This window comes from Falco peregrinus, chromosome 5 (assembly GCF_023634155.1).
Source record: "Falco peregrinus isolate bFalPer1 chromosome 5, bFalPer1.pri, whole genome shotgun sequence".
NCBI classification, from domain to species: Eukaryota; Metazoa; Chordata; class Aves; order Falconiformes; family Falconidae; genus Falco; species Falco peregrinus.
In genome coordinates this window covers 4,792,234-4,864,322 of record NC_073725.1, presented here as the reverse complement: position 1 = coordinate 4,864,322, position 72,089 = coordinate 4,792,234, and positions in this window count along the sequence as shown.

Sequence of the window (72,089 nt, the reverse complement as noted above, 5' to 3'; positions counted from 1 at the left end):
TTGGGGACATTAAAATCACCAGCATTTGGAAAGCTGGTTTAGAAAAGCATGATATAAACTGGAAATCTGTATCGCCAAATTAAAGCGTGCTGCTTTGGTAGAAGTTCTAAAGGATTGCAAAAATGGGGTGCCCAAGGAGCATGTGTATTACCAGCTCTCACAGACCCCATGTCCCATAAATTGCAGGAGGAAATCTCCTTCCTCCCCAACCTGCAGACTCTGAAAGCAACATGTCCTTCTGCCCAGCCTTTCATGCACAGGCTGAGCAGGGACCTCAGGGCCACCCGGCATCTGGAGCCACCCCAGTCCTACCAGCAGGGCCCAGCCGGAGCTCACTTAGCTCCACACAACACACAGGAGTGAGAAATAATGGGGAAAAATTGAGGTTCAACACCCACAGCTAGGACGATGCATAGAGGCGAGGAAGGCAGTGATAAAGATTTGTATTTAGTCATTTCTCAAGGGGCACGTTAAAGAGGGAAGTGTGTTTATTATTCTGAGTTAGAAAAAACAGTGGGACTCGGGGGCTGAGGTTGAAAGTGCATATCAATAATTCAGTGTAGAATATATTATAGGGATATGGTGTAATTATCAAAAGCAAAACAAAGAAATGAAGAAAAAGTCACCAGCTCTCAAATTACATTTGGTCAGAAAATGTTTTTCTTTTTCTTGCTTTCTTTCTTTTTTTTTTTTTTTTTAATTTCTATTGGAGAAACAGAAGGGAAGTCTTTGGTTAGCACCTCTGCTCTTTCTGTTTCCAAACCCATCTGAGAACCTCAGACTTTCCTGCACAAAGAAGGCAAGAGACAAGGAAAAAATGATACTGAGCTGAAAACTATTTTCTCTAGGAACACAAACTCAATTAGTAGCCAGTTGTTCAGAATTACACCTACATTTTAACAAGTGCTGAGATACAATAAATACATTAAAACTTCAGGATGTTGCCAATCTGCCCAAGAAACCAGAATTTGCCTTACGGGGACAATGTAACAAGCACAGGGCTGCAAGCTGAGGATTTTGTTTTTTCTGATCACATTCAATCGAAAAATTCTCTTTGGTTTTTTTTTTATACATTAGTATTGGGAAGAGACAGTTGTAGTTCTGAGCAAAGCTTGTACCTCAATAAAACTTATGTCGTTGGGTCCTACCCGATTTAAATATGTATTATTCCACTCCCCATTGAAGAGCAAAGCTAATTATTAGGATCAGCCAGTGAAATTCAAATTGGAAAATTCAAAATCAGTGGGTGCAATTCTCACTGACATTAGGAAAGGTGAAGATGGGCCTTTGGTTTCAAGCTTCTTTTCATCAACATTAGTAAGGCTGTGCCATCTGGACATTGGAAAAAAGAAAAGATAAATCCGTGAAGAGAGGAGAAAGATGGAAGACAAGACTGGGCTGCCATTACCTGATGCAACTTGCTGGGACCAGCTGGTATCAGTAGAGGAATGGGCTTTGCTTTGTGAAAGGTGTCCTCCTGGTTTGCTTTTCCTTGTTGGGAAAGAAAGATTGACACCACTGAGCCATCAGCACCTCAAACTTTCTGTGGTTTCACAGTACATTTTCTCTGTGAGTTTATCTGCTGCGACAGTCTCTGAAAACAAGAACCAAGAGCCAGCATGGAGCTCAAACAAAAAAAGTCTTCTTTTACTTTAATCTTGCTTACTTTTTTCATCCTGGCAGGAGCTAAAGCAAGGATTGTCTTTCATCCTCCTTCTCTTTTTTTCCCCTAACTCTGAGACTATTCTTAGCTATTGATCTTGTACCCTCATTTGCTGACAGAATTAATTATTTAGGCTTTATTTTACTGTAATTCTTGCCAGCTGTCCTTACTGAAACTCTCAGTTGCCAAATCAGGTAAAAACAGATATAAAAATGTTCATTCACTATCTATGTATTTAAAAAAATCATTCTAGCAATAAATCACTGTCTTAGTTATGGTTTCTTTTGTCTTCTAAATGGCTCTTCTGGCCAAACCACAAATCTTATCAGCAGAAGAGTAGTGGGGTAAGAGCTGTAGTCTCTCTAATGTTAATGTGGGTAGGTAGGATGCCTGTACTATCAGAAATTCTGGAGTTGTTCAGCAGAAGAACTTCTCAAAATCCCAGGAACAAAAGCTACATAAAAACGGTCTTCTTCCCTAAAGGTGAGGGTGGCCTGAGGGTGACCTTTCTTTAGCTAACAACCATTATATTAGGCATAAGGGACACAAATTCTAAAAGTCAAATCCTCGTCAGTATCACAAACACGTTTTTAATCAGGACATCTGAAAACAGATATACACACTCTCACGAGGTGTAAAAAGGAAAAGGCTCAGCTGAAAAACAAGTGATACATCACTCTTCCGTTGAACTTACCTCACATGGTCCTCTTCAGATAAAAATCTATCTTTTTTTATCTGAAAGGTCCTATCCTTCAGATAAAAAAGCTGGATCCCTCTTTTTTCTCCATTTTAGAAATTTATGCAGATAAAGTGGTAAAGATTTGAGGTTTCAGGCTCACACAGGACATCTCATCAGAAGGGAGTCTGGTCCTAAGCAAGTCCCCTCCTCCCCTAACTGGAAGTTTGGTGGGACCAGATTTCCAGCCCCATTTTCCTGACCACTGGAGCAGTGACCTGCCTGTCGGAGCCCACCATGCTGGGTCAGCCCCATCGGACAGCTGGCACTGCACAGCCTCCTACAGACTCGTTTATGGGACAGCAATTCTCAGCAATCCACAATGGCCTCAAAATGTTCTGTCATAGTTGAAAAGATACCATGTTGTAGATTAGGTGGCTAAAAAGCTACAGTTTAAAAGAATTGAGGTGTAATTCTACCCACATTTGACTGGTATGATTTGTGGCAGAAAGTGTAAAGTAAACGGAAGATCAAGAATGAAATTTAGCCTCAGTTTCTATTAATCTCATTCCAGCTCCTATCAAAGAGGTTCAATTTTGGCCCTAAGAAAAAAATTGTTTTCCATAGATAAGCTGCTTGAAGCATAGTATGATATACCTATAGATAATAGTGAAAAAAAAAGAAGTTGGACCTGAGTAAGAGGCACAGCCGATGAGAAGAAATCTCATTCTGAGCAGAAATCTTTCTACTTGGTTACCACGCAATCTAATCCTGACAGTGCACTCGACTTGAAAAATGACATCCCCATCTCCAAGAATTGAAAGGTGGCAGAAAAAGCAGGCACTCGGTGCTTTAGTCTAAAGTAATTATGAGCTCCTCACGAGCTCAAAGACAAGAATTGATTTTCATTTCTAGATTATCAAGAGGTGGGGGCAAGCAGGTCAGGAAATCTGACCCTATCTTGACCTCGTGGATTGGATTGTTCTCAGAACTCTTCAATATTGAAAAGGATTGTTTGGGATGGGAGGGGGCGGGGGGAGGAGAAGAGAAACTCTCTGGCATATTTTGTGCCCACTGGTATCTAAGAATCTTTCTTTACTTCTCTTTGTGCTCTTAATAATTCAACATACAGTCAAGTATTTGAAGGTGCTTATTTGAAAGGCGTTTGACCAAATCTGAGGACAGCGGGAGCTGCAGACTGCTAAATCAGGAGAGTGTAAAAGCAATATAGAAATAAGCACGGTCTGGTTTTGGAGGGAACCTGTAATTCTTTAAATCACTCCTGTGCTATAGATATACCTATAAACCCACCAGCTGACCCAAATCTTTTGTTATTGCGGTAATTCAACATTTGTATAACACAGCCTATTTCAAAAGACTCCAGATGATTACACCATTACCTGGCCTCCAAGAAATTTTGCCGTTTACTGCAGTGAGACAAACCCAACCATGTCTTAAACTGAAATACGATGACACCTTGCTAACTCAAGTGCATGGGGACCATATCACTACTGGGATTGCTTAAAAATGGAATGACTGTAACATTGCTTTATTTTCAATTTCATGTCAAACTATTGCTCTTTTTTAAAAAGAATAATTCTGTAGATGTTTTAGATGAACTCATGCCTCGCCCCTCCAAAAAAAAAAAAGAAAAAAAAAAAGTATTTTGGCTGCAGGAAATAATACACAAGTTAAACAATAACTTCAAGGAGTAGGCATGAAAATTATAGACTTTGTAGAGGAAATAGAATCAGCAGGAGGTCAGGATTAACCCAGACAATAACCCAGTGTGTGTTTTAACCTGGCAGGCAGCTAAACATCACACAGCCATTCACTCACTAGTGTCCATGGTCAAGTCCACCCTTGATCACAAGGCCATCTAATATGTTGCATCTCTTCCTTGGTGGCCTAAGGTGTCATGGGCCCGTTGGGCTATAATTAATACACCCTTGTGTCACCAGTCCAGATTCACATGAGCCACTTCAATCCTAGCAGCCTGATCTACCTGCTGGTTGTTTTGGTGTTCTTTGGTGGCCCAGCTCTTGTGTAGATGTACGTGATGTACTTTTATAACCAGGTCCTCTACCCAAGCAGCAATATCTTGCCACAGTTCAGCAGCCCGGATGGGTTTACCCTGCGCTGCCAATTGGTCTGATTCCATTGCTGTAGTCAGCCCCATAGAGCATTTGCCACCATCCGTGAGTCAGTACAGAGATAAAGTATTGGACATTCTTCTTGTTCAGCTAAAGCCAGCTGGATAGCTTTCACCTCTGCAAACTGACCCGATTCATCTTGTCCTTTGGCAGTTTCTGTGACTTGTCATGTGGGACTTCACACAGAAGCTTTCCATCTTTGATGTTTTCATACGATACGACAGGTCCCATCAGTGGGGCACAGCGCTTTTAATTTTCTGGTAGCTCCTTATAGAGGGGACTCTTCAGCACACGTCACTTCCTCCTCTGATAACATTCTGAAATTTTTGCCTTCTGGCTAGTCCATGATCATTTCCAGGAATCCTGGACAACTGAGGTTTCCTATGCAAGCCTGTTGTGTGATCAGTGCAACCCACCTACCCGATGGTGTGTAGAGAGGACCCTCCCTTTCAACATCCAGCACAGGCAGTCGGGGGCCCAGGAGGAGCTGTGCTTCAGTACCAATCACTTCTGAGGCAGTGTGAAACCATCCACATGCTGTCAATGTTTCTTTTTCAGTTGGGGTACGGTGGGCCTCAGATCGTCTGTATTCCCAACTCCAAAACTCTAAACGTCAGCCTTGAATCTCCCTGATGCTTTCTGCCAGAGGCTCCAGGTAGAGCCATTCTCCCCAGCTGTGGTGTAGAGCACATTTTTTACATCTTGTCCTGACTGGCCCAAGGGCTACTGCATGAACTATTTGCTGTTTAATTTGTTCAAAGGCTTGTCATTGGTCAGGACCCCATGTGAAATTGTTCTTCTTCTGGGTAACTTGATAAAGAGGGCTTACAATCAGACTGTAATTTGGAATGTGCGTTCTCCAAAAACCCACAACACCTAAGAAAGCTTGTGTTTCCTTTTTACAGGTTGGTGGAAACATGGCTGTTGCTTTGTTGATCCCATCTGTTGGGATCTGATGACATCCATCTAGCCATTTTATTCCTTAAAAACCGGATCTCCTTGCCGGTCTCTTCATCTTACATTGTTTTATGGCAAAACCAGCTTTCAGAAGGATTTGGGCTCTTTTCTTCCCTTTCTCAAAAACTTCTTCTATATTATTACCCTATATGATGATATTATCAAGGTATTGCAGGTGTTAGGTTCACCCCGTTCCCATGCAGCATGGGCCAGCCCATGGCAGACAGCAGGGTTCCATTCCTGTCCCTGGGGCAGGTGAGTCCAGATGTACTGGCTGCTCCTCCAAGTGAAAGTCAGCTGTGGCCTGCGCTCTGCTAGCGAAGGGACTGAGAAGAACACGTTAACAATAGCAGTGGTGGAGACCACCTGGTTGCCTTTGGCTCCAGTTGATATTTCAGTTCTAGCATGTCCAGCATGGCAGCACTCAGCAGTGGTGCGACTTCATTCATGCCGCGATAGTCTGCTGTTAGTCCCCATCCTCTGTTAGACTTTTGCACTGGCCGTGCGGGACTGTTAAAGGGTGAGCGAGTCCTGCTGATTGCTCCTTGGCTCTCCAGCCGATGAATCAGCTTATGGATGGGAATCAGGGAGTCTGGGTTGCTGCCAGTGCACCACTGTGGTAGTGATCGGCACCCGTTGTTCTTCGACCTTCAGCAACCCCACAACAGAAGCGTCCTCCAAGAGACTGGGCAAGGTAGACAGCAAGGTCCTCCATCTCCAAGGCAGCTATACCAAAACCCCACCGGTACCCTTTTGGATCCTTGAAATACCCTGTCCTGAGACAGTCTGTGCCAAGGATGCACGGAGCCTCGAGGCCAGTCGCAGCAGGGTGGGTTTGCCACTCATTCCCAGTTGGGCTCACTTCAGCCTCCCATACACCTAGCTGTTGGGATACCCCTGTCACTGCAGAAATACGGGAGCGTTCTGCCCCGTTACAGCTTGATGGCACCAGCGTACACTGTGCACTGGTGTCCACTAAAGCCTTATACTCCCGTGGGTCTGATGTGCCAGCCCATTGAATCCACACAGTCCAAGAAACCTGGTTGTCCCCTTCCTCCACCTGGCTGGGGGCACGGCCCATCTAGTCCTGGTCATAGTATTCATTGCTCACTTCTTCTAAATATGAATCAGAATCCCCTTCATTAAAATCAGAAATAAGATCAGCCCTTCTGCTCTGTCTGGGGAACTGTCCACTGGAAACTGAAGCAGCAATTTCCTGAAAGAACCCCCTTTTGTGATTGTTTTTTCTTGCAACTTACATACTCATGCCTCTAGGGTTGAGGTAGATTTTCCACCCCACTTCATCATGTCCTCTTCATAGTCACACAGATAAAACCAGAAGGTGGCCCACGGTGTGTACCTTATTTACTCTTGAGCAGAGGAACACTTACTCCTAATAGTTGAGATGCTGGTCTGTACAGGTGGGGAGTAGGACATACCATTGTCTTTGAATTGATGGAACTCCTGGGACAGTTTCTCAGAGATTTTCTTCACAGCTGAGATGCAGGCCCTTAAGGAGCCTGAGATTCTTTGTATTGCTGGTGTTGGCCAGCCGACTGATCCACGATTTGTCCCTCCCTGTCTTTCCAGGTCATTGCTGCTAATGAGTTGGCATATGATGATGGTGCGCTCCATATAAACTTCCTCCACATGGGTTGTGTGCACTTGACTTCATCTGGGTCTTTGGATAACTGCTTGTTGTTCAGGTCATCGTAAATCACCTCTAGCAGGGCTAATTCCCTCAGGTACTGGATACCTGTCTCCATGGTGGTCCGCTCACCTGGGTGACATATAACATTTTTCTTGTAGGGATACCTTTCCTTTGGGCTTGACAGGAGTCACCTCCAGAGGCTGAGGACTTGTGCCACTTTTTCAAGCACTTTGTCAGTGTCCCCTTCGCTAGAAAGGGATCCCAGCTGTTTGGCTTCTCTGTCCTGGCTACTGGCCCTGTCATGCCACCATCAGAGCAGCCAGGTGACAATGTGCTCGCCTGGAAGACATCTGAAATCTTTTTGCATATCTCACAGCTCACTGAGGGATAGGGATCAGGTGGTCACAGCCTCATGTATGGGTTCTGCCTCTTCCTCCTCCTGTTCTCGTGATGGCCCTGCTTCACACTGGCCTGCCTTGTCCACTTCCTCCCTTACTAAAAGAAGAGTTTCTACCTCTACTAGATGAGTTGACTTCTATTTCCAACATTGCTTCTTGTGTATAGGGGCGTCTGATACTGGTACAGGTCAGTTCCTGGGTTCAGCTGCAGCTCCTGTCACTTTGTCAACAGATCCAGAGGCCTTCTCCTCCCTTTGAGGGTGCTGAGTAGTGTTGACCAGGGCTCAGTAGGCATGGGCCAGGCCCCAGCACATTGCAGTGATTTGTGTCCCTCTGGAATTGCCAAGATGACTTATTCCAAATATTTTCCTAGTTTTTGAGGATTCTGCACCTGCTCAAGGGTGAAGTTCCAAAACACCAGAGGTACCATTGTCCTAGGTACTTGCCCATACTACCCACATACTCGCCACTCATAACTATCCAGCCTCAGGCCACATCTCTGGGTCATATTCTTAAATAGTTGTTTAAATTTAAACAAGACCTGAAGCACATTCAGGTGTAGGAGACACATCAACAGGAACATGCCAGTTTGAACATCCCCAAAATGCTCAAAATTCTCAAGAGCTATTTAACTAGCCTGGAGGGGAAGGGAAAGATAAAGGAGAAAGAGAGGGTGAAGGAGTAGGGAAAAGTGTCCACCCCTTCTCCCCCATAAATTGGCTCTCCAAGGAGAAAAGGTAAAGAGTGTAATTATAAATAGTTTCAAAGAGATGGTTCCTGAACAGAGCTGATGGTGATATTGAGTAAAGATACCAGATTAATCTCACAACCAGCAATTTTGTCATATCATAAGCCAGTATTACAAAGTACAATAAGATGATAACCTTAACCCAGCCCCCCCGATGTGATAAGAAGCACAACAGGGAACATGTGCAGCAAGTGAGGTGTTCCATAATGCAACTCTGAGAGCAAGCACAACTCTGAGCGCAAATAAATCAACATTGTGAGCAGCGACTATAAAATGAATATAATGAACACTTATAACAAATTTGTTTTAATACATTGTGATCAGATCTGTCATTATCACAGCTCTTTGGACCCCATGTTGGACACCAAAAAAGGACAGCTGTGTTTTAACCTGGCAGGCAGCTAAACACCACACAGCCATTCACTCACTACCCCGGCCCAGTGGGATGGGGGAGAAAATCAAACAAAAAAGTAAAAGACATGGATTGCAATAAACACAGAAAAGGATGGAATCATCATCATCATCGAATTAGAATATACAAAACAAGAAAACAAGTGATGCACAATGCAGTTGCTCACTGCCTGCTGACCAGTGCCCAGCCAGTTCCTGAGCAGGGGCCCCTGGCCACCTTTCCCCACAGTTTATATACGGAGCACGACGTCATATGGTATGGAATATGCCTTTGGCCAGTTTGGCGCAGCTGTCCCAGCTGTGTCTCCTCCCAGCAACAACTGAGACATCCGTGTGTTATCAACAGTGTTCTCATCCTACATCCAAAGCCCAGCACAATACCAGCTACAGGGAAGAAAATTAACTCTATCCCAGTCAAAACCAGGGCGCCCAGGCATACAGATGAATCAGTTCCAGAGTAGTGGGGTCCCACTCTGTGAACTGTATAATGTGTGTGCAGTCAGCTGCTGCTGAAATATTGCCATTTCTGGCAGAAATGCCACAGCTGCTTAACAGCCCACATTGACACAAGCCCTCAAAGGAGAGAATGGGAAAAAACTCCTGACCCAACCTTTAGCCAACTGTAACTGCAGGACTGCTACAGCAAAACGAAGCTGGTGGGAATTCTGTTACTGCAACCCTCTGGTTTCCCAAACCTTCAGGAAAAGCAAGGGGTTTATGAAAGGGTAATGGAAGGAGGCAAGCAAAGCCATGCATGCATTGCAGCTGAGTGTAGGCATCCAGGGCAGTGAAGCAGCAACAAACACACACAGAAATTATGTTTTCTGCAAGAATCTATGTGGATAACATATCATAGTGCCCAGTGTTTTCCCTTTTTTTTTAAACTGGAGACGTATATCTCCAAAATGAGACTCAACAGAAGGCCTCTTTGCCTTTGTCCTGATGTATTACCACCCTAAATCAAGCAAAGATTTAAACTGAGAGTATCTAAAAGGTCCCAAAGTAGGTCCCCACTGCTGCCAAACTTCTTCAGTCAGCCTTCCAATCTGAAAAGCTAAAGGGAAATTATCTGTGAGCAGGCCACATTCAAAATAACAAATGAACATGTAAGTGCGATGCTGGTTGTGTAATTGCAGTGTCTCACTTACAGGACTCTAAAGCAGGCGCCTGAGCACAATGGCTCTGCATATAAAATTAGTGCAGGCAGCTGGCAAATCATTAATTAAGAACAGCAATGGCTTCAAACTAGAGCTCTGGGGATTCTACAGGAAATAGGAAGTACACTGGTCCTGCTTTCAGTTATGCTTCTGACCTGGTTTCTTCCCCATAATTAAAAAGAAAAAAGCAATCCATATCTGAGCCACAATATCACACAAGCCACTGGCAGCAGTCCTTGAGATGACATGCACTCTGAACAAGTGGCAACACCAAAAGCTTTCTTCAGGTATGCTCCAGCATCAGACAGCTGCAAAACCGACTCTGGAATATGATGCATACAGTGCTAGGTAATTAAAGTAATCACAAAGATTATTCCAAAGAATTCAAACTTTTTAAAAAACATAAGATGTAGCTTCCCCCCCCTCCTTCTATTGTAGTCTGATTTTTATATATTAGATGATTCATATTCTTTCCTGGATTGTCCCCAGGAGTATCACACAAATAGAAGTGCACATAAATGCTAAGCTAAAATGTAAATGAGAAATAATCTCAAGATTTATCTGTGAACTCCAGCTTCTTTTAGCAAATTAATTCATTGACAGCAGAAGGGTTACTGTCTTGCTGTGAAACATATGAGGGAAAATGTTGGTTCACAGCAGATTTATTTCCACAATAGACCTAACATGTCCAATAATTATTATAGTTCACCATGTTGTTCCTGGGCTTTTGCTGAAGATTGCAGTCCCTGTTAGTACAAAATATATCTGCAGGGAAAAGACAAGGAGAGCAATTTGAAATGCATAATATTTTCTCCTGAGGATGAACTCTACTACAGCAGCATCTCCATATTCACAAGATGGAAGTGATAATCTGGAAATTATGTACTAGTAAAGCTCTGGGGAACAAGGAAAGAACAGTTATGTTATGGCAAGGGAGAGACCAGCTGGCCTCAAATGTGCACTTCATGCCATCTTTTCTACAGGAAAATTTGGTCCTTTCTGTTTTAGACTGGCTATGCTACGGGTCCTACCACCCCAGAGCCAGCCTGAGCCCTCCTGGCACCCCTGGCTCTGAGCTGGGAAGGTGGGGGAGTGAGGGCAGGGGTTTGGGTGGAGAAAAGCAGCAGACGACTGTCCAAGGCTTGGAGGAAGCAGAATGTGGGCACCACCAGATCACCCAGTTTCCCTAGGGCTGTGTTTTCTCCCACTCCCTGTGCAACTAGCACAGCAGTCCCAGAGCTTTATGCCACTTGTTGCATGGGAACAGGGGATGAGAGATGTATGGGGACATCCATTTAAGTGGCAAAACCCCAAGCCTTTTCTGCATCCATAGGAGAAGACTGAACATTATACATGCTCCTGACTATGCATCAGAAATGCACCAGTTCCCCTGTGCCTCTGCAGTTGCTGCATGTGTTTGGGCTGGTGAAGGAGAATGAGATTTTCCCCTTTGTTATCATTTTGTGTGTTGGTATTGAACAGGATTTCTGACGGTTAAAAAAACCCATGGAATGGGTATTTTGACTTACTGGCAAGAAAAGGTGCTGAGTGACCAAAACAGGTTGCACAAAGCTGTTTAGCACTGGAAAAGACTGAAGCATTTAGGTAACTGTGTATTTGAACTATAGACCTGGCCAAGAAAGGTAAGGTCACCTTGTGTTCGGAGAGAGGGATAACCTGAGCTAAAGCAGCTCATGTCTCTAAGATGCCGTTCATTCCTGTTGCTTCCCTTACCCCGTTTCCCATTTATTTATGCGGGTTTCCTGCCATGTGATGGAAGCAAAGGAGGGAAGCAGCACTTCAGGGCTCGGTTCCTGTGTTGCTGCAGTCCCCCAGTGCTGCTGCGGCAGAGTAAAACGTTACTGCAGTGCCCTGCTTTCCTGCACGGGCACATGTCTTGCTCTGTGGGGTGAGAGCTGTCAACCTGTCTTCATCGCTCAGAGCAGGCTCTGGAATTCAGACAGGACTCTGGAGGGGAAGCTCATGCTGTCGGACGAACTCACCTGAGACCTTGGGCACTGACAGAGTTTTGAGCATCTTAACCATTTTATCACATAACGCTGGTCTTTTTGTTCTGTGGTCCACAAGTATCCAGGATGGCACTCACATTTGTAAAGCCACATGCACACATATCTTCTTTTTTTTTTTTTTTTTAATTTACTTTTTATTATTATTATTCCCCAAAAAGGCAAGGCAAACTTTATGGAACAGGTTTTCATTACTTCAGGGTATGACATGAGGTTTGCAGTGAACAGTCAGGAGACACAAATGCGATGAACTTTACTGTGAGTGAATAATTCAAATTCAAATTCAAAATCAAAAAGATCTAGGGCGGCAGCAAGGGAACGCAGAATTATAATGATCTAAAGTGGGAAAAATTCCTTAGCCTGCTTTGGGACAATCTGCACCAAATTTTAATATACGTCTAGTTCAGCAGAAGTTGTGAAGAGGAATATTTCTGTACTGGGTTTCAGAAGCTCAGATGTGGCTTGGAAAAAATCAAAATAACAAATGAGTTTCAAGGGTCCAACTTGCTCAAACAGCAGATATTTTTATGCCATGAAAAATACTCAAGAAAAACTTCAGTGAGCAGTTACTACAGTGTGCTTTGCATGAGCTCTTTTCTCCTGTGGCTGGAAAGCACTCTCTCTATTTCCTTTACTTTAAGGACTTCAGCTTGTGCTTGGTACAGAGAAAATCAATCTCCTGATGCATCTGTGAATTATCCCTGATACTTTTTATTTACATCCACAAGCCGAGTGTTTTTGGCAGGCGCTGCACTTTCTGCTCATGTTCTTGTTACTGTTTCTACACAATGCTTGGCTTTCAACGGTGACTCGGAGCATCGCAAACAGGTTCCTGAACTTGCATGTGTGAAGCATACTAACTTAGCATCTACAGACCTGTAAACTGAGACAAAGTCACACACCTGGTTGGTCTTATTTGCTATCCTGTCTTCACCACTAGGCAGTACAGTCCCAGGTGTAAACCACTCTTGAATCTCTGTTGCAATAGGTAGTAATTATGATTTCCCTGTATAGGTAACTGATCTACTCTTTCTTTCTGTGAGTAGCTACCTGTATAACATACTGGGATGAAATAAGTAAGTGTGGAAGAACAAATCTGTTTCTCTTACATACATCAGAAGAGACAACAGCTGCCAAAAGTCATGTTATGCAGCAGTTGCTCAAATCACAATAACACCAAGAAAAACAGATCTAATCAGATTCTATGATTCATTCTTTGGCATTGCGTGAAATATAGTGCATGATTCCTTTATGGCATAATCCAGTGTCTGTCAGAGTTGCTGGAAAGACTCCAGTTTATTTTAATGGGGAACAGATCTTGAATGAAGCAGGAAATATGATGATTTATGATATTCAAAAATGAAAATATATATAGGCATTGGCAAAAATAAAAGTGGTTTATATATCTGTGTTCTGCTTCAGACAGATATCAATCCCAGGTGACTCAAAGTAAGGCACAAGTAACTTCATGACAACCAATTATGAAAAAAACTGCACCAGGAAGCACAATTTCCAGAGGTGTGAGTCTAGTCCTTATCTTACACCCTGATGTGTAAGTATTTATATCACTTATACATGCCTGTATTACCAGGAATTTGCTTTTTATTATCCATACAACTACATAATCCTTTTAAAAGTCTTACTCAGCTATTTGGATCTGTAGCATCTTGTACCACTGAGTTCCAGGCACGTTGATGATCTGTATCTCAGAAGTAATTTAGAAAGCAAAATTAAAGCAGGATTTAAGACACAATAAAAATAATCTGACACCAGTTGTTCAGCAATAGGCTTTCTTTTTTTCCCCATGGGCATGATCCTTTCTCTTTATCCATCAAAACTCCCTTTGGAGTTCAAGTCAATTAAATCCCAGGACCTTAATAGCCTATAAACCTATTGATATCACAGATTCTCAGCTAGTGGGAAAGTGGGAAATGTTCCTACCTGTGCCAATCTAGGTCAGGTAAAGAACCAAACTGATTCAGTTGTGTTACCTCCTCTGCTTCCACAGGAGGAATCTGTAACACTCTTACAAGAACAGCCAATGAATTATTTGTGTATTTTAAAGTACCTGTAAACAACAAGAAGCAGATAATGATTAGAAAAATATACAGTTAAGCTAGAACTTAGTCCTGTCGTGTGTGTACTACAACCATTCAGCTAGCTTTTATGTCTGTTCTTAGTGGTTCACCGTGTCATTTATGTCAGCAACAATATGGCAAACATGCACAGTTCCCTTATTAAATTACCTGAGCAACTGAAACACTGGAAAACAGTATATAAAAGTTTTAACAACGTAGAAAAAAAAAAAAGCATTTCATGTATTTGATGTAAAATAAACACATATTTTAAATTTTAAAATAATTCCCCTGAAGGCATGGTGTCAAACACAGAAAGATATAAATTGCAGACTTCCTCTTCCCTCTCTCAGGCATGGAAAAAAATTTATACACCAAATATACTAATGCAGTGAACTTCAGCACGACCAGGCTTTCAATACCACATCCTACAACAGTGGACTGGGTGTACTTCTACCACTCTTCTGCCCAAGTCTGACCCCTGAAAATGAGCCATACTGAGCATCTTGTGTAGCTTCCTTGAATTTTCTTTAGATTTAATTTTTATTAGATTTTTCCTTTTTTATTTGCTTGATCCTTAAATAGGGACTTTGTCCCTATTTTTGCAAAAGTTATGAACAATTTGTCCTATAAGCCCTGATAAATAGCAAGCACTCACTCCGTTAGTTAGAGGATCGGAGCCCAAACTTGCCTCTCTGCCTGAAACCCCGGCTCTCGGGCTGTCGGGATGCTTAAGGGAATACACGGCAAGGTTTTTTTTACTTGATGTTTAGAACAAATATTGCAAAAAGCCTTCATGGATAGAGCGCAGTACATTATGAACCACCCTCGCATACAAACTGCAACGTGCAGTACACAGAATACTGTACAGAGAAATCCGGCTGCCGTTGTGAGAGATTTAGATGTCATTTGTGCATTTGCTTGGCCGGCTCTGTGGTAAGTTCCGAAGGCACAGTTACACCCTTACATTACATTATTTCCCCGAATTTTTTATGTCAGACATCAGTTCGTGCATAGGTAAGAAATATAGCAAAGAACAATTCGTGAAGTACAGTGTCAATGGTAAGGAACAAAACGAAAAGAAAAAAAAAAACAGAAAAAAAAAGAAAAAAAGGAAAAAGGACAAAGGAAAAAGAAAAAGGACAAAGGAGGAAAAAGTAGGAACAAGGAAAACGGAGGGGGGAAAACGGAGGGGGGGAAACGGAGGGGGGGAAACGGAGGGGGGGAAACGGAGGGGGGGAAACGGAGGGGGGGAAACGGAGGGGGGGAAACGGAGGGGGGAAACGGAGGGGGGGAAAAAGGAGGGGGGGAAAAAGGAGGGGGGGAAAAAGGAGGGGGGGAAAAAGGAGGGGGGGAAAAAGGAGGGGGGGAAAAAGGAGGGGGGGAAAAAGGAAAACGGTTTATTCGTAAACACAAACATATACATATATTTTGGATGTTCTTTTTTATTAAGCAGTTATTAAAAACAAACACTTCAAAACGGTGCCTTTATCACTTCCTCGACAGCCAAGAGATTTGTGAAGGTGACTTTAACGAAAATGCCGAGATAATCGCTACGGCAAGACGGTGACTTAAATCACTATAGGCAATCGCTTCAGTTACGGCGAGGTGAAGTCTGGGCACTTAAAAAGCGCAGGATCGCCGAGAGCAAACCGCTCCAGCACCGTGCGCCGCATCCTGCCGCCGCCGGGGGCCCCGGGCGCGCCCGCTGCAGATGGGGCACGGCTGCTGCGCGCGGGGCGCCCCGTCGCTAACGGCGGGTCGGCTGAGGCGCGCGGGCGGGATCTACGCGGGTTTTTCCGCGTCGCACGCGAAGCGAGATGGCACCAGGCAAGGGCAACCCGCCGGCCTCGCCCCGTCGGGGTCCGTGTTTCGCAGCCTGCCCGTCCCGCCTCAGCCTGCCCGCTGCTCTCCCCGCCTCGAGCGGCTTTCCCCGCTCAGGCCGCCCCCCAGGGCTGCCAACCGGGCCCGGTGGCTGCGGAACGGCCGGGTGCTGAGGCGGCTCCGAGCAGGGGCGGCAGCACCGCTCCCCCCGTCCCCGCCGCCAGGACGCCCCCCCCCCCCCCCGCTTTGCTGTCCGTTCCCCCCGTCTCTTCTTTAAACACGCCGCGCGGCGCGGGCTGCTGCAGCGCATCCCCGCTCAGGGCGGCCAGCGGGGCCCGGGGGCCAGCGGGGCCTCGCAGCGGCCGTGGGAGGTCGGGGCCCGGACGGGTCCGCGGGCCCGGACGGCAGCACACAGGCGGCTGCAGAGGGGCGTCCCCCCCCGCGGCGGGAGGTGCAGGGCCGGCAGCCCGGCAGGGACCGCCGGGGAGGGCAGCGGGCGGAGCGCGGAGCCCGCCCCGCCCCGCCCCGCCCCGCCCCGCCCCGCCTCGCGCTCCGCCTGGCCGCCGGTCTGCAACGCCTCGTGCGACGTCACCCGCCCCGCCCAGCCGCTGGGCAGACACGCCTCCGCCGCCCGCCAATAGCGAACTGCCTCCGCCCCGTTTGGCGGGGCCGCCCTGCGGCGGCGCTGCGCGTCCAATCCGCGGCGGCGGTGCGCGCACCGCCCCCTGTTCATTTGTATTCGGCTCTGCGATTGGCTGGACGGCGTGGCCGGCGGGCGTTCCATGGAGAGGCGGGGAGGGCGGGGGGGCAGGCACGGGAGCAACCCGAGACCGCGGCCGCTTTCATTGGAGGAGCGCCCCGGATGCGTCACGCTCCGGGCGGGGCTATTGAAATCAGGGCCCGGCCCCGCCTCCCGGCCCACCGCGGGCCCCGCCCGAGGCGGTGCCAGGGCGGTGATTTGCATAGAGGCGCTGCCGCTCGCATATGCATGAGGAGAGAGGAGGGGAGAGGAGGGGAGAGGAGGGGCGGGGAGGGGAGGGGGCGGGGAGAGGAGAGGCGGGGAGGGGAGGGGCGGGGAGGGGAGGGGCGGGGAGGGGAGGGGCGGGGAGGGGAGGGGCGGGGAGGGGAGGGGCGGGGAGAGGAGAGGCGGGGAGGGGAGGGGCGGGGGAGGGGAGGGGCGGGGAGAGGAGAGGCGGGGAGGGAGGGGCGGGAGGGGAGGGGCGGGGCGGGGAGAGGCGGGGCGGGGCGGGGCGGTGCTGGCCGCCGCTGGCCGCCGCGGCAGGGCACACGCCGTAAATGTCCCGCCGTGGTTTATGGCGTCCCGCGCCTCTCCGGCTCCCCGGGCCCTTCCGCCCGCCGCGCTAATTGGTGTGATGTGTGGTCCCGGCTCCCCGCTCTCTCCGCTTTCGCCTCGGCGCTGTAACCCAAGCCCGCTGCCTCGCCGTTTTTAATAACGCCGAAATCTGGGCCAGATGGGAACCATTAGCAACCCCATCCCCTCTTGCTGATCTTTATAATCTTATTAGTTTAATGGGTCACGCAGTGCAGGACCTATTTCCTACGGATCAAAGGGAAAACAAACAGGGTAATATCCCACCGGGCTTCCTCCACAATGGCCCCACGGGTGCCGCTGCCGGGCCGCTGGTGCTGCTTGAAATGTTCCCCCTTATTAGCCCGCACTGGCCGCCAGTTTTAAAAGACTCCCGGGCTGCTCTCGGCCGGGGCCCGGGTCCGATTCGGCCAGCCCCGGTTCCGGCGCGGGGGTCCCAGTGGCCCCGGGCCGGCGTTGGCAGCGCCGCTAGCCAGGGCTGTGGGGGTGCTCCGCTTCTCCCCGTTTGATCGGGAACGATTTCCTGCCGAGGGACTCTCCGGGGAACGCTCCCCTTTGTCACACAAGCGGGCGAGACATTGCCCGGCGTGTTACCGTGGATCGCGTTGCAGTATCCGGCAGTTATGCATTTTTTTGGTTCTATTTCCCCCTCTCCCCCCTAAAGCATGAAAGCGGCATCACATGGGATGGATGATGGGGTCGAATCGGATACCCCGTGGCTTTGCCCGGCTGACCCAGGGGCGGCGTTTTCCGCTCAGTGGCAAACGCTTATTTGTAGTCCGGAGACCCCCTCCCGTAGCCCCTGCAATAACTTTTAGCACAATAAATTAGTTGTACGCGCACTGTGGTCCATTACGGAGGAGTGTTGTGTGACGGCTCCTGTCAAAGGTTACCGGCCTTCATGCAGCCGCATAAAGCGTTTCTCTAGAGGGTAAATATTTGGAGTTATTAAAGGGCTTGGAAGCTGGGGGCTACAGTAGGGAATAAAGCCCCGGCACCCCCCGCTGAGGGGCAGCCGGCCCCCCAGCCCGTGCCGGGGCTGTCTCTCTCCCTCCTCCCCCCCCGGCCCCTCCCGCGGCTGCCGCCTCCACTCGCGGCCGCTCCGCGCCCCTCCGCGCCGCGGTACCTGGCGGGGGGCACTGCGGCCGACGCCACAGACCGGCCTCGGGGGGTCCGCCGCGGTCCCCCGGAGCCGAGGCTGTAACCAGTTTATCTCCGTTTCTTGCCGTATAAAACGCGTAAATGTACACACGTATCGTATTTAAAGTATAAAAGCACACGTAAAATATTTATCTTTAAAATCGCTAGAAACTAGGTATGTACGCGAAACCTGGGGGAAAACGAAGCCTGCGGACGAGAAGCTCCTCAATGGCACCGCTCAGCACCCACCGGTGTCCCTTCACGGGTCTGGGGTTATCCCGACCCAAAGGGGAGCACGCGTGTGCGTGGGGAGCGGTGCGGGCGGGCACATACCAGCGTGTGCGCAAGCAGGGAGCGGAACAATTTATCGCCCTCGCAAATCTCCGGGATTTTGTTTTCCAAACTTCTAAAGAATTTTCAAGGAAAAAAAAAAGATGGATTTTTCTTTTATATCTCGTATAAAATCCATTATTTCCAGTTGTGTAGTCTGGCCCACGATATATTTAAGACATAAAAACCCTTACTTGTTGAAATATCAGAGATGATATATTATTCTCCAGGTCGGAAACTAGATCTGAGTACGTGCGCACACAAACACAGACGTATTACGTATATATCAGTACGTGTTAATGGGTGTGTGTATATGCCCCCTTTAGTACTACCTGCACTGGTTTACCTAACAAATTGAAAACTGGACGGTGAGTATAGCCATATGCATGCCAACCACACACATACACAGTAAGCTTTATTTCATTAAAGACTATTAATACACAAGCCCATAAAAATCTACCCCTATTTAAATTTTATGGCAGTCTATGCTTTAAGTGCGCCTGCTTGTGCATGCAGAAGGAATTGTGAACATATGATTATATACACACACTCAGGTTTTTTTTTGGGGTTTGTGTGTATTACAAAATATGCATAACATGGATTATTATGAAACGACTGACTAAAATACCGATTGAAAATGCAAATATCCACTTAAGGGCCACTTAAGAGATGACAGACGGTGCTTTCTCCTGTCCGTACAGCCAGTGGCGACTGCGCCAGGTTTTGTCTGTGTGGGTTTTTTTACCATATTTTCTCCTGGAAACAGATGTGTACTTTATTTCAGGCGAGCTTTCTGCCTTTTTTTTTTTTTCCTTAACCTGCTAATTCCCCGAGTTTATTCGTGCCATAGACAATAAAGCCATAAAGCTGACTGCAGAAATTTGTTTGCCGTAACGATGTGTTATTTGAGTCCCGGCTTTTGGGACTCTGACACTTGGCCAGATCAAAGAGCCCCCTTAAAAACCCCGTGTGATTCAGAGCCGCTGTGTGCGTGTGCAGGGAGCGGCGGGGCAGCCCTGGACGGAAACCAGCGCGGGGAGAGCCCGGAGGCGCCTCCGCCGCTCCCGGCCCCGCCGCTGGCCGCCCCCCCCCCCGCCCCGCCGCCCCGGGGGCTCCCCGAGCTGCCGCGCCCCTTCGTCCCGGTGCCAGTCCCAGCACGGGCTGGCTTCCCCCGCTCCTAGGCTCGGGGCAGCCGGGTTTAGGGGACGTTTCCCCGCTCCCCAGCGCCAGGCTCGCCGCCTGGTTTTGCGTGTGTGCCCCTTCGTACTGCACCTACCCCGGCGCGACTTTAAAGCCCCGTGTCTAATTGCCCGGTATTAGTTTTACTACCAGATATCGACTCCTGAAAAGTAGATTTAAATTACGTGTTAGAGAAGCGATACTATAACGCGGCAGAAAACAGAATCCCTCCTCAAACACATTTATGGGCTAAGGCTGCAAAGATCACAGGCTTCAGGTTTTGCCTTCGTTTTAAGGGCTGTCCCGGCACGGAAGTAATTTGATAAACCTTTAAGCTGTACTTCATAATCTTTACTGCTTTATGGAGCTTTCCAAATCTTTAACACGCTGTAACCTTTTCAAGACAGATGCCAGACAACATTTCGGTGTTAGGTTTACTTTAATGTAGTTCTTGCGAGGAAGCGAATTTTCACGGTACCCACATTACCGTCGGGCACCCCCGCCCCGGCCCCGCGCAGCCGTCTCCTGCAAAGATTTATTAAACCTGTTAAATTACAATTATCTCCCGCACCAAGTTTGATCCGTCAGATTACAGCCTCCGCGGTCTCTGAAGCTGCCACCGGTGAAGGGCGCTTTTCGTACATATTCCTCCGATTAGCGCTTGCCTGGATGGGAGGGAAATTATGATTTATTGCCGTGTTAAGCCGTTTAGGAAGGGAAATTAACCCCAGAATTGCCTCCAGCCCTTTTGAAGTTCACGGTTTGTTTTCCTTACTGTACAGAGCGGGGATCAAAGGGTCGAAACGCCCTCTTGTGTTTACTTTATTTGCAAGAAAAAAATAAAAAAGAGGGGGGGGGGCGGAAAATAGGGCTGCTTCGGGCAATTAAAGCATCGGCTCGCCGCCGCCGCGGAAATTCAACACCCGGCGGCAGCCGAGGTGCCGGTGCTGCCGCGGGGGGACCCTGAGCTCCAGTCCCCGGTCCCCCCAACCTGTGACGACACAGCCCCTCCCTTGTGACGTCATCCAACCCCCCCTCGGGGGCTGCTGCGGCCTCTATTTCTGCACTAAGTAAGGGCAGTGAAAGTCAGGAGGCGCCTGGAGTTGTTTTGTGTGTGTGTGTGTTTTTTTTGGTTATTTTTTGGGCAACGTGCATAAAACACCGCCCCGCTGAGGCAGCCGCGTAGCACCCCACGCCCGGCGGCGGGGCAGCCCGGCGGGCTCTTGGAGGCCGCTAAAACCGTTTCGCTGCGGGCCCCCCGCGGAGCGGCCGCCTCTTATTTCTGCTCTTCAAAATACCGGGGCGCGTCTGCGCGGAGCAAGGGGCGCGGGGCTGGCAGGACTGCCCGCGTCCCCCCGCGTCCCCCCGCCGCACGCCGCAGCTCTTTCGGCTCCTTCTCGCAGGCGCGTCCCGAAGCGCGTAAACCACCAGCCCCGCGCGCCCCCAGCGCGCCCGCTGATTGGTGCTCGACGGCGGTGACGTCACCGGCCGGAGGGGTGAGGGACAGCGCCCGGCGGTGGCGCGTGCTGTCCCGCCCGCGCCGGGGCTCCGGGGGGCGGAGCGGGCGCGGTGGGCGGCGGGGGCCGGCTCGGAGCAAACGAGCGGCGTCCCCGCGTCGTTTTTTTCCCGCTGCGGAAGCCGCGCTCGGCGCTGCCCCGCACGGAGGAACTCACTCCGGCGGAGCGCTGCTAACGCCGTCTCTCTCCCTCGCGTTTACTCTGTGGGGAGAGGCCCGGGCGCGGGGCGGGAGCTCCCGCGGCCCCGGCTCACAGCCCGCGGGGAGGCGGGAGGGGAACGTGCTGTGCCAGCGGACCAGCCGCGGCCGGGGCGGTGGGGGGACCCGCGGCTTCGCCTCTTTCTCCTGCTGCCGGAGGAGCCGGGCTCACGGCTTTAGCCACCACGTAGCACCACACGCGCACGCACGTGTACTTCAGCGCTGGGTTATTCGGTGCTGAACGCTTTTTGCCCACGCAACTCGTACGCGCCTGCCTGGCAGCCGCCATTACTTGGCACGGTTACGCGTGAGAACAGAGAGCTGACGCTCCGCAGGGCGACACACAGCGCTGGGGAGGCGGCAGCGGATGGTGTCGTTATTACGTGCAGCGACTCCGAGTGACGGGCAGACGCCGGCGCCTCTCCCCCGAGCCCCCCGCCGCCCTGCTCCCACGGCGACCCGCGCTACCACCCGCCCCGCGGCGGCGCGCCCGGCATGCAAATGTCGCCTGATTGACGTCCCCGCAGACAGCCAATGGCGGGGCGCCCGGCCAGCCATTGGCCGGCGAGTATTTGACGTCAGCGATGACGCACGAAGCACGTCAACCAATCCACGCTGACTATGCAAATACGGGTGGCGAGGCAGGGGGGGCAGTGGCAGCGGGCGCCCTCCCGTGGTCGCAGGGAGTGCTGCAGCGGTGCGGAGCGGCCGGAGCAGGCGGCGGCGGCGGCGGTGCAGGGACGGGGCTCCGCAGCGGGACTCTGCAACCGGGCCTTGGCGCTCGGGGCTGCCCCGCGCTGCTGGGCAAGTTGGAAACACCCACGGGCCGCGGCGGCCAGGCGGGCAGCGGGGAGACCGGACGGGCAGCCAGCTGCGCCGCTTGGCTTTTTATTTTTTGAGTTTTCGCAGTTTCCCCGTGTCTGCCCGGGGACAAAAACTGACACTAAAATCGGCGACGAAGCCCCGGGGCACCCGGGGAGCCTCACTGTCCTCCCCGCCCCGAGTTCTGCGTACAGCGAGTTCCCTTTCCTTGGCCAGGGGCAGCGGCATTTCATTAATTAGACAAAGAAAACCGGCTCCGGCGGGGGGTTCCCTTCTTCCCCGGGCAGGGACGGGAGCGCAGCGCTCCGCTCCGGGCTGTTCTTCCCGGGGCCGCTGCGGAGCGGCTCTCCCCTCCCGGGCTGAGCACGCTGGAGCCGCCGCTGGGCTTCGGGGATGCCCGGGGCCACCTCGGCCGGGGGTCGCAGGGCTGTGGGCACTCCCTGGAGCACCGTCACACGCCAGGCAGGCACACACGCGCCCAGCAGGCGGGCCGGATCGGGGCCACCCCGTTCGTGCCGGTGCGGGGCAGGGTGCGGGGTCCGGCCCCGAGGTCTCCGCAGCCCTGCGCAGCCGGCGCTTATAGAGGAGCCTCGGCTGCGGTCAGGGTCCGCATGCCCGCGTACCCCCCGGGAGTGCAAAGAGACATACACACACACGGGTAGGGGGTTGTGTTTTATGCGTGTAATTTTACGTGTAAAAAAAGCAAGTTATCCTCTAAAGAACGTCCCCGGGCCGGTGGGCTCACTCGAGCGACTTCCTCTCCTCCCCGTGTCCCCAAGCCCCGGGACTGTGCCAGCGAGCCCCGTCCCCCCGCCGCCGCTCCCTGCCCCGCTGTTACCCTGCTTTAGCACCGCTTGCGTTTTTTCCCTCCCGGGGAACTCGCAGTCCCTTCGTTCAGCTGTTTTAAGTTCGGTTTAGCTGAGGCGGCAAGCTGAGGCCGCTGCGTGTAGTTTGCAATTTAAACAGCTTTGAGCTGGGCTAAGGCACATTTCGCTGTGCCTCTCCCCGACGTGGCAAATAATGCACAAGGGTACAGGGACAGGCCGTGTCCGTGGGTGCCTCTCGGAGCTGCACTGCGACGGACTGCAAGTGCTCCTGTATGTGGAAGAGTCCTTGAATTCTGTGCTTGGCATTTAGAAATAATCCTGTGAAAGAATAAATGTGGTGTTCGTATGTAGCAAGGAAAATAATTTTTCTCTTTTTTTGGGGGGGAATATTCTGCTTCTGTGACTTGGAAAAAAAATTAAAATCTTTGTGTGATGGCCCACGACAGTTTACCCTGCAGTGACCCAACACATGAAAAACGTTTCCCTTTCTAAGAGAAGGGTGAAAAGCCACCTTTGCAACCAGTGACAGAACAATTTAATGAACGTCTCTATTTTGTGGCTGGAAGAGAGCGAGGCTGCGTGTGTGCGTGCACACGCGTGTGCGCAGGAAAGGTTAGTGGGGGGTAAAGAGGCTGCGGGTGTTGGGAAAGCAGTGATTCCTAAGAACCCATGTGGAGTGCTCCCCCGCCCTTTAAAATCCTAAACAGACATTCCAAGAAGGAGGAAACAATCCTGATTTGTTTTCATTCGAGGCTGTAAAGCAAGAGCCAAACAGAGTTAGAAATATAAACCAACTGAAAGATCTCCCAGCTGTTAGCTGCTGCTTCTAAACAAGCCTGATCTTTTTTTCTCTCTCTCCCCTCCCAAATCTCCCTGGCTTGTGGTTTCTCTCTGAATAAGGAAGGTTCCCTAGAGAATAACTCACTGGAATTCACTCCCTCAAGAAATGACTGCATAGTTTGGTGAGAAGTGAAAGGGGCCTTGAGCTGGGGAGGGCTCAGGGAAATAGAGATGGCTCCACAGTCCAGGGAAGATATCTGCTATGGTAACAAGGAGAAACAAACGCTACACTTCAGCGCACAAGCATGAATACCCGCAGGGCTCAGAAAGAATCCCCTCTCCCATACTGAAATAATCGGAAATAATTGACCCTGTGCAAAACTGGTCCCCCCTTCTCTCTTTTCCTGGTGTGCTGGTCATTCCCAGGGACTCTTCCTGGAGTCAAACAGGCCCTGCGGTGAAATGCATGTGGTCCCTGATGAGCTCCTTAGGGTCACTGCTAAACCCAGGCCCCTGGCCTTCCCACTTATTTTCTCCCCTCCCCTCACTAATCCTCTGTCCCCAGGCCTCTCCCAGCCCTTCTCCAGCATCCCACCTCATTTCTGGCTTGCTCTTGCACAACCATTTCTTTTGATTTTAGTCGGACCGATTTGTACCCTCTGGGTTTTGAATACTGAGCCTGCGGTTTATTTGTCTGTTTTATTTTCATACAGAGTCTGAAAGTTGTGACTTTTTATGGCATAGGTTATTTCTATAGCATTGGCTCTCTGCCTACAATGGTAAAACCCTGAAATCCCCCCTCAGCCCTCAGCTTTTCCCTGTCCATGAAGTTAAGAAGGGACTGCACAAGAATGCTGGCTGGAAAACAGACAGATCCATGCTGGGGGTGATGGAGCAGGACAAAGTACAATGGGGCATCTTTCCTACAGTATCACATCTGCAAATTCAACTGGGGAAAGTGATTTGGGGTGGTGGCAGTGGGGGGAGGCTGTAAAACTAACACCAACCAACCAACCAACCACCACCCCTCCAGCCAACAATGTTTTTTCAAAAACTCCACACATCTTGGGTTGCAGTTGTTGCTGTGACCCAGATTGTAGCCTTCCACACAGCAGATGTCTTTGCTCAGCTTGGGGTGTGGGCCTCTCTGGTATTAGGTAGTGGCTTTTTTGTCCCTGATTAGAGAGCATATGCAGTGTCATTAAATGCTGTCCCCAAATCTTACGAGGTATGTCCCCAAATTTATGAAAAGTGCAGGGGCCGTTTGGGGTGGTGGGATTTCTTGTTCAGAGACACGTGATGTCTTTTATATATAGACACACACACATATAGACACCCCCACCCCTATATATATACATATATGCGTGTATGTATAGAAGTGTGTATATTTACCTGTACACATGAATGTGTGCATATGTAAAATGTAAAACGTATGTGCATGCACACGTCTCTGCAAGCGCAGACACGCGGTATGTATACTCACGCGCACGCGCGTATGCAGCCCCCGCGGTGGCCGCGGCGGCGGTGGTGTCGGTGTCCGGGCGGCCGCCAGGGGGCAGCAGACACCGCGGAGAGGCGGGCGGCGCGGGCGGGCTCGGGCTGCGGGCGGGCGGCGGCGCAGGGCGGCCCCTCCGACGGCCGCTGCCGCGGGGCCCGGCGCCCCGGTTTTTGTCTTCAGGCGGGGTCGGCTGGCCGGTTTGCCGCCGAGACAATGGGTTTATTGAATACAGGGGGCAAGCTGGTGAAAATTTGGATTTACTAAAAGCTGAATTCCTCCAAAGAAAAACTTGCCATGTTTCCACACCCATGCCCTGATTCCTTTAGCCTTAGCAAGGGAAATAATCTTGTTAAAAACGTTTCTACAGCTTGAAGAATACCAGGACAAATTTTTGAAATGATTGTAGCTGGCTTGGGAAGGTTTTTACATAACTTTCCTTGCAGAAAACAGTAAGACAATGCTGGAAAAGCTGAGGGCTCCTCTTACCGTTGTCTGGATGCAGAAGCGATTGTGGAGGGGTTGCGAACTCTTGGGAAAATATCTGCTTTTAATTCAGAAGAGAGCTTTTAACACAAAGCAGGCAAGGGGTACGCAGTGGAGTATATTTGCTGTGGATTTTTAGCTGAATTTTCTAACCTGTCCACTTTGTGCAGCTTGAGTTCTCTTTGAGTTCTCTTCCACATTACTCATGTGATGGAGTTTCGGGGCCCCAAATGGCTGCAAAAGGCAAATTTGCCCAGTTGCTTTCTGTTGGCACTTTCATCAGCAACTTGTTCATAAGCTCCGACTGGGGACCACCACCACCAGATGACTTAACCAAATGCAAGGAAGTGACGAGCTCAAATAGTCAACCCAAGAATAAAAAAAACCTCAGAAAAAAATGATGTGAGTCATTTCAACAGTGAGTTGTATGCCAGGGCAGGTAAAAGAGACCCAATTAATTTGTCAGTGATTTCACACTGTTCTTGCAAAACTGTAGCTCACTGAACACTCATAAAATAAATGAGTGGAAATTTAAATTGTTTCCTCTAACACTGTAAAAATAGGTCAAATGTTTAGATTTCGTGCATGCTGTATAATGTAAATGCCATGCTGGAGAGGGTAGATGCGTTCCCAGTGTTGTATTGCAGGGTCTGAGCGATCATGGAGCTCAGCGGACTCTGTGAATATGTATTGAGTCCATAACCTGTGGCTGAAGGTCCTGATCCCTCATAGCTGCCAGTGACATGGTAACCGCAGTTCCTGTCATGTCAGTGATCGGGAGATAAAAGGCCATTGAGCGCTGGGATGCTTGGAGCTGAATAGGAGCACTGCAGCAGTTTCAGAGCCAGAGTCTCTATACATGACATTCGAGACAGATTCTTTCTTCTCTTTTTCAAAACAAAGAAACAAATGAAACAGGAAACACTCGGCAAAGGAGCTCAAATGCTTTCTCATCCTCCTCCTCCGCTGGGCCTTGCGGCATTGCTTTGTGGATGCAGAGGGATCACGGCAAGCCTCCCTGTGAGCTTGCAGCAGAGTGGCTGATAGCGCGGGTGATGTGATCTATGGGCAAAGAAAGGCTTCTGCTCCAGAGGTGCTCTGGCCTTATTCCAAGCACAGCTGATAAGCAGTTTTGATCGTTTTGTCTATTGGCCATGATGTGATCTTTCCAAAGTGTAACATCTTTTAGTCTGGACATTGTAAGCCTCATTCTCCACCACTCACATAAAATGACTGTTCTGACATTTTGTCTGTGCTGTCATCTACATGCACAAAATACCATCCTGAAAAGCAGACATTCATTGTTTTGGTAGTCAGAAAAATGAGCTAGGCTCCCTGCAAAGGTGCGCTCGGTGTGCCAAAGTAGTTAAGTGCATGACTGTATCCCAAAAGATTTTTTCCTGACATCCCCAATAATTACTCATACTTCAGGAAGCACCAAGATGCAGCAGTTCCAGCTAAGATTCCTATTACAGGAAATATAAATAGGAATTGCAGGATCTAATTTGACTCCTCATCATGGTGCCTGTGGCTTAGATATCTCAAACCAGACTTGCACTATGTGAATGAAGTCGAAGGAATGGTGCTGACTGAGTCCATTTGGGAAATCTGTTCTACTGTGTTCTTTATCTGTTTGCCAACATAAAGCATCTCATAGAAGCTTATGTAAAGTGTTTGGGTAGTTTCTGGATAAACTCTGGAAAAAAGTTTTAATGTATTTTTTTATAATATGGTCCTGTTGCTGTACTTTTCGTAGATACTAAATGGAAAACCAGAGCAAGAGGCAGATGCTTATTTTTGAAGGTGGGAAGCCCCTCTCATCATGACAAACTGTGGAGTTATAAACAAATTTATTTGGTGTCAAGATTTTAAGTTTCAGCTCTTGGATGGTACATGGGAATGAATGCTGTGGTTGATGCCTAGCTTCTTCTGTGTGCCCATGAACATGGAAAAATTAGGATGTGCTTATTGTTGTACCCATGTCACAATCTAAGGAGCAACAGGAAACTTCAAAGAAGAGGAACAATAATTGAGGGCACATAAAAAATTGCCTTACACTAAGTGTAAGAAGCATAGTCCAGGGACTGTTAATGAACCACAAGGAGGGAGGCTGACGTGCTTTGAATGAAAGGGGTCTTTCCAGTGGGTTGAGAAGTTAGCTTTTCCATCCTGGAATCTGTCTTCATGGATGTCGAAAAATGCATGGGGGTTGGGACAGTACCTGTCTGCATACAACCCCAATCTTCTCCTAGGTAAATAATTGTGCAAATTGTGGCATTTTTGTGCGTGTCTTTTTTTCTCCAGCTATATGTCATTTTTGCAGGCTTCAAGGACATGAGTCTCCTGGAATGCTGGCTGTGTGTGTCCCACAGGAGGGCTGCAATGGCCCCGTTCAGGCACTATGCCCAGTGCAAGCTGCAGAGGCTCAGGAGAGAGGAGGGATGAGAAGGTGCTGGGGTGAAGAGGTGTGGAGAAGAAAGAGTGATTCTTGAAAGAGGTGATTTGGAGATTGCTCTGCCTCTGGAAGTTTAGCTGAGTGTAAATGTAATTGACTGATGATTACCAGATAAGAAATATGTCTAGTGGAATTTTGCACAGATTTGGACAACATTTTCCACACAACTCAGAGGAACTGCCTTTCACTGGAAAGCAAGATTTCTTTCTTTATTTTTCCTTTCTTCCTTCTTTTTCTCCTTCCTTCCCTGGGTCTGTGAAATTATTTTCCTGCAAATTAGCTGTCTTTCTCCTTCTTGCTTCTGGACCTGGTGCTTCTGGAAGAGGAGGAGGAAGACCCTGCCATAGCATGCAGACTGCACTGGTGCCCCAGGGGTGGTGGGCGACTCCATCTTGTCATGGGGGTTTCCGTGATCCTCCACTCCCCCAGAAACCGTCCTCCCTGTCGTGGCAGTTCGGGAGCAGCAGACAGAATCTGAAAGCATTAACAAAAAGTCTCTTTAACCTGTGACTCACCCTCTTCCTGGCAGGTCTCTGCTTGAAGGATTTACTCTGCCCCTCGGTGTTTTTTTATTCAGGCTGATCAAGTGCAGTGATCCCTCAGAGGGTGTTTTATTTCCTAAGTGGGCAGTCTTCAGCGTGGTAGGACTTCAACATCCCTCTGACATAAACTTTCAGGCCTAATATAGTGATATATTCATAGGCTTATGGGCAGAGCAGTTCTCCAAATGGTGGTGGAGTTTAAAAAATAGCAATAAAAAAGCGTCTTCTCCTTTCACGTAAGAACTGGCCGATTTGTGGTTTGGACGCTCCCGCCAGATACTGAACAGAGTGGATGGAAAAGGTTTGTTCGGCTTGAGTTTGACTTTCCCTTCTCTTGTAGCTTTTGGCAGGGCCTGGGGCTGGGCCGGTCCCCCGCGGCCCCGCCGGCTCGCTCCCTCCAAGGTGTTGACAGACTGTTTTTCAGCTGCACCAGAGGCCGCAGATCTCATGTCAGGCTTCAAGATACATGTCTTGATAAACACGTCTGCCTCCAACGATTGGCAGTGTTCTTTCTGGAAAGCAAAACAAAAAATGGCTTTATATAAACAGGCGCAGTGGTGCGCAGGGTGTAGCATAGCACGGCTTTGGAGGCATGGGCGAGTTCTTGTCCCCTCCCGCCGCTGGGCTCTTGCTGACAGGGAAGTGGCCACTCGCTGACAGCGCTTCGGTGGGGGGCCACTGCTTGCCCAGCTGTGACAGGGGCCCTGTTCCTCTGGCTGCGCTCTGCCAGGGTAGAGGAGCTGGCCAGGCCACCAGGGCTGCCCTGAAGACAATATGGCCGCCCTGCTGCTTGCTGTGGCTGCCCTGACAGTCAACGTGGCTGCCCCACTACGCACCATGGCTGCCCCAGCTGTCATATAGCTATTAATATGATTTCTATGGATCTGATTCCATACAACTTGGCCCTTTAGCCACTATCCATTTGAAACGCTCTCCAGAGGTGGCTGTTTACCCTCTCTGTTGAGATCGGTGATACCACTCACAGCCTATGGAAATGGACAATGTCAAGATCTTGGTAGGGTGTAGAAGAATGCAGGCAGTGGGTTGACTAGCACTGATAACATGCAGCTGTGGCCTTGCCTCGTTGGTAGTAGGTGGATTGACATGGATGATGTGTAGCTGTAGCTCATTCCTGCTAAGCAGTTAAATAGCCCTGAGGATGGTGGGAGAGGGGGTTGGATGGAGGAGGGGCAGTGTGGTCTGACCTCTGAAGGAAAGAGAAACAGCATGGACAGTAGAATCTGACCAATGGTAAAAGTCTTGTTGCAGCCTCCTAGTTTGTTTGTGCTTCAACAATTGGTGCCCTGTGAGAGACTGACTGAGTTGGACTCCAACTACAACCATGGGGCAGTGTGGCAGCTGGGGTGGCAGAAACCACCCATAGTCCAAGGGAAGTGCCATCCACTTCCCATCCCTGCTTCCCTTTGGTGTTATCTGGTGTGGTGCTCTCTCTGGCTGTGAGAGGGATCATCTCTGGCTGAACACGAGTGCTTTGCAGTACTATTAATAACGCTGTGAATCCCTGATTCCCTTGTGCCCTGAACAAAAGCTGCTGGTCTTGGCTGTGGTGATTTTTCCTTCAGCTCCTGCACAGCCAGCTCCCTGGGGAGCCATGGAGGGAGAATGGGTTTCTCTTAAACAGAAGTAACGGGGTTTGGCCAGCACTAGCCCTGACCGGGGAGGATGGCAAGGTCCCATGTGTGCCTCTTGTAAATGGGACCATTTTTAGTAGGCTAATAAGGGCCCTAGCCAGTGTTTTTAAACTGATGTTGTAGCAGTACAGTGACAGCTACTAAACTCCCTTACCTGCTTGCTAGGAGAGCACAGAGTGGGGAGTGTTTGAAAACCGGTGCAGCTCCTCAGAGCACGTGATCATCACCTCTTCTTCTGCCATCTCCCACCTGATCGCTGTTGGAGACTGCTGTAGCCAAGAGCCATTTAAATCTCTGCCCAGTCACGTTTTGGGGCTGTTGAAGAAAACTGCAGACGGCTTTTGGTGCAGAGTCTGGCATAAACCCAGTCTGTAAATGTAGTCTTCCCTACTGCAAATGCTCCCATCAAAGGCTGCTGGTGTTCCTGTTTGACAGACACTACCAGGTCTGATAGCTGCTTGTCAGGAAAATAGGGACCGCTTAAGCTGTAGGCACTGGATAAGAATCTTGAAAAAAAAAAATAATCAGTGGAGTTAAGAAAATAAAAATCTAGAGCAGATGTTGAAAGTTCCTTCTTTTCATATTCTATCCCCCCCTGAGGGCAGAAGGGGAGGAAAAAAACCTTCTGCACAAACGCAGCTTAGAGAAGGAAATGGCTTCCTGGCGGGGGGGCTTCCTTTATATTTTGAAGCTCCTAAGGCTGGCTGCTGTTCCCTGGTTCGTTAGCAGGATAGGCTGGGGCACAGCAACTGCTCTGCAAATGCATTCCCCACCCGGGGCTCAGGGTGTTGAGCAGAGGTGCTGGGGAGTTTTCTTTTCCCAGCTGGGTACACGTGGCAAAATTCACTTTTCAAGTGACCATTTGTAAGGTTTCCTCAGGGGTGCATCATTTTCCTCTCTCTGAAGTGGCTGGGGAGCACCAAGCTTGAAGGGCAGGGTGTGTTTGGAATATACTGCTCCTTTTGTATATTCTTCTCTTTCTTAAATCGGAGCTCAATTTAAAATGCTGTGGCTTGAACAATTCAGTGCAAGGGAGAAAAATAACACAGTGAGGGGTAAGAACAGAGCATGGTTTGATTCTCAGTCATACTAATCATCTGACTTTACAACAGACTGCAATATGTTCAAGGGAGTGATTTATCCCTCGGCAGTGTAAGGTGACTTTAATAGGAGACTCCATCCTTCCATCCAGAAACCCTCATCCCTCAAATGTCTTTTATTCCTGTCAAATGTCTTTTCTTCCTATAAATTCCCTTGCACAAACTATACTTTTGAAGCAATGGGATTGTGCATCAAGCGTCTTGTAAACCATTGATGGCTCTGGCCATAGTTTGGAATAGGAGTATGTGAGGATCAGGGCAATCCGGGTGCACTGGAATGTGAAGACTGTTCCCCTCTCCCCATCCATGCAATTAGCAAGGTTGCTGTGCCTTGTAGGTTTACTTCTATAAGTGGAAAAATGTCAGCTCTATCATTTTTTTTTTGTTTTCCCCCAGAGAGCTGATGTGGCTGTCATGTGTTGTTACCTGTTTGTCAAAGGAACAGCACTGGTGTCAAACAATAGTCCGGATGCAAATAAGAGAAAGAATGCGTGTCCTGGACTGGTAAATGGAGCCTCTGTGTTTGCTGTGACCTCTTCTTCCTCAGCTGATTTTGTATCATAACGATCCCTGCCATTTGGACAGGAATAATTAATGAGATAAGTGTAGGTTAGTGGCTTGTGAGCAGCCAAGGGCAAGGCTGCCTGTCCGTTTGAGCTCAGCCTAAACCGTGGGGGCACTTCCTTCCTGAGTCAATAGTGATCCTGGAACGCTAACAAAAGACCCCCATTGATCATTGCCCTCTGGCAATTACTGCCAGTGTGAGCCTGCCTCTCACAACTTGTTGACATCTCTGGACAATTTAACTCAGACCCTTTAAAAGGTCTCTGCAAAAGAAGCAGGCTGAGGTCTATAATGGTGTAGGTCAGGAATGTAAGGACAAATGAGATTCTTCCCCAAAGAGACCAGGGTAGGGTACACATGGAGTTCCAAGCCAAGCTGCCTTTCTGGTGTTACAGGAGGGCTCCGTGTCTAGCTTAAGTGGTATTTTACTTATGATTTACCTCTCTGGGAGACCTGGCCAAAAAAGTGACATTTCTCTTTCATGGGGATTTGTATGTGTGTGTGCGCAAAATGCCACCTGTGGCTTGAATCAGACCCAAACCAAAGTTTTTTGGGGAAATTGTACCCTCTTCCAAGCTGGGAGTTTCCCATATTCTTCAGCATCTTTGTTCAAAGGTGTTCCCAGGATATTCACTGTGGATTGATTATCAGGTTATGGGGGGCTGATGTGAGCCTATGGTACCTATTCTTGCCTTGGCATTCATCTTCATGGATTGTCCCGGGCTTGTCTATACCTTGCCTGTAGATGGACTTTCTGGGCAAGTCTGGAGATGGAGATAAAGGCCTTATATTCCAGGAACATCCCGAGGAATCGAGGCAGAGGCTGCCAGAACCTTGGCTTGGAAGGACATGAGTGCAGACTGAAATGCTTTGCATAAAACATCCTGGATACCAAGAAATTGCCCACCAGCTCTCTTGTCTTGCTTCCTTGATGCCATAGAGACTTCTGCCCAAAATACAGTGTCCTTAAGCAAAAGATAAAACCTGTTGGTGGTTGGGTATGTAACAATATTGAAAGGCCTTTACCTTTGTAATGAAAAGCGGTCCAACTAGTTAGTATACATATAATATAAAGATATACTATAATATAAGGCACCGGAGCTGTTTGGTGCTAATTACCCCCTGCCCTCTGATGTACTCTTAGTTCTCTTGCCATCATTTCCACAGGGTCTTAATCTCTGTTCCATTCAGGACCCAAGGTGGAGCCTACTTGGCCAGTGTGCCGATACAAACGCCTTTGAAGATGCCTGTAATTGCAGCATTTATCATATTTTCAAGCCACAGGCCTCTCACAACGGGCATAATTTCTCTCTCCCACTATTACTGTTCAGCTAATTGAGGGAAAAGCTATGGTTTGCCCAGCTGATCCATTCTTCAGGAAAACTGGACCAGTGTTATTTCAAGTGAAATTCACCATGAATTGCTGAAAAAAGATAGAAAGTAAATCCTATGAGAAGCACCCCAGTGACCTCTGCACAGAAGCAGAATGGGGAGGGCCAATTTACTGCAACAGCTGCTTCATTCAGTGGCTCTGGGATGGAGAGGGGTGTCCCAGGGAAGTGTGGCCAAGGCAGAACTGGACAGCCAGTCTACACTAGATACTGTCATGAAGTAAGCATAGGGATGTGACATCATTCCAGCTTGGGGGATGGAAGATGGGTCACAGAGGAAATCCATTTCTCGCTCAAAGCTTGGGAGCTGGATTCTTCATGGCAATTTTACATGCCGCTTTTTCTTCTGTGTTAGCAGGTAATACAGTCCTTTAGTGATTGATGGTTGTCTTGCATCTGATGTGCAGGTTTGATGTTCTAGTAACAGTAGATGACACTTTACCCTTTACAATATTGTTGAATCAATAAATGCAGACCTTGTTTATTAAGCACAGCTGACACTGTCTTGCCAAGGTCTCATGTAAAACAGATCTGGGTAATACAGCGATTCAGTAATGACAGCTTATATTAAAAGAGAAGCATAAGGCTGAAGCTTTACAACAGGATATTGGTTTTCTACAGATTCTAGTAGGGTAAGATCAGTGACTCATCTTGCCAGTACGGATAAACAGAGTAACATACTGTCTGCTTCATGGAGATCTTTTGAAGGACACTAGGAAACCAAGGGATTTTTTTCAGCTGTCAGAAATCCTGTAGCAATTTTGGGAAGATATGCCCCAGCACTCATAGTCAGTGTTTGCCATTCCCTCCCTCTCACACTATGGCTTAGCGAACTGGTACCATCTATCTGCCTTTCAAGACCCTTCAAGAATTTAGAGCATTTAGAGAAAGGCTGTTGATGTGTGAGACTTCCTGCTCCGTAATATATTAAGTGGAGTGTTTCCTAACACCCAAACCATGGCAGTGTGTTGGCCCAGCCCCATCCTGGTTATTCCATTTTTCTGTTCTGCCTACCGAGACTTGGCCTGTCTGTTAAACTCTGCTGTTCACCTGCCTGACCCACAGCCAAGACTGGTACTTCATTGTGGTCCCAGAGACCTTCTAGAAGAGACTAGGGTGGACAAAGTAAACAGATGGACCTCAGCCAGACCCAACCTCAAAGCTCTGGCTGGTCTGTGAACATGTTACAGTGGTCCTCTGCAGTGAGTTGCACAAAGGCAGGGCTGTGGCACATCAACATTCAACCACAGCCTTCTGAACCAGCCCTCTGAAAACTACTCAGCATGTGGAAATCTTGAGGAAAAGGCTTCAGTGAAGATCCAGACACTTTTTTTTCCGAAAGACAGTCAAATCAAACATGAATCATGTACAGACCATCTTTGGTCAGGTTTTCAAATAGCTGATGCCCAGGTCGAGGAAAGGTGCTGCTGTGTCAGTCTAGCTCCTTATGCCTCTGTCATACTGCTCAGGAGGGTATACCTGAGAGCTGTAAACTGTAAGTGGGTCTTTCCTCCCTTCGAGTTTATAACCACAGAGAAAAATGATGCCTCTACTTTCTGTGTCCTGCCCTACAATTTCTTCCTTCAGGGTTTTCTCTAGCTTATCTGCCTGAGTCCTGCCTTTCTCCCCATCTCACTGCCTGCCTCAGTGGTGGCATCACAAGGGTTACTAACAAGGCTGTTTGTTGGAAAGACATTTTAACTGGAGGAGCAGATACAGAAACAAACAACAACTGGAGTCATTCTCCTGGCTCCTAGTTGCCTTCAGCTTTGAGCCAGTGCAAGGTATTATGAGACAACTCACCCACCTTGTGCACCACATCTTTCCAAAAAAGAAATCTCTCTTCAAACTCTTTCAGGAATTCTCACCTCCTCCCCAAACCTGTGGGTTATTGCAGGAGTTGATTTACTTTGCAGTGGAAATCTTTGCAGGTGTCCAGGTGTTTCGAAGGCAGCCAAAGCCAAAGATAGAGCTCTGATACTGCCTGGTGTTTGCCAACTCTTTGCACTGTCTGCCCATATTCCCTGCAGTTCTTTTCCAGTCCTGCCGCGGCTCTGAGGCCACGGTCCTGACAAGCAGAGAAAATTTGTCCTTTTGAACAGAATACTAGCCTGCGCTCCAGGGACCGTGCTCCTTTATTCCAGAGAAGAGCAATCAAGTCTGAGGCTCCTGAGCAGGAATGGATGTTGGGAGAAAAAAGAGAGGAAGGGTAGCACTTGTCTAGTTCAAGTAGTAATGAAAATCAACCATCTGCTTCCCAGGGCCTTCAGCGGTGTAATGCTGATATTGGCCTCAATGTATCGTCATTCAACAAGTCTTCAGAGTGTTATGAGCAGTTATTGGCCTTTCTCTTACTGCTTCCCATTTATCAGTGTGCTGAAACCCTGTTTTTTCAGTCTCTTCCCTTAACAGCCTCACAATGGGATACAGCCCTCGGTTCCTCCATGAAATGCCCTCCTACACCTGGCTCTGGGAAATGACGGGAAGGCAAAAACCCCTTCTGTATCTAGTGGCCTGAAAAGCAAAACCTCATCTAGTTGATCACTGTCAGGTTTTGATGTTCTGATAGCCTTTACTTTTAGCTGTTGCTTTTGGTCACTGGCTAATGCATGTTTGTTACTCAGCTTGATCTGTTGAACATTATTTATTTTCGGGTCTTCTGTGTGGACAGAATTGCTGTCACCAAGTCCACATGGGCATTATAAGAACTTTCAGTGAAGTCCAAGAATCTCTTGGCACTGTGCTGTCTCAGGGCAGCAGGGGACAGGCTAGGGATGTGGTCATTGGGAGCAGAGATAACACAATGCAGAGAGAACCAAGTGAGTCATGCTACATGACAGATTTGAATCTCATTGATGAAATCACAGACTATACTCATATTCTGGATAAAAATTTCCTTATTGTAATTAGAGCTATACATATGTGGAAAGCTATGTTATTTTCCTGATATTTTGAATTACTTCATTTACAGGGATTTTTTCCCAAATACTAAGAGAACAATGTCACTTCTAAAATGGCACACCACCTGATGGCTATTTTAAAAGTAAGCTAGCTGGTTCTTCTGGAAGACTGGTTTTCTTGGTCTTAACATGAACCTCACTGGGGGGCTAAAAGCAGACTAGCATTTCCTTAGCAAGCAAATAGGACACAGCCTGGAGACACAGGGTGGGTACTTTTCATAACCAAATAATGATCTAGCATAGAGCTTTTTCATGTCCAGAATACCACAAGAAGCATGCAAACCTTAGTAAAGAAAGAAAAAGAATAGCAGTCCATTCACAAAATACTCATTAACTGTTCTTGCAGACAAGCAAGACCAGCAAAAATGGCCTGTGAGGAGGAGATCTAGGGTGATGTTTGAAGCTTTGCTTAGAAAAATAACGCTTTTGGTCTTTGAGTCCTTCAACCCATCTTGGTATGATTAAGGCTGCCTGAACTATCAAAGCTAAGGAGGAATGGAGAAGAGAAACAGAAGAGGGAAAACAGGGACAAGGGAGTTGGTCCGTTTAAGGATGGGGTTTTGCGTGCATTTGTATTTTGATCAAGGAGGAGAACTCAGAAAAGATGTAGAAATACTTATCTGTCTAGACGCCATCATGGAAAATGCAAAAATATCAGAGACCCCATGGGCTGACTGGAAATTAAATTTCTTCCTAATTTGGGTACCTAATTTCTTTAGGTCACTTCAAGAAGCCTAGCCTGTGAGTTTGTCAGCTGCCACAGAGTGAAATGAGGCAGAAACGAAGACTTGTGGAGCTCAGCTCCAGCCCAGCTGTCCCCATGTCCTCCACTCCACCACTTTTTGTCCTGTGCCATCAGCAATGGGTGGGTTGTTGTCTAAAACTGTGCTTAAGATCACGTTATTGTGCAAGGCCTCTGAATGCGTGCCTTGTAAAGCACAGCACCCATTGAAATACTGAAGAAAGGTAGAAAACACCAGTGATGCTGTAGCATAAGTGTTGCATTATTAAGTGCATTTATATTATATCCACTTGTCTTCAAATCACTGGAACCTCAATCTCCAGAAATGAGTGACTGGCTTAAAAAGGCCTGTAATGTGCACATCATGCAATTGGTTTTCATCAAAGACAATTATCTGGGTAACATTCTTTGGGGGATATGTTTGTTCATGATGCTTGGTATCCAGATGGGACTGGATGTCATTAACCATCAGGGAGTATGAAAAGGAAAGAGCAGAATGTGTATTATTCCCAGCATGGTGGCTTTTAACCCTTTGATGAAGGGAGCCAGAATTTCCTGAGGCTTAGGAGGCAATTCTGGTGCCAGAGCTAAAGAAGGCATGGAGTTCATTTTATTTAGAGTAGGTTTTATGAGTTGATCTCTGGCATTTCACACAGATGAATTCCACAGCGTTCTCACATGTATAATGGATTTTTTTCCCCCCAACAAAGGTAAAGCAGAGATGTGCAATGTGCAGGAGGGCTGTATGCATATCTAACCAAGACAGAAGACAACTGCCTTCTCCCGTGAAAATATTTAGTGTAGTTCAACATTTTGGTTTTATTTCCACTTCTTTTCTCGGTGCAGTTCAAAGTGCTAATACATAAAACCTTTTCCAGTTTGCAGTTTAGCTGTATCAGAGCTTTCTGCATTTTTATGCTAAGCTTTGAGACTACCCAGGAAACTAGAATTGCCTGCGCCTACTCCCTGTTACCACCTCCGTCCACATTCATTTTAAATTGAGCACAATTTCACAGAAAGCTTCGCCTTGGCTCCTGAGACATGCTGAATAGCAGCAAAATGAACTTCACTTTCTGGCTCTGCAGTGAAACCCGAAAGCCCAGGCACTTTCTTCTGGTTTCAGCTTTCACAGGGACAGTTCCATGCAGCTCTAGTCCTTTGACAAGTGCCAGGCTCCTAATGAAAAGGAGGTGGAATTGCGAGTTGAGGTTTCATGAGCAGGTGGGGGGGAAAGAAAGAGCGAAATTCTGCATTACCCAGAGCTTGTGCTGACAGATGAATTAAAATGTAAATCTGGGCTAAGATTTCCAACACCAGGGCATAAAGTTAAGCTCCTGAGTTTCTCTTCAGTCTCTAAAATAAATCCTGATTTTAAGAAGTTCTCACTGCCCCAGCATTCCGCTGTATAAATTTAAACAGGGTTTTAGGAGCATCCAGTTAAAAAAGCCTTGGCCCAGTTTTCCAAATATGTGTCACTGTAAATCATAGCATGCTTCGCAGTTGAAAAGGGGAAGGGAACTGCAGCTTTAAAGTTGAATGAGATGCTGTTCTTGTGTTCAAAGTCTTTGTGAAGCACAAAGAAAATATTCAAATTGACACCAAACTAAAAGCAAGACTCAAAACAAAACTAATCAACCAGAGGATGCTAAGTGACCTGTTCAAGAGGGAAAAGAAAAAGGTCACATTTTCTGGAATAAATCCCTACACTGAGAATCTTGGGCCGCTTCTTTCCCCTGTGTGACAAAAGGCAGGAAAAAAAAAAGTCCTACTTGGATTTTAGTGCTCTGCAATGGGGTGTGCTACTTCTGGCCGTCTCCTTTTGGGAGTAAAAGGTATAGAAATGTCTGAGATTTATTTAATGAACCAATGAAACTGAGTTGAGCAGTCCTGCTGAAAAGCGTTGCTGCTCACTCGGTCTCTTTGCTTGGTCCAGAATTGCCCTTGAAAATGTGGTCCTGGCTGGTTACTCCCCAAGCCAGCTCTCTCTGGAAATTTCTGCCTGGCCATCTCCCAAGCCAATGTGAGGCACACAACAAACAATGTGGGTGCGCATTTTTAATGAAGCCAAAATATTTCATGGTCACATCTTTTCTGAAATGTGCTGAGATGATTTGCTGAATCAAGACCCAGGAACGGTTTGGGATGCCTTTCAGTAGGCTGGTGAGAAATTGGCTGGATTAAATAAAGGGTTTCTTTTCATATGTTGCATAGATGGCAATAAGACCTGCCAAGTGGCTGCACTGCAGCAGGGTTTGAATAACATTTTCTCATCCCTCATTCCACTGGAGTGATTGATCCGCCAAGGTTTGTTTTGGCAGGAGCTTGCCTATCGTGGAATGTAGAAGAGCATGGGAAAGCATCCAGTGGCTAGGGGTGGGCATGATGTTTATTATGAGATAGTTTGTAAAGTATTTGCAGTATTCTGAGCATCAGAAACTAAGATTCTTTCAAAAAGAGGAAGGAAATAATGTCAGGAAAATGCATAAATAATTACTTAGATGTCATCTAGTATGAGGTCTTGTGGCAGCAGAATCATGACATGACACTTTACAAGGGGGCAGACCATTGTTTTAGGACAATTAGGCCCATCCCAGCCCTGTCTATAGTTTCCCACGGATGATTATATCAAGAGTGACAGTAATCTCACTGGTGCAAGGAATATAGTGTTGCAAAAATGAGGCAGCAAAAAAATCCTGCCCTTTTTGTTAGGCAAGAATGTTTTTAAACTGGGCAGGAATCACCCACCCCAGCAACGAGTTCTGGAAAAAAGTTCATGTCGACTTCTGAAAAGTCACCAAATGTTTCTTCTTGTGAGGCTGGAAGGAGCTGTGACTATCTGTGCCATGTAATACCCTGGGCTGGGAACTCGACTCTTTTAGTTTTAATCTGAAACAGCCTCGTGTTTGGTCGCATGTGCTGGGCTGTGTCAGGCAGCGACGCAAGCTCCTGTGTGGGGATGGGAGGGACAAGCCTGACTGTCTGCCCAGGGCCACAGGGAGTCTGACGCTGGCTCAGCTGGGCAGATGCACGGGGAGGGACGTGGTAATCAGTAAATAAAGGGTTTGACACGAGCTCTTCAGTAGTGTGTGCAAGGTTAGCCTAGCCACGTCCCTGCCAGCAGAGGTGAAGCCTGAACAGGTGGTCCTGTTGGGAGAAACCTTTGCAAGCTGCGGAGGAACTGCCCGAGCCGGGAGGCTGTGCTCAGCTGCTCCGGGCTGGAAGCCGCTTGCTGTCCACACGTGCTGGTACCTTTACGACGGTTGACTTTACAAGATGCAAAAGCTGACTCTGCTCATGGGTCATCAGCTCATATTGGGCTAATAAAATCCACACTCTGCTCACAGGCACTGTTGGTCAATGTGCCTCTTTGCTTATGGCTGCATAAAGTGATACCATACTGTCTGGCACGGCTGTACATAGGGAATTACATTTAAATTTTCCCATAAAAGAACCATTACTTTACAGCAATATTAAAAGAAACCATTTATGAGTGTTAAATCTTTATTTAAATATAATCCTTACCATGTGTTGTGTGGAAAAAGGCAGCAGCCTATAACATTAAAAAAGGTATACTTAGTATGTGGGGTTTTAAAAGCACTTCCATTTTCTAGATTTTTCTTGGGTGAGGAAGGTCTATTTTGGTGGGGGTGGAGTCCAAGCTCTGGCTGGCCAAACCATGCAAGAAACTGTCTGTTTATTTGGTCATGCAGAGGCATAATGTTAGCCATATTTCTGTGTCTCGGGTCTGGCATATGAAGGAACTGAAATGAAAGAGCTATTATGCTGCCCCCCCCTCCCCGCCCCTCCAAATACCACTTAATGCAGGGTATAGTATGTGCTATGGTCAAACAATGTGGAAGCAGCTGTGCTTCCCTCCTGCTGTACCTCCCCATTCTGAGGCTTCCTGGTCTCAATATTCATACTATGTTCATCATACCTGCCATGCTATCTAATTTTTCTCTGGCACCCATGTAAAACAGTTTTCTGCAGTGACAACTAGTTCTTCTTTGGTAATACTCCATGATGGGTTGTTTCAAAAGCCACCTTAAGATCTTGCTAACCTCTTGCCAAGGTTGCTAGACCAGCCGAGAACTCACAGCCACTCCTCCTTGAAAGTACGAGCATGATTCATCTCAGGCTGAAATCCCACCATTAGCAGGGGTGAGGGGAAGCATGGGGAGGGCACAGCTTGAGCACCCGATATATAGTCAATGTATGCAATGGCCCTGACCAGCACAACCTGCCCCTGCCAGATCCCATACTGCTCTTTCAGAGCACTCACCATTGCTGGCCGCTTCACCATTTCCTTCCAGTTCTGCTTACAACCTCACTGACAATTATAGCTGGCCAATGTGATTTTCACCAGGGAAATTGGTTTTGACCTCAGTGGAAGTTTCTCTGAAAACTTTCTTTTTTTGGGAAAGTTTCAACACTTTTGTCCAGAAGGAGAAATAAAAATCAGACAAGCCAAAACATTTGTGTGAGAAACAAAACCTTTTTTTTTTTTTTTTTTTTTTTTTTAGGGAGAAGCTGTTGGATTTTTTAATTTTTTTTTTGTAAAAGGAAAAAAACTGACCTATGTTCTTTTTTCTTTCTACTTGTGAAAATTTTCCACAAGAAAGATGCTTGACCATCTCTTTTTATGGCTGCAAATAATACTGAAAGCATCTGATGAGGCCTCTACCTAGAGAGACAGAAGAGGGAAAAGCAAGAATGATCCTCGCAGCCTTTTCCTTTTTAAAGCATTGTTTCAGGAGAGTGCAGAGCTTTCTTCAGAACCTGTAGTGCAAAATACAGCAGTTGACATATTTACTTTTCAGATCTCCAGGACAACTGGGAAGATGTATTTCTACTGACCCAAATAAATCATATCCCACTAATCTAGCTCATACTGAACTGTTTTGAAAACAGGTGCATCCAGCTCATCCTATTATTTATGTAAATTTCAACTACAAACCTGTTGTACAATAATAATGTCATTTTTACTTAGCAAGGCAAATCTTGACAACATACTAGGCGTGGTTTTTTTCCTAAGCACCTGTGTCTGAAGACATTTTCACTCCTTACCAGAGAATAACAAAACGTGGTAAAGCAATATGAATAAAAACTTAGCACAGATAAAACACAGGGTGGAATGCAAAGAAGAAAGAAGAGTAGTTCGTGGTCTAATGTTTATTCTATAGTGATGCATTTGTGCTGTACCGCTTTTTCAGGCGTTTCTTGTAGCATTTTTGTTAGTGTTCATATCTTACAAACGTTACAGGAAATGGAGCGTAGAAGGGTGAATAAAATTTGCTTCTCTGTATAAATAATTAAAATCAGAGTAGGACATAAACGTGGATTAAACAAGCAGAAAGGAGAAAACAGTAAACCTTGGATAAGCATTATGAAAGCTAATACAAAGCATTTCATATTTGCAGTGTTGATAAAAGCGTTGTTATCTTTTTCTAGGCTAAATTCTTACGCTGGAATAACCAGCTGTTAGTAAGTCAGTGTAAATCAGTGGCAATCTTTGAACCAGACCATAAATCCAGGGTGGCTCTGCTGAAATCAGTGCCGGTACTTCATATTAGCACCATGGTAACTGAGATCAGAATCTGATCCACAGTCTTAGCTCATATTATTCCAGGAGGAATAAATCTTCTTAAGTACTTGGCATTTTTTTGCCTGATTTTGTGGGTTGCCTCCAATATTCCAACCACTCTTCCTTTCACCTCTGGTTACATGGCGGTTATTCCCATCAATGGGACACAATGGATGTGCTGAAAAGTGGCAGAGTGGAGCACTGGCTAAAATTGCTCTTGCAAATACATCCAGTGCCTTCAGGAAGATTAATCTGAGTGAAGTACCTGAAAAGCTGGAAAAGCCTCCGTATACTTCTGAATGCACATATTCATTTGGAGCTGATTGCTGTTCCTCTGGTGCCCTATAAATCCTTGAGGAATGCAATTGAGGTCTGAGATCTTCTGCAAAGGGATTTAGAGAGGTTGTGAACAGAAAAATGGAGGATTTGTTTGACTTTTATAAATCCGACTGTTTTAATATATTTTTATAGAGAAATTTTTATTCATACATGTATTAATAAAATATGCAGCTTGAGAGAATCCTCCATGAACCAACCAGTCCTATTAGCCATGGTTGTATTCAGTATTCATAAGGTTTTGCCAGAAAGTTCAAATCAATAATTTTCAGATTAGAGGTTTGCTCATAAGCTCTTTACTATTTATTATTTCTGATTGATCACATAATCTGACTTTGCTTCCTTACTGGGTAAGGTAATGAAGATGGGAGAATGTTAAGTACCAATCATGAAAAATGAATTTCTGTGCTCACGCAGGCCCAGTGGCCACAAATCTGCACAAAAAGGAGTCACTTTGAGATAACGCAGCTCATATTCAAGATGTACAAGCGGATTTTTCACTTCGTGCCTCCTGTGTCCCACACAGAACTATCTCCTTGTCTTTTTGGTAGAATGGATTAATTTAATCCTTATTAATCCAGATGCAGTAGTGAGTGTGATTCAAAGATGGGGGGAAATCCAAATGCTCATCTTTAAGGTCCTTCATATGTCTCCCATCTTCATATGTCTTTTAGGTTCCCAGCCTGCCTGAGCTATCCAAGCAGCCAGAAGCATTAGCTGAAGAATAGATTACAGATACCTTTAGGAAAAAATTAGTGAGTATACTGATATTGCTGTGTCAATTTTTTTCTCAGTTTTTGGTATCACACCAATTGTTGATGCAGATCTCAGGGCATTTCTCTGCGAACTGTAGATTCCATGAATTTGGTATAGATGCACAAATGATGGGTTAGCTAAAACTTTCACTGGAATACTATTTCTTATACTGTGTACTTCTCACTGTTTCTGAAGTGTCAGTTTTCCAGTCATGACAGTGAAACGAAACAGTAAGTGCTGGGTAACAAACCTCAGGCACAATAAGTCTGGTATTTTTTTGACAGTGCATTTTGGGATGGACAATGATGATTTGCAGATATGTTCCTGTTTTGGCTAAACTGTCACTGAGAGAGAGACTTCAGGTTCAGACCAGAATTTCTGGACAAAATGTGAGAGAAACTGGGTGCCAGAGCACCCAGGAACCCTGAGGGCTTTTTTGGCACCTTAGAGATGTTGGGGGTCCCATAGCTCAAGCATTTGGGAAAGAATGTTTCCTGGTGTCTCCCATCCAGGCAGTTCCACTTCATACAGATAACTGAGAATGTCCTCAAGCAGGACACCAAATCTGAGATGTTGTGATTCTGGGAGAGTATCCATCACAGCATTACTCACAAGCATGGAAAGAGGGAGAAGAGAGGAAGTTGTCTTCTGCCTGGAGTGAGAACATCTTTGAGATGACTTACTTTCTCAGAGAATGAGAGAAAAATTTTTTACCCATCACCAGTAAAGTGACCATAAAAGCAGGCCATCATGTGTAAGCTGACACGAATTCATGTCGATGGCATATTGATAGAAATCCAAACATTTATGGGAGAACCAGTTCTTCTCCCTCTTGCATTGTAAGGTGCTGTGTCGAGACAAGGAGCTTCTGCTTCTCTGTTCTGTGGTTTTTCTGCACTGTATTTCTGAGTGTTTCTCTATTTCAGGCTACCTCTGATTCTTCTTTAGGACAATATAGATGCTCTGCTATATTTCTGTTTAGGCTAAGTGTAAAGACAGGCCTAACTTCTATGGAGCATTTTCCTCTTGCCCCAAGAAAAAAAATAGTTATTTGCCATCTCTTGACTCAGATATAGCCTATGGTTTAGATTTTTAAAAATAGGACTAATTGAGAGAAAACATTTTAGTAGAGTTTTGTTATTTAGTGCTCTGTAGAGATTGGGCTCTCATTTAAAGTTTTTTTTTTTTTCCTTCTGAATTGAATATTTAAAAACTGAGTTTGACTAATGACATTTCAGAAAAGTCAGGCCATTTGTCTTCTTGAATGAGAGAATGTAGCTGGTTGTAGTCAATTTTTATTTAGAGATTTTTCTTGTTCCCATGCTTCTTACAGAAACCAGGTCCTTTGAATCTTGTTCCCTTGAGAAGAAAATGATAAACATAATTTTGATCAGTTGTTAATATGACTGTCTTCCCAAGATGCAGATGCTGATCTGCTTGGTACATATCTTTGTATGGGTACTTTTGTGACAGAATGGAACATGCTCACTGTACTGACTGCTTCCCAGGATGAGCCCAAGAAATATTGAAGATTTATTGCACAAAATCATTTGTGGCAATGCTGCCTTCCTACAGAGATACCCAAGACACTTTTCTTCTCATTCTTGTTGCAGATGATTTGCATAATTGTTATCATATCTGATATCCCCCACCGTACATCACTTTGTATGTGGTTTGTGCTATTGAAAGAGATAAAATGGTAGAAGCTAAAATTCTGTGGAATATTCAAGTTGTTGCATATGTATTATTTGACCTTGGATTACTGTGATTTTTTATAAAAGGACCAGCAAGGCTTGGTATGTAGTGGATAAAGCACTAGCTTTTCTCTGGGTATTTTTATTAGAAATTTGAATCATGGTTCAAATCACAACTAGAGACCTAAATGAAATGAGTCTGTGTTTTCATCTGAGTCCCCCAATGGACAATAATCCAGAACATAAAATATACCACTTAAACTTTGGCAGTCTTCTGTTCTCAGGAAGCTTTATTGCTTTGTATTACCTTAACTCAAAGATAGTCCTTCCAGGACCCAGTTCAAGCTGAGGTTATTCAAAGAACAAAGTTTGTATTTCTAACTAAAGCTGGTCTGTGGTTAACTGTAAGCTCTAATAGGGTCGCAAAGCAAACTCACATACCTTTCTGCTGTATCTTAATGAAATTTAGCTGTTTGGCAGGAATGTCTGCCAGATCATCCCCTCTCTATCTCCAACATGGAGCCAGAAGGAGGTGGGGAGACCTTGGGAAAATTATTCTCTGAATCCCTAGAGCCAGAAGCCTTCTGACATCATCACGGATGGCTCAGGTATTTTAAAGGAATTCAGCTCAATTTGGGATTGATGGATGCAAAAGGTCACAACTGACAGCCTATATTTTTTGATCCTTACGCCTTTCCTTTTTACCTGCGTGCCTGTGGGTCCCCGTGTGGCAGCTTGCCCTGTACCCGAGGGGTGACCGGTGCGGTTTGTGCGTTGCCTCTTGGCAGTGTAGCAGCCCCTGAGCCACAGGACCCACGCTGAGGCCAGCTGCATCGCAGTAATGGGAGCCTAAGTGGCTAGAGCTCTTCTGGATTTACGTGATGTAACTGGAGTCTCAGCGTCGTGTGCTGGCTGCATTTGATGTCATGAATGCAAGCTATTTTTTACGCTTTGATAATAAAAGCGCTGCCTGGCTTCAAAGGCAACCTGGCTTGGAACATCCTGTAGCATCTGAGAGACAAATGTGTTCTCAATATAGACACCTTTTACTAATGATTGATCTGAGGCGTAGTAGTCCTTCCAAAACAAAAGGCATGGATGCACTGTGAATTAAAATTTGACATCTTTCCATGCACAGCAGAAGTAAGGGAAAAAGGTTCATGCGAATGTCATGGGTTGTGGATGGATCTCATCCAGGTGAAATTCCTTCTGGTTATTTTAAATGTAACAACAACTGACATTAGCAGCATTTTTTTTACCCTGAAGGTGAAACACTTTTCAGACTGTAGCTTAAAAACAGCTCTCAGTTATACAAGTGTAAATCTGTGCCAAATAACTCCAGTGAGGCCAGTGGAGTTATTGGGGATTTACATGGGTGTAATTCCGAGCAGAGTTTGACCCTTTGTGGATATAGATATGCACTCAATTTATTGCGCTATTACGCTGCAAGCAGGTGCGCAGGGACATCCACTGGGAAGGAAAAATATAAGTCCCAGCTACAGGTCACTTCATATCCCTTTCCTCAGGCTTGCTGTATTTCCAAATCAAAACTCACAGGCAGAACAAATCAACTTGAACTACTGGGTAATAACCTCTCAAGGCCATTTTAGCTTCAGCCCTATGCAAGGCAAAGGAAGGTGTCTTTTCCCTTAGTATCTTCTTTTACACTTTCTCCCCTTCCCCAGCTGCAATCTTACCTTGATAATGGCTGTGAGGGCAGGAGCCAGGTAGCTCTTTTTATGCTGGGCTGTCATGGTATCTTGCTATATATAATGTGTAAGTGAATGGCTATAACTGCAGATGGATACACAGAGGGGTGTTGTGCTTGTGATGGTACCTTTGATAATCTGAAATAATTTGCGTGCATGTAGCTATCTGGATGGGTCCTGACTGAGAGAGACACATACAGAACCAGAGCTGTAGGGCAGGTTTAGTGCTTATTGTTTGATACTGATTTGAGGTTGTGTGCTGCCACGGTGGCTACTCAACAGTATATCTAGGAGCAAGTGCTTTAGGTGTAATGATGGGGTGAATTGTAGGAAAGTAGCATATGGAGACCTAAACTGGAGTTTGACCAGCATGCCTGGGTTAAAAGCCCTGACGCCAGAATGTCTGTAAAAAAGAGCCAGCAAATCTTTACTGAAAGTGATTCAGATCCTGGTTTTATGCTTCCATCGTAATGATGGCATCTCCAGAACCTCATAGCCCTTTTCTTAAACTTGGGCTTAAACGAAAGCAAGATATTTTGTGTCCTGACTCATCATCATTCACATTTTTGGTCATGCCCCTCATTCACATTTTTGGTCATGCCCCTTCTTCATGGTATATTTGTCCAAGGGCAGCTCACCCTCTCTGGCTTTCACTTCTGCCCACTACATGCCAGGAAGGCTTTCCTTCCTCACAGTCCCAGAGTTTCTAGGTCATTGCATTTCTGCCTGGGACAGTCAACAAACCTCACCCAGCTACCAAAATGCTGTAAAAATACTTGCAAATTTCTCTTTTCATGCCTTGTTTAACCCTGAAATCTCAGCTTCTGTAGCCGAGGCACAACCCTGCCAAATGAATCTGGTGATCTCTACATGGGCTAAATCCTGTCTTTGCCTTCGTACCAGTCTGCAGTCATCACTCAGACTCTTCCTTCTTGAGATCAGCACTCTTTGAGGCAGGGATGTAGTTTTTTGTAGTGTTGGATACTAGCATAGCTCTCAAAATAAGACATAACAATTGATGACCCAAAATGTGAATGATGATTACTCCCCTGATGGGTGCTGGCTAGATGGATGTGCAGATGGAGAACAGTTTTGAAACTTTGATCCCTGACAGCTGGAAGTGACCTTTTACACTTTCTGGCATTGAGAAGAGCATAATTTACTGCACCAGCTTTTGCTTTCCTGGGGCAACTGGTGATGCTTTGCTCACGAGACGCTGGGCAAAGCTTGGAGAGGGCCACGTGCTCACACTACTGGTTGGAAGCCAGAAGCCCAAAATTAATCTCATGGGAAAATCAAGAAACATGAAGTTTCCTTCTAAAACAACTAAAAAAATATAATTTTTTAAAATGTTTTTTCACTATCTTCTTAGCAAGTTTTTAGATTAAGGGCCACCTTTTTGCTATTAAAAAACAGTAAAAAAACCTGAAAATCATTCACATCTGTACCAAACTGGCTTAGCTATTTTTTGCCCCTGTGGGAGAAATATCCAATGCTACCCTCTCCCTGGGTACATAGAGTGGTCTATTCCAGCTGTTTTGTCAGGTCATCAACCTAAGAGAAGTATTCTGGTGCCCGGGGCAACAACTGTCTAATTTGCCCACAAATCAGGTCAGTCTTCTATCAGGGCTGTTAAAAATTATCAATCCACTGAAAAGAAATCTTCCCTAAGTAAATTACAAACTAGTTGTTAGCATCACAAATTATCCAGATCTACTGTATTTAAACCTTTGTAAGAGAAGGGAGATGCTGTACAAGCCTTCTCAGATTCTGGATTTGAACTAAAAATTTTCTACCAAATGTCTGTATCTTCTACAGCAGCTAGAGCTGGTTATAAAATAGATACAGATTATTTAAAGTAGAAAAGACCAAAAAGACCAAAAGACCTTTTTTTTTTTTAAATAGTCAGTTTTAAAAAATATTGACAAAGCAGTTCAGGATTTTCAACCACCTTCCTTACAACCTGGTAAAGTTTCATTGTTTACCATTTAGATTTTCATGTTCAGTTTTCTTTCTTTTGTTCTTTTCTGTCTCTTGCATTTCCTCTCTTCTGCTGTTTTTTGAGAGAAAGCTGGAGAGAAATAAATAATGAAGGAAAGAAAAGAGTAAGGAAAAATGAGAGAAATAAGCTAAGAGAAAGAAGGAAGGGAGAAAGGAAGGAAGGAAGGGAGAGGAGGCATGGAAGGAAGGTAAAAATCAGCCTTTTGAGATACATTTTTGAAAAGTCTATTTGAGAAGTCTAGCTGCTTTATTTTTTTCTTCTTTTCTCTTGTTGTTGTGGCCTTCTGGGGAAGCAGGGCTGAGTTTCTTCCCTGGGAGCGGATGACAAGGTGGAGGTGCTGCTTCTACGCGGCCAGTCCCAGCTGAGGAGAATGGAGCTGTCCCAACTGCCAACACATGAGCAGTGACTTGGGAAGTGCTATGGACAACCAGGGCCTGGGAAGGACTTTTAATGACTGCTGGCAGGAGGTAGCTAGTATGAAAAACACCAAAGTTTAGAAACCTGAGAGGTGTCAGGGTGTTTCATAAAAATTCTGCTGCCCATGCAGAGAGGGGATGGACTCCTGCCTGGTTTAGGTCAAAGCAATATATGATACCGATGGTTCAGGTATGTGCATAGTCTTTTCTAGTCCAGACAAAGGACCTTGCAAAAGGACCATATCCCTCGTCAAAGGTTACAGTTTGGCTTACTTTGGAAAACAGTCTTCTCGCTACAAATGCCTGCCCCATGCAGGGCTGCCAAAGGCAGTTCAGGGTTTTTTTTGGGATTCACTGGAAAAGCAAAGAAATGCAAAGATGCTGAAGCCAGGGCACAGGATCAGAAAAGCAAAACTCTTGGGCCTCTCTGCAAGGAAGTGAAAGCCAAGACCTTAAGGCAGGAGGAGCTGCAGCCTTGGAGGGAAAGTGTGAAGACTGGAAGTGTGCTCTGCTGCTGTGGCTTGCTGACACCTCCGTTGGTGCAATTGCTCTGTTGGTGCAATGATACGTGCTTGTCTCCTGTAAACATCTCTCAGAGAGTTTGTTTGAAAGTGGCTTGCCAGCTCTCGGCACTTTCATCCCAACACCTTCACCGTGTGGCCGACGTGGGGTTGAAGCTAACATATCAATGGTGCACATTAACTAATAGCCCCATCTGAGTTCATCTGTTTGGTTTACAGGTTTCACTACAGATTTTATTACCCCGTGATTCAAATCCCAACCCTGCCACAGTTGCCAGGTTGTCCAGATGCTTACAAATGATAATAAATTAGAAATACTTAATGCTAAAGCTATTTAGTGTTATGTGAGGATAGAGACCTCCAAGTTGGAATACTGTGCCATGTGTGCTTCTACCTTGAGCTTGTTGTGGGATATTTGCCTAAAACTTTATTGTATTGTATTGTATTATTTTATTTTAAAATTTATTTTATTTTACTTTTTTTTTTAATGGTCTCAAAGGTTGGAGAGAGACTCAGAACCTCAAGCATTTCCCTTCAGTTCTGCTTGGAGCACTTCATGCTTCTAAGTATAAACAGCTAGACCCATTGTCTAAGGCAGGATACTGGGGCTGACCGCAGCAGTCTTCAGAAAGTGAGATGGATTAATTTTGTGTCTCTGATAGAGCTTTGCTGCAGCCATACCTACGTGTAGTGTACAAACCTCTGCCTACTTAGGAGCAATTTTTAAGGCTTCCATTAAATGCGAGACAAACCCTGCACCTGCAGCGTTCACCCATGGGTATGGCATTGCTTGGTACATCTAAAGTTGCCTAAGGAGCTCTGCAGATTTCTCTTGAAAAATATTTCTGTCAAGTTTTATATTCAGAAGGGAATCGTTTATACCAGATTCCTCCCCCAGCTATCAGACTTGTACAAATCAGGCTGTTCCATACCCTCATTTCAGATCTTTGCGTACACAAGAAATACAGAGAGTGTAAAATCGGGCCTATGTTGCAAAGGAGTTTTATCAACACATAGTACAGATAAAACCCCCATCGTTAACAAGGTTTTAAAACTCTGCAAGGCAGGGAAGGGGTTAAAGAACCAGCATCTGGAAAGCAGCTGGTAGGATGGGAGGAAGAGTGGAGAAACGGGACTTAAACCAAGGCTGCTAGGGCACCTCTGAGATGTTTGGGGCTGGTCCATCAGCATGCAGCTGGCAGTGACTGTGGGCCGGTCCTGGACAGAGTAAGGTGCTACTTAGCAGGGCTGAGGTGGGGAATGGTGCCCAGGAGCCTAGCTGTGGGGTCTTTGTCAGTGCAGGTAAAAGAGCAAACCTGAGGGAGCAGCTGAGGATGAAGACGGCGAAGGGGATGCTTGTTATTATGCAACACCAGTGTTTGATTTTTAGGGTTGAGAAAAAGTGCTAGTACACCTATTTGTGTCGATAGCATTTCTGTGCTGATATATAAGACTTCTGGGGTTTGGACAAAACAGTTTGAACTTTGTATTCTTGCATCCTTTTGTGCTCCCTAATCTCTCGGGAAGGACCTGTCTGTTTCCAAGGCATTAATTTCAAAATTTATGTGGCTCTGTCACCACCAGCAGTGGCTCCTAAACTCCTTTTTTTATGATAGTGATAGTCTGAGCTGCTGTCAGGCTGGTGATCCTGTTGAGGTTTGCAGCTCCTTGTCCACAAGCTTGTTGTCAAGCTCAGGACAGAGGCAATCTCTTAGACCCTCAAAGCTCATTAGAAGCCACTGAGCAAACTAGATATCCTATAAATCCTCCAGCTAGCTGTAATTTGATTTTTTTGTGGTTGCAGTTGCCTAGCAGTGTTTGGCTATCTGCAGCGTGTGAAGTGACACAAGTTCCAGGACCACTTTTTACAAGACATGCATCTCTTGTTCTTGGGCAGGTTACTTGGGCTCGAGGGATTTCTTCAGGCTACTTCTTTCTACCTTACCCCACTGCAATGGGCTCTACTCCTGTCTGGTAAATAGGTAGCATAAGACCACTTCTCTTGAGAGCTACTTGTCTTATCTTGAAAGCTGACTACCAGGAATTTTGGTAACCTAGTTGGGATATTTATTGCCAAATATGGTTGCAGTGACCTTCCATGTATGCAGAAACTTAGAATTCACCCCAAGTCTCTGCTCCTTGCTGGTGCTCTATCCTTTCTGGGGCACTCCAGGTGTCTGCAGTGTAAGCACATAAATGTGCACAAATTGGTACACGGTGTGTAAAACACAAAGGCCTTCAAAGAAATGGCTTCTGTAGTCTACTTACAGATTAGAAAACAGCTGAGTCTCCAGTTCCAGTAAATTGCTCACTGATGTTTCTGTTTTTATTATATATTTATATATTTTCCAGAAACTGAGATCCCCCTGAAACCTTTAAGAGAAGCTCTGTCAATTTGTTATTTCAAGTCATGAGGCAAGTATGTTTTCTAGAGAGAAGGTTCGTGGAGACCAGTCTGGTAACCCCAGTCCGTTTGGAAATGGACAGGTGAGCAATGCCACGTGTAGCGCAGCCCTGGATCATGGTGTTCCTCATGGATAGCACAGAGCGTTGCCTCTGGGACTTCACACAATGTTGAGTGCTGTAAGGTTTGCACTGTTTGGTCATAAATGGCTAGTGTTGTTCATTTAAAAACTGCAGAGCCTCCATGTGAGCTTAGTTAATAAAATGTTTGAGTTTTGTTAAACAAGGGATGCTTTCCAAAGAATGCAGAGAGCAGAGGATCTCTTCCAGCCAGGCTGGAGGGCTGTACTGGGACATGGCTGGCGGTGCAGGAGACCAGGTGCAAGATTTGGGGCTCATAAACAACCTTCACCTTTGGAGTCCAGGCACATGTCAGCAGGAGCAGCAAGTATGGAGTCCAGGCTTCAGCCTCGCTGTGTGCAAGGGATTTGAATGCGGAGTCTGAAGCTGGAATTAAACGCTATGCCAAGCACCCCTCCAGTATGCAGTGGTCGGAAAATGTTGCTTGTATCACTATGAAGTGTGTGGACACTTTCTAAAGGGTTTAGTTGAGAAAGAAACCAGAAGACACCAAACACATGTTTGTATAAAGCCTTTCCCTGAGTTAAGAGATGTCAGATATAAAGTTTATACTCCTAAACATGGGAGGAAATAGCCTTTGGTTTAAATTTTCAGCAGGCCAAGTTATATAGCCAGCCCGGCGGGACTCTTGCAGCTCCAGAGAAGGAGCAGCTTTCAGGCAGGCGGGCTTCTGGGGGAACATCAGCTGGGCACGGCACTACGCTGATGTGGCTGGCCAGGCTACGCTGCTCGGAGTAGAGCTCGGTGTTGCCATCATCGTGGCGCAGCTCCTGCAGGCATAGTGAGTGCGGAGTAGGCAGTGGTCTGGGCATCGGTGCCTTCTCCTCCTGCACAGCCCTTCTTGCCCAGAGGGGTGTGAGGGCAGCGGGCAGCGGGCAGCTGCCGGCGGTTCCTCTGGGTGCATGAGGACAGCGGCCGGGCAGGATGGTGCCCCAGCGGCAGGCACAGGGCTGAGCCCCTGTCACACTGCCCTGGGCTGTGGGCTCACCTGGCGCAGGGAGTGCCCACCAAACCAGGCTGTTGGCGTACGGCTGATTACAGCTAAAGAAAATAAAAGTGGTTAAGCTGAGCTCCAGAAAGTTGCCCACGTTCCGCTTAGAAAATATTCAAGACCCAGATACACTGCAGAAATGCACTTTAACCACCTGAATCTGTATGGGGAGGGAACAGTAGCTACTGAAGATTGCCCTGCTGAAGAGGCGGTATCCAGGCCCAAATAGGATTACCCAGCCTGTGTCCAACACTGTCTTGCAGCCCTGTTTACCCTGCTTCTGATTTAAGCTGTATTAAAGGTAGAACCAGACTGTCAATCAATAAGCCGTGTTTGTCATACGGTCTGGCTCTATTTCTCTTGCAGTCCAGCACAGGAAATAATGAATACTTCTGTGGTAACTCTTTGTTTGTTTGTAGGATTTTTGTTAAAATACAACATACTTTATCAATTTGACTTTTGTGTATGAACGTTTTTATTAGACTTACTTACGAAGAACTTCATGTTTTGTTCTCTGCCCTGTGTTCTCCAGCTCCTCTTTAAGAGAAGGTGACACCCCAGCCTGTTCAACTGCTCATCTGCCAGGTCACCTGCAGTAACTGCTGAACCTGCTGGCCATTCTTAACGTCTCTAGACAGAGCAGACTCGCTCTCAGACATGAGCTCTTAAATGTCTGAAAACTGATAGATGTGCAAAGAAGGAAAAACAGTTCAGGAAAGAAAATCCATAGGGTGTGTTCAAACATTTAGTCTTGTTCAGTGTTCCAGCTCAACAAACCTGCACCTGTATGGGCTGCTCAGCCACATGCGCCTCATCTGGAGCCAGCCATTTGCTCAGGTTTTAGCGAGGGGAAGGAGGAGGGAGCTGATGGCACTCATCACGGGCATGGCGTGAAGCCCAGGAAGGAAGGGAGGGAAGGGGAGGGAAGAAGGGAAGGCAGAATGGTGGTGAGGGTGAAGGCAAAGAGCTGGAGTTACTGCAGAGCAGGGACATGCACACTGTAGAGAAGCCAGCTTTGTCAGTTTTGCTGTGTCTTGTGCCATATTTACACAGAAAAGGCTGATGCGTTGTTGGGGGAAAGGACTGTAGCAGTAAGACAAAAAAATATCAACCCAGAGTTGAAACAGTCACATTTTTTAACATCTGGAGGAAAAAAAAGAGTGTCAAAATAAAGATTCAGCTCAATGTTGAATGGCCATTTTTCTGTGAATGTATCAAAACTTAATTAGCTCCTGTAGAAGCTTTGGTATTGACGCAGAGTAATGGGAAAACATAAGATGTAAACCAAGAATATTTGTAAAAAATGCTATTAAAGATTTCTCTTTTTAAGAAGTGACAGATTAACTAACAAAATAATCCCTTTTATTGAACAAATTGGTTAGAAAAGTATGGTGTCTGGCTTACTTCCAACACCAATACTACTATTAACAGCAGCCATGGAATTGATGCCAAATTAAAAGGAGAACAGTCTGAGCCCTGAGTGACAGAAGTGGCCTTCTGCCAAGAAAGGTAAGTATGAATGCACGAGGAATATTTTCTTCTTGTTTTTGTATTTACATTTGGCATTAAGAAGTCACCTAAGGGCTGTTAACATCTGAGGTGGTATAAATCTAAACAGGTAAAGGACAGGACAGATTTTAAAGGCATTTCCCAGCAATTCATCTTGAACACACAGCTACCAAGTATTCTCACTCTTTGAGTGCGGCATCACAACTAAATTATTGTTCCACATTTTTATTAGCATTTCATTAGAAGTAAAATAAAAAATGTTTGACAAACCATATTTTTAAAAGTTTCTGAGGATAGGTTTCAGGCACGAGAGGGATTTTTGTTTAGTTTGTAAAAAGGCTAGGATTTGAGAGCTCTGAGGCATTCGCTTTTTTAGCACTGATGATCCTGCTCCCCTCCTGTTGAGCCCTTTTTCTATTTTCCACGTATACCAGAGATCTCAGTAGGTCTCTTTCTTGAGGAACGTGCTAGCCACTGTGAGGAAAGGAGTTGAAATCCAGCCATGAATAATAAATGTTTGGAAAACAGGTGAGAAATCACTTTTGCCCGACAGCTGAAACTTTACCAGTGTACTTAACACTACAGATCAGATCTTCAACTGCCATAAGCTGACTTCTGTGGAGCTACTTTACTTCACACCAGCTAAGGATCTGGCCCCATATGTCTGATTTAGTGGTGACTCCAGTCCAGTCTGAGAGCAAATTATGGTGTGTATTGAACGACTGCTTCCCAGAGGTCAGATGGACCAGTCTCACAGGAGGGCTCAGGCTGCCTCTGATCTCACCCCCTCAAACTAATGACTGTGAAAATAGTCATGGATGTGGGAAGCGATTACATTGTGATGCACATACGTACTTCTAATGCCCAACAGCCTCTACTTGCCATTTCACTAAAAATATGTTTTCTGGAGTGACCATTCTTATACAGAAATTTCTGAATCCAGTTCATGATTCTGGCACTGAGGGATTTTTTTTCTTTCCAATGACAGTGGGTTTTTTTCCCCATTTTTAATTTTCATTGGATTGGATGTAAAAGAAAATTTTAGATGCTTGTTTCAGGAAGGAACTGCACTAAATATAGTTCTTCCAAGAAGTGTGGTAAACATCTGTCCAGCCATCCACTTATCTGTCCTGTCTTCCCAGAAAGGCTTTTTAAATTAGTTTTTTTAAATTAACAGATTTTTTTTTTTTGATCGGTATAAAGTTCATTCTGGAGCTCTGTTTTACAGGTAGATATAGTAGAAATTTGTAAACGATAAAGAAGATTGGTTCTGATGAACCCAAGAAACCTTAGGAGATGTTGCTTAAGAGCTTAAGTCCCACTTTGCAAGTATTGGTGCAGATCCTGCAATGTTGTGGCTGTGTGTCTTGGCATTGACAAGACCCCTAAGCACCGCGCAGCTGCGCAGAGCACTTGTGACGTTTGAGGCTTCAGGCAAATGCTGATGCACTAGAATAGCTCCGGGATTTTGTAGGGATGTCTCAACCTGGGCAGGAAGAAATATGTATTTCCACCTCTGCTCACAGGTTGCTTGTGCCCACATTAGGAGGCTCAACCCGTAACTGGGAGAGAAGTAAAGAAGCTTGCAGGAAAAACCCACTGTGGACTGACTGAGCTGCCAGCTGTGTGTCTGACTGTCTCTGGGACCAATGACATACAAAATCCTGACAAATCTGCAACTGAGGAACAGAAACCTGCACACAAAATCCATATATTCAAACTCAGACATTGGTATATTTGAAATTTTTATGTTTAAATTCCCAAACCCTGAGAGATGAGCTGAAGCCCACTCCTGGTGACAGGTCAGGACAGATCTGCAAGCTGCTAGGGAAAAGTCTTTCACTACTATTTACAATCACTTTTATGGATTGGTCAAAATGTTTCTGTTTCTGGTGTTGACAAAAATGTTGAGATCCGAATACTGACAACCTAACGCCCATTCAACAAATGGAACTTATTTTTGTGAAGGAGGGTTCAATGCATATGCAACATCAAGGATATCAATGGCATAACAGAATGGTGATCATAGTTTCTACCATAAAACCTAGAAACCAATTCAACCCATAAAAAACCCAAACAAGCTAACAAAAAAAAAATCAACCCTGAAATCTGTTTAACTATAGCAAGTCCTTTTAACTAAACCCTTACATAGTAAGTAGCCAACTCTGCCCTCAATATATTCTTGTTCTGAGCAGGATCAGAGGTGTTGGTGCCAGGAGTCAACATACCATGAGAGTGTCTGGTTTTTTTCCGACTGAATTGGACAGCAGAAGTGCAAATTTTCATACAGGAGAGCTCTCCTTGTGCTTTCCAGCCTTCTTGGATGGAAGCAGCAGAAATTTTGGATAGGATCTGGGTTATACTGGCACTCCCAAACAATTTTCCAGTCCAAACCCACTATCCAAAGCATCTGAGGTTTGCCCATTGCTAATATGTTTAATCTGAACTAATCTGTTTTTTATTTAAGCAGGGATTAATTGCATTTCTTTGTTCTTTGGTGACTTGATGCTAATCACATGCAGCACACTCCTTCGGATCAGTTACTCAAATGCCTGAATTGCTACCTTAGATGATGAAAAACATCTGGGAGAGGAAGTGTAGCAAAGGGGAAAGGAAAAAAAAAAAAAAAAAAAAGAGGCAGATGGCTGTATCTAGGGGCCTTTGCTGTTGTGGCAGGAGCACTTTCAAAACAGCTCTGCAGGTTCCTCTTTCTGTTTAGAACTTGCGTTTTTTTGGCTTATGCCTGAAGCTGTGGTGTTGCCTGAAGCCTAAAATAACCCAGAACTGTGGCTTTTTGGAGCTAAACCTAGGGTAGATGGCAAGTCTACACTCAAACCTTACTAATTCTGTTGCGGGAGATTTCCTGCATATCTTAGCACTGACAAAATCCCCGAGCATCGCACAGCTATGCAGAGGGCTTGTGACATTTCAAGGTTAAGGCAAATGCAGAAAAAGAAAGAGAGACTGTAGCTTGAGCATAAGCAGAGTGAAAATCGGGGCCAGGGTGATGCTGTCCACTCCTGCCCTCTAGACTGGGCTGCTCAATGTGCAGGTGATGTTATGTGCTGTTAAACATAGAGGCAAAATGTCCATCAAGTCAGGACACCCACAGATGGGACCACAGTTCAGACTTATATAAGAAACACACTTTTAATGTTGTCAAGAGACCTCAGTATAGCCCCTAACTGAGCAGTGCTGACACAAAGCTTGTCATTGAACCCAGCTTTCTCAGTGGCTAAGGGAATTGGCTTTCAACATTTTTCTGACTATGGATCTGTGATGGTTTTCCAGGGTGTCTGCAGAGAGAATTAAGGCCTACGCATGACAGATTGGCTTTTCGTATGCTGCCTTAGAAGTGGTCCATCTATGCCCAAGGGTACACTGACTGTCAATGGGATACCTTCAGTCTAGGGGAAATCCTGGTCCTAGTAAAGCCAATGACAAAATTATGAGTTCATAGTAGTCAGAACTGAAACCTCAGCAACTCCTGTCGTGTTCAAGGAAAAAAAGAAAACGCTTCATTTCATGACTGGATAGGAGGCTCAGCGATGTAGACAGATTGTCTTGCAGCAATGCCAAAAATATCACCTGTGTTTTACGGGAATAAGTAAAGAGACTCCAACAGCCCCATCTCTAAAGTGTGGCAGATTAATGCAGGAGTGAAACTTAGATCATCTCCATAACAATGCACAGCATCAGCTCAACTGACTGGGCATGGACTGCTTTAAAGGAATTCTGTGGGAAAATCAGAAACCATTCACACAACTGTCAGTTAAAAGGCTAACAAATTGTCCAGCATTGCCCAGTGTCTCAAAGCTAAACTAGCATTGATTAGTTTTCATGATATTTGAAATGAATGGTGTAATGATGTCCAAAGTCTACCTTACTTGCAAATGTATTGGCTGTCTTACAAAGCCTGAAACAGCCTGGTTGACATGTCTTATTTCATGTATGCCCTCGAGTATGCAACATATTTAAATCACACTGTGCATGGTTAAGTGTATGTTTTTCCATATGTTACTTTAGTAGAAAACTGAACTGAGGCTTACCTGCAAGAAACAGCATTTCAGGATGTCAGCATATTCATACCGACTGCTGCTCTTGCATAGGTCAGCAGGAACGAGCACTTAGAAAAACTCTCTTAAGCTCTGGTATAAAATGCATAGAACAATATTTATTTAACTCCCAGAGGAGTTCATGAAGCTTAATTAATGCCAGCAAATTGGTTTAAGATCTTTGAGTGAAAGATGATATAAAACTGTACAGAGTGTGGCTTGTGGCTATTGCTAGTGTTTCAGAGCTGAGGGATCAGCCCAGGCTTTGAGTCGAACTGCGGAGCAGGGTGAGGCATAGAAGAGGGTCTGTATATGCGCTTATACTCAGTATGAACTCGTGACCCGTGTCCTCTGCTTATACTGCAGGTTGTCTGTCAGGCTCCAGGCTGACACACTGAGATCAGGAGACGAAGGTGCTGGTCCTGCAGGGTCTCCATCTGCCTGTATGAAGGAGACCTGTCCCAGCTCGCCTACCCACCAGCTACCTTTGGGTTGCTGTTGGAATGTTTTGCCTTATGAACAGACATAGGTGTGGTCTGGACGACTGGCACAGACCGCTCCGTTCAGCTGGAGAGCTCTGCCTGCCCCAGGTCCCTGCTGTAGCTTGCTCTGAAGGAGAAACAACGATGGGGAGAAACAGCAAGAGGTGCTTATGCCCCGAGCACCCAGGAACATTTTGCTTCCCTTTTCCCTGCCTTTGTTATCCAGAGGGTGATGAAGCTTCACGGCATCCTTTTGCTCCAGCCTGCACGTGAATGACAATACAACATATGCCACAGAAATACCACATCAAATATGTGAGAAGACGGTCATCTATGAACTTCGTGATATTTTGCAATGAATCAGATCCAATGCTTATACAGTCCACTTAAAAGCCAAACAAACTTAAAAATTTAATTGAGACTGGCCAGAGGAAGGGAAAACATCAGAAGCAAATAGCTGCAAATGTAAAGTTGCTTATGTTGGAGCTTCTCTGGGTTTTTTCCTGAGTCTTTTCAGTTAAATCTGCACATTCTTTCTCAGGCATTTCCTTAGAGCATTGCTTTCCTTATAGCAAAGGTTTGGAGTACCCAGAGATCACAGACTTACTAGGTCTTGTATGTAATGAAAATGAAAGCCTGGAGTAGGTTTAAAAATAAATTATTATCTATATTAAAACCCATCCCTATCAACTCCGAGCACTGTCAAATGACTGAGAAATTAGGATGGCATGGGTAGGCCAGCTGACTGGCATGCTTCAACCCACAAAAAAATAAGGAGGAAAGTGCTGATCTGAAAACCTGTATTCAGATGGTGCTACATTAGCTTCTCTCTTACAGAACTAATGAAGGAGCTCTTTTTGTCTTCTAGCAGCATGCACTGCATGTGAGTGCTCTATAAAACTCATTAAGGACCCTCTACCTCAAGACATCTCCGAAAGGTAAAGAATGGTGCTTGAGAAGGTTGTGATGTATGTTTGAATTTCCATTAAGATAAATTGCATATGAAATAACTAATTGATTATGTATCCATCCTGGAAATATTTGGATTCCTGTAAGCAGAATGAGGGGTCATTGGAAGATCAGACTGATAGAAACCTTCTAAATGTACCCATGGGTTTAATTCTGTGGGTTAACAAAACCAAAACTAACGGCCTGTGAAGGTTGTCCATTTACAGTAGCCACAGATCCGTACAGTATCACAGTCGGACCTGAAGGTGTTCCTTGTTCATATGGGCAAGTACTCAATGCCTAGAGACCTCTTTCTTTACTTTGGGAGCTTTCAAACACACACCTTATTCAGAAAATTATTTGCATTTTTACAGAACACAGGATTAGCTGCAGATCTATGGTCAGCAATTTTCTTTAACTGCTATACAAACAGGAAAGTTCCCTTAATTAGGGGTACAATATGTGGTGGCACAGAATGTTGCTATCTAGCAAAGTTTCTGAATCCTCAAAGTGATATTTGATAAGTCCCGGTGGATTTCAAACTTCACATTTATAGGATATGCTGCACTTTACCTAAATCTCATAAAACAGGCTAACACGCAGCACCTAGGGGAACATGAAAAGCAACCTAGTTATAAATATTTGAGCTACATTGTAAATTGTACACTAGAGGCAAGAAAGCAGGAACTCCCCAATTCAAGATGAGCAAAGCTAGCAAATGTGAAGCAGGGGACTGTGATGCCTGAGTGCATTTCTCCCATTTGACATCCAGTTGGAAGTAGATAACAATTGCTTCAGAAAAGCCCATTCCTTATCACTGTCTCTTTGGCTCCACTCATCATGTTAAACCTTAAGGGATGATTATTTTGAATTTCAAACCCAAATGTTTTATTTTGGTTTTCACTTATTTTTAGAAGTATCTTTGGTTCTTGGCTTCACTCATGTCAAAAAATTGGCTGAGAGGAATTCTAACCTGATAAATCTAAGAGAATAACAAGGACCCCGTGCAGACCTTTGTTTTTGTAACACCTGATGTTCTTTCCTATTGTGAAGAGCAGATAATAGTGACTTGTTCCCCATTATACTGTATTTTCCTAGGGTAAAAAATATTTTTGCTTGTGGAGAATGAAACTCGCTATTTAGGATGATCTGCCATGATGAAAGACTTACTGCTTGTCATTCTCCAGAAATCGGGGCAACATCTGAGGGGCTGTGCCAGGCATCAGAGGAGGCAGGATTTTCTCCCTGAATGCAATGGGAGGCTGTTTTGGAAGAGTGCTGGGAGGTCACCTGAGTGTGTTGTGTCCTGTCTCGAGGCCTGATCCAGCTTCTCATACGCTCGATGGAGAGACTCTCTTCATTTTTGAGTGGAAGCCCAAATCACCTGGTTTAAAGATAACAAGGAAACCATTAAGCAAATACACCAAAGCAAAATAAGTCAGTTCAGCCAGGAAAACAGTACACTTTTTTTTTCAGTTTTTATGTCCTTTGTAATGTTGCTGACAAATGTCTTGTGCCTAACTTCCCTTATTGCCTTTTATTTTGAATTAACAGCCTGGTTATTTAGAGATCATGTATGTTTCCTTATTATTTAGGACATATTTTTTATGTTGTATACGGAATTTTTGGACGTTTTCCCCAATGAATGTGAAGCTGCCGTCACCTCCATGGTTTCAGTCTGGTCATAGTTAGGATTTTTCAGACCACACACAGGCCAACTTCTTACTTTTGGCAAGAAACAGACAACTGGGCTCATAAATTATATTCATAAATATTTAGTGTACTCATATATGTGTGGCTTTCTAAATAAAGAGGAGGAAAACCAAGACCTGAGGAAACCTGGTAATTCTGGGGGAAGAATAATTTATTTTGTCAGGAAGAAAAGCCTTCTACAAAATCTGTAAAACTATAATTTACTCCTGACGTTTAAAATAAATCATGTTTTTGTACAAGTATAATGCGAATGAAACTACTTCCAGAAAATCAGTATGGGCTTTGACCAACAGAAGTATTTGAAATATTGAACACTGCAAGTATTCAGCAATAGCGAACAGCGTAGGACAGCACGATTTATTACGCCAGGAGGGAGACTATCTAATCATATAGATCCCATTCTCAAGAGTGGGCAGTGGTCTCTTTCTGCACATGACCCTTCTCTATTAAAAGGGAAAATGGTCTGTGGAAGTAGTGATGGTGACTTGAGGGTGGTGGGAATAGTGCATGGGATGGGATGCCACCAAGGAAAGAAGCTTTCCCAGGCTCCTCCCGTGAGCTCAGCCTAGCCACACTGCGCACTGTGCTCAGGTCATCTTTCTCAACTCCTGCATAATATAAAATAACTTTAACTTTCTTTTTTGAGTGTGTTTTTTCTAAAAAAAAATATCATTTCTTATTGTGTTGATAAAAAGATGGTCTTCCTGTCTTATTTTTTTATGCAGAAACAGTTGAGTTAAGATACCTCTTTTCTGCAGTTTTGCTAACAGAATTATTACAGTGAAGAATAATAATATGAACAACACAGCAGCACACAGCTGCTAATAAATTGCTTGCTGTTTTTGGACCAACCTAGCTCCTGAAAGATGTGAAGTATCATCTAAGAAAGATATGAAATCACAGAATGAGTTGGGTCTTTAAAGATCATTGTGGGCAGGGACATCTTCTTGCTGAAAAAGGATCGGATTGCTGAAAGGTATGTCCAAACTGACCTTCGGTTCCTCTTGACCTCAAGTCTGGCTTTGATTTGGCCTTTATGAGAAGGCTTATACCACTGCCCCAGAAGAACTTAGCTTCTTACAGTACTGGTTGTTCGATTTCTACTGTTTTGTTTGCCTTTGTGGCATACCATAAAGTTTTACAGATTGGAGACAGGAATGATGGCTATGCCCAGGGCAGGTTTGTTCCCTACAGTTTGAACATCATCTCGGTTTTAAGTTAAAGCTAGTGTCACAAGGCCTGCAAAGAAGTCTCTCCTCTCATCGTCTTGTTAAAATTCTCCCTTTCTTAATATGATTACATTACATTTCCTATTTTCCACCAAATCCTATCCTAAACTGCCCTAAATTGTTTGGTCACCCTCTCTCATGTGGATAAAATATTTGTTAGGCAAGCTAAAAAGGGTCAGGGGAGATGTTTGTGCACAGGACCCTGTCAAATTGCGGGAGTGGAAGAGTTCAGAAGACATATGTGACCAATTTTCATGGTTAGCTGTTGGGAGATCAGTTGCCTGGGGTAAGAGCCGAAACTCATGCATCAGTGAAAATTATCACGCCCTGAATCTCTGGCCAGATGTGCACCCCTCATCTGATCCTGTATTATTTTCAGGTGTCCATGTCTTTGTCCAGGTATTGGAATGGAAGGCTTTGAGGCATGCCTTTGGAATATATTTCAGACTCAGACATTTGATAGGGCGATGAGAAACCTTTTTTTCTTCCCTCCTGCCACAGTGCTGATCATTGATTAAATGTATTCAGAACATGCAAAAAGCTGGTCACTGGATTTATAGCAGCGTAAACAAGAACAGGGCAGCCTGCTCTGCCACTACAAAGCTGAGGGCTAAGGTATGAGAACTGTGAATAATACTGTTAAGACACTTTGAAGCCACTCCGTGTTAGTCCAGGGGGCTCCTTGTTTTATAGATACAGCCATTAGAAATGTGTTTCTTCTGCAGAAGAAATGATAGAATCTTCAGACGTGTTACCTATCCACATTCAAGGGATATGCAGGGCAGGGCCCTGGGACAACACTCTGAAAAGTCTGGCTGGGTGGGAGGAGAGGGCACAGGGTACATAGTCTTCATGCTTTGTCCCTGTTTGTTGTGACAATGGCCATCTCAGGCACTGCGTATGAACTCCTGTCGTGTGATGGGCTAGTATTTAGCCTGGTGGGTCACGGGGCTGAGGGAAATCCTCAGCCCCTTAACATCAACCTTATGACACACCCTTGAAATGCGGTGTAAGAAAGCAAGTGAAGTATTTGAAGGCTCGGGGTGAACAAAGCTCTCTAGATATCCCAGTGAGGAAGGGAATCTGGGGGACAACTCAACATGGAAGGCATGGCACTGTGGGGAGATCAGAAGGAAGGGATGTATATTCTACTTAGGCAAAACTTAAATGGATCTTACTTAACAGTAGTTATGTGTTCTGGACTGCGTGGCACTTAGTAAACTTAAATGGAGAGGAGATCTCTGTACTAGATGGATAAGCGCACTTCCTGCCCAAAGAACCTGTAAAAGGAATGAGAGAGTGCAGAACTGGCTTCATTTGTTATGTACCTATTTAGTATTTCTTGCAATATTACTACATGTTTTCTCATTAACTCCCAAGAATCCTCTTGGATCCCCATTCCCTGGCTTCTAAGCTCAGGCTCAGGTAATTCTTTGGCAGTGTTTGACAGTGACCAGTGGTACTAGTCAAGAATATGATATCCTCGTATCATGTTCCCCTGTGCTCTATTTACTGTGTTTATTTAAAAAAAACAAACCCCACTTCTGGCCTTTAAAACACTAGACTAGAAAGATGAAGAGCATGCCTTGGAGTTTCAAATGATACATAAGGTTGATTAACAGTGACCTAGGGGGTCAACTGAAATTTAGGGCTAGAGTTTCTAGTAATGGAGGAGAAAATTACTGAAAAGCAAAAATCCTAATTTTCCCCCTTTAGGCACAATAATAGCCATTGTCAAGTTTCAGAAATATAATACTGTGGCGCTGTCTACTGAAGGAAGCCGCTGAAAGCCCTATTAGTAAAGTCATAGGGAACAGGACTGAACAAATTTGGGGAAGGTACCCTGGGGAACAATCAGGAGGGTGGTGAGATGATCTGAGGGCTCTTTTTGATCTCAAGCCTTGGTATTCCTGCATCTCCAGGAGTAAAACAGGGGAGAAGTAGCAAAATAGTTGGAGGTATTGAAGAAGACAAGGAGACATCTGCTAGTGCGAGAAATAAAGCCAGGTATCAGCAGGTTTTTGGATTGGAACAGGTGAATTTCTGCTGTAGACCTGTGGAGACAACTATCTTTGGGGGTGAATACTCGGAATAATTGCCCAAGGGGCCAGGACATGGGCAGAGGGTCATACCGCACTAAATTGGGTAGTGCTGAAAGTCATCTAATACATGGAAAGGGAGAAGGGCCCATGCCTTAACCTCTGCCCGAGGTCCCCATATATCTGAAGCTGACTCTGCCTGCGAGTGCCAGGGATGAGCGGAGATGGGGAGAAGGCAAACCTTGTCACCCCGGCACTCCTTATTTCATTCCCACCACCGCTGCAGCTCCTGTCTCTTGAGGACTGACACCATTCTTCTCATTTCATACCCCAGGATGAGGCTGCAGATTTGGCCACCGACACGGTGGCCAGGGGCAGGGTAACACGGTGCTGGCTGGTAACTTCACCACGTTTTCATTTCCTTTGTGCATCCTGCACATGAGCCAGCACAGCGTAACTGGTGAGGCTCACAGAAAGAATAACTCAGCACGGTGCTGTTAGAGCTGCCGTGATTTACACAGCTGAAATCCTTGTGTCCATATATTCAGTTTGCTTCTGTAATTTATTGACTTTTTGTCCTTTTGGCTTGACTCTGCCTTCCTCCAAGGGTATCGCGCTGCCATTCCCACTTCATAGTATTTCATCACAAAAAAGAAAGTCACTTACTTTCTGGGGTATTTGACGTCTAAGAAGTCTTTCATCTCCGTGTTGCTATTTCGTGATAAGAACCAAGGTATTCTGGATGATATTACAACCTAAAGAACACTTGTAAAATATTTCATTATCAAGAATCACCTGTCTGTAAGCCCTCCCACCTGAGAGTTTTAGGTCACAAAGAGGCAACTGGAGGCAGTCTTTCCCTGATGAAGGAAAAATAGCAACTTTGGGAGAGGAGGTCCTCAAAGGCCTAAACATGGAAATTGACCCCACAAATAAGAATTGGTTACATTTAGGATTTTTTATGAATTTAGGATATTTATGAAAATACTTCTGTCTTCTGACTGAACCATGTTACATGTCTGTGCATCTTAATTAAGTCCATAGGCGATCAGATGAGACTTCTATCTTTGACATAAATATTTGTGGAAACATCAAAATGGTCGGTGTTTCATCTGAAAATGAATCCAGAAAGATAAACTGGGACTGGCATGTGATTTTTACCCAAGTATGGCAGGAGGAAATAACCTGTCAATATATCATATTATGGGATGGTATGATTACTCATACCTATTTTTTTCATCCCAAGTGGAGGTAGATAGGTGAAAAGGACAAGACAGACATGGAAGACATTTCAGGTAGAGGTTGCAGACAAGACAGACAGAAGAAGAATGACTGGGAAAGAGGGAGAGAGATGCAATTACTGTTGAAGCTGATTGGACAGGTTCAAGTTCCACTTTGTATTAGTGTAAATTTTGAATAGTTCCCTTGGGTTCACATGGTGGTCTTTTAGGGATTATGTTGGTGCAACGAAAGTCAGAGGCAAGGTCATTGTTTCATGTAGATGTCGTCTCATTGAAATAAACAGTGGAATTTAACTGAGTTTGATAGTCACTTTTACTCTCACTTGTTTTTTAATATAAAAAAAATAGTCAAAGAATAAGTGTCATCTCTGAGTTTAGCCCCATCATGCAGTCTGCATGTCAGTGATTCCTCATTCAGTAATTAACACAGGACAAATCAGGGATATCTATGTTATTATTAACAACCAGAGCTGGGCTTGATAGCATCATGACCTGCATTTACATCTTACTGTGCCACTGTAATTGAAGAAATAGCCCCAGTGTGACTGATAATCCTTATATTGCTACAGTTCTGGAGAAGTGGCTGGCAATAAGACGAAGATTTTAAAATAGCATTACCACCACTGGTGTCTGTTTGTGAAACAACCGTAACATTTTATGAATTTCTTGTTTCCCAGCTATTAGTTGCCACCATCTTCATATTGTAGTTCACCTTCTATATTTGGGAAGGAAATGGTCCAGGGGACTTTCCTGGGGTCAGTTTACCATCTGCCAGTTGAATGATGGGGACAAAAACCTGAGAGGAGGTGTCTTTGTAAGATGCCATAGCTGTCATACAAGCAAATACCTTGGACATCTTGAGTTTTTGCATGACTTCCTGAATATTCCTCCACCCATGCAGGGCTGAAAGAACAGGCTGAACACTATTTTCTGCTGCTGCAAAGCTATCTCACATCCTGCTTGTAGAAACAGTAATTTCAGTTAACAGTCTTCCAGTCAATAAATGTTGGAAATATTTAGAAACCAAAGCTCACGGGGGCTGCAGGAACTGATAGACTGCAACTGCCTGATCTGGTGAATCCGATACCATCAGAAAACCATCTATCATTATTATTACCATTAATAAAGACCAAGAACATTGTTAATATTGTAGGTATTAATAATCTAAACAAAAGATAAGGATAACAATTCTGTTTTAATATAGAGATGGCACCTATACATTTATGCATCGCTTAAATCCCAGTCCCTTACTTACATTGTAGGGTTTCATCTCCCTGTGCTGGGTTGTCATGTATTTCATGGTGCTTAGGCAGACCCTTTAGTTAACCATAAGTTTGGTAGCTTCTCCTGATTCTTAATTACAGCAGTAAAATGTTTGGAAAAGGCCTGCTTGTCAAATGTTTTAAATACCAAACTATTTTAAAGTGGTTTGCTTTATATAAATATGTTTGTCAAGCCACAGAAGCAGGGAACATATGTGATCCATTTTACAAGAGTGAAATCTAAGGATTTACCTAAGGACACAGGAATTTTGTGAGGTAATATTTATAAATGTCACAGGTGTTATGGTAATTGTAAATTGCTAGCCTTACATCATCCTTCTCTAATTGGCCTTGGGTTCTGGTCTCTGCACAGCTATCTGAATGTTAATAATTCCATATCATGCTTGAAAGCAGAGAGAAACAACTATTTTAACCAGGGAAAAACAAAGTGAGTGACTATTCCTGCATGCCTTCCTCTGTGGTGTGGAGATGTGAGCTGGGGTTCCAAGGGCGCCTGGTTTCCACACAGGTGACACTGGGTTGTGGTGGTGTATCACTGCTAGCAAAATGACCTGAACTCTTGCAAGAATTAAAAACTCAAGGAACATCCAAAAGTTATCTTCTTCAGTGAGTAAATAAATCGTGGTGTATAACACCTAGCTGTTATCTACTCAGCAGAAAAAATAACTCCTTATATTAATTAAAGTCTGTGATGTAAAAATTCTCAGATGTCACAAAATGTAATGTTAAAGCTCTTGTTAAGTCAGCCATAACTCTGTCCCTTATTCCTGTGCTATAAAGGGACGTTGGAAAAAGGGAAGCGGAAATGTAAGTATTGGATAAATAGAGATGCCATTTAAGTCCAGAAAGCACATAAATACATGTTTATCTTTAAGACTGTGATTTACCCTATCCAAGCCTAATAAAGTGAATGGAACCATTCATATGTGCAAAAGTTATGCACGTGCTTACGGCTTTCACTGGACCAAGGATTCTCTGTCCTTTGAGATTTGTAGAGAAGTATATTCTTAAATGTGAAAGGACCTTCTTTGTCTGCTGCCAGAAGCAAACCTATCTAGATTATTTTCTAGATTTTAGGAACCTTAGAACCTTTACCCCTTCTCTATTCTGGTCGAATAATTAATGAAATGGTGTCAGAAAATTTGCTTGCACTTCTTCATTCCTTAATTTCTTGGACCTATTCCTAACTTCTTTGCATACCCCCTTCAAATCAACAGAAGTGCTCACACAAGCAGGATTTATGCCTTTATTATTAATAAAGGCATAAAACTACTACTTTCATTTAGAAAATTCAGTTTGCACAAACCTGTAGGCCATTGCCTTTGTGACAGGGCTAATCTTATGTCAAGCTATTAAACAATGTGTCGTGCTGGGCTTTATAACATGCAGCTCATTGTGGATCAGAAATTAGGTTCTTCTTGCGAGTAGCAGTATCTGCAGACCCTAAATTTAAAAAATAATAAATATGTTCAGCTGAAAAATAAACAGAGGTCTAACTTCATGTGCACTTGCATGCCTTGTTGTGAGGAAGGTCAGCTTTCTTCCACTTGCATTTACTAGGCTTTAATATTGGAAAAAAACCTGGATACTGAGAAAAGCAAATTAGTGTCTGCTTCAACAAGGGTACAGACTCACCCTTCCATTCAAAACAGCTTTTTCTATCTGTTCATTTATTAGTTTATCTATCTCAAGGGAGAAAAGTCAGGAGGAAAATTAAAAAGAGCAATTAACGTTCAGAATGTTGGCTGCCGTCTTAGGAACCAACCCAAAATGTAGAATCCAAGGTGCTAGCTGGGGGACTAGCTGTAGTGGTCACGTTAAATAAGGGATAGTTAAAGCAGGAAGAAAAAAAGTGCCTCCTATCACAGACCCACATATATTTAAAAACTGAAAGGTGTCATTTATTATGGCATAAAACATAATTTAGATGTGTCACATGAAAGAAGCTGAGTGCAAATCAAAACACAGATGCAGAGCCGAACAGCATCATAGTAACCATAGTAACCATTGCAGTTGCGTTTTCTGGATAAGCTAAAGAAATGTAAAACTTCTTAGTGTGTGATACTGGCAACGGATCAGAGGCTTTCATTATCTCTCATTAGGTGCATGTCATAGAGGGGGGATACTCATGTATGATGGGAATATCCCATTGGCATATCTGAGATCTCGCATCCCCAAAATCCTGGGCATCGATATGATCGATGAATCGCATAGACCATGAATCAATGAACACACCTGAAGCCTGGGCATTTAAAGTAGGAAAGTAACAATTATTACAGTTTATGTGCAAATGCTCGAAAGAGAAATATGTGGGTGGTTTCTAGGGGGTCTACAGTGCTGCAAGCACAAGGAGGTCCCACGAGTACGGGAATGTGGGACTTCCCCAAGGTGAGCTGATCCGTCCCTCTGGCACACTGCGGCGCGGTACTTGCTGTTGTCCTAATGATCTGCTGTACTGTGCTCTTTGCCTGTCCGTAGGCAGCCGGCGTCTTCTGCTTTGCATTTTTTTGTGCTTTGGTTCAAGGGCTGTCTTTTGGATCACACATTTGACTTTTAAGTCATCCATCAGCTAGCATATGGGGTTCCTATCACACACCGCTAGCGTCTATTGGTATTGTGGCAATACGAACAGTACAGTTCACCCTAATTTTTATCCAAGTGCTAGATGTTTTCCCAAGCACTTTTTGAATAATTTATTTTTACAAAAAACAACTTGATTTCATGTTAACTAAGATTTCAGACATGTTTTTCTAATTAAATAGATTTGTTTGCAGCATGTAAAAATAAATCAAGATTTCCAAACCCTTTAGCTGGCTGGATCTCCAAGGGCTTGGGTATATGTCACTGAGAGTTTAATGTTACGGGTAAAGAGTAAACAGTCTTCCGTGACAGATTAATTACATAAGGTTGCCTTGCAAATATTAAATAATTGATGGAGATTCAAATCTGAAGTAAATAAAAACTGACATTATTTACTTGAGGTTTTCTTCCTTCCCTTAGAAAAGTAATGCCTATTCCCCAAACGTGTTCAAGGGAAGAATGTAAATTTGTTTGCGGTGATCACGTCTCTGTTTCAGTGCTGACACAGGGAAAGAAGCAGCCTTTCAGGGCACCCTTTCTCCTGTGCTCAGTTACAGCTTCTGTACTCCTTAAATTTCTTACCACAGCTGATGGCTTTCCATTTCCATGACTGGATCCAGACTAGCGTGGGGGACACAGCACAGCTCGCCCTTGCCCTCTCCTTGGCCTTGTTCTGCACTTACAGCCGTGCTGATACTTCAGAATTAAAGGAGTAATCTCTGCTCCCGGCATTAATCAGTCTGGCTTTAGGGAGATTTTTTGCGTAATGCAGGAGGAAGAGTTGAACAACTGGATCCTAAAAGCAGACAAGGGAGATGAGAAGCTGTGACAACCAGACACCTATGAACAGGCTGGGTATTCATCAATCCTCAGAGCACAAGTTTTTTGCTTGTTCATCATTTCCTGCTCACCGAATTGCAAACACATCTGTTCTTGGGTCGGCAGGTTTAGCAGTGGTGGCCAGCTGAGGGCAGGAAGCTTGGGCTGTTCTGCTGTTGTTCACCAGGACTTTCACCTTTGTGTGTCTCGTGGCTGATGTTGGTATTTTCATTGTCAAAATAAATACAGAAGGCAACACTTGGAGTCCATTCCCTAGCAGGCTGTGCTTCCTACAGAAACGAGTTAGCAAAAAATGAAGCGAATGTGATTGCATTTCATGTTGGTTTTCCTCCTAATAACTTCTGAGTCCACAGGCCATTTTCAAATAA